We start from the raw sequence: 61192 nt of genomic DNA, 5'->3' as shown, positions 1-61192 counted from the left end.
TGCACTAAATTACTTTTTCCACACTATGACAAAGTTTCATAGTGCCCAGCTGTAGTGAAGTGTTTTACTTCTGGTTCACTGTGGCTCTTAAAGTCCAGTGCTGTGGTTACTGTGCCATGATAAAAAAATAAAATAAAATAAACGTCTGAGTCTGGGATATCAGCTGCTTAAAAATCTAAAAGTAAATGTGAACCTTGTGAGATGTTTCCACTCATACTGTTGTGTACTGGCCTGAAAACACAGTAATGTAGTTTGTACCGTATGGTGAATGCTTTTATCTAAAGCACCTCAGAATACCAAGAGTAGATAAACCTCTAGTAATTGACAGCCCAGAGGGAATTGAACCCCCAACCCTGACAGTGTTAGTGCCTTGCTCTACCCAGCATGCACTAGTCCCACAGAGGAAATGGAAGCACAGGACGGTTTCTTCCTGTGAGCAGTGGAGCATCACTTGTGCAGAGATTGATGTTACCCGGGTCAAAACCCTCGGCTTATTACATCAGCAAAACGTCATTCCAAGGTCGTACGCATCCAATTAACATATTGATCAGCTGCCAATCATCCACACAGCTATTGATCTCTGGGTTATCTATATCAGCGTAGTTCCGGACGCAGTGTCGTCAACCATGTGTTGCCTGCGCACAGACACAAAGACACACACATACAAACACATGTATACACACTACATACACAGTGTCATTAATCATGTACACATACACACAAAGTCAAGAGTCAAGATAACCCTTTATTACCCCTGGGAGGGAAATGGAATGGAAACAAAATGGGCGATATTTTCTCCAAACAAGATGGGCATTGGACAGACTGGGACCAAATTGTTGTGGAGATCACAGTGGTCACAGTGATCACATAAGGTCTAAACACACCACAGAGTTATTTACGATAGTTGGTCAAATTTCCATCTACAGCTTCCTCGTCATGTGTGTCATGACTGGAAAGACGGATAGAAGTGGTTTGAGGAGAGTTTATGTTAAAATGTGTCTCTAAATAGAACATAGATGAACTGTCAACGAAATCATCAATAACAGAAAGCAGCTCCCATAGTGCTGATGCTTGTCAGCAGATTCGATTCTATTCTATTCTATTCTATTCTATTCTATTCTATTCTGTTCTGTTGCTCTGTCAGTATTATTGTGTCCATGCTGATGGTGGCTTTCTGGAAAGCTTCCGTTAGAGAGGTGGCACTCAGGTCGTTCTAGGGCACCAGTGAGGGTGTGTGTGTGAGAGAGAGAGAGAGACAGAGAGAGAGAGAGAGAGGAGGGAGACAGAGAGAGAGAGAGAGAGAGAGAGAGAGAGAGAGAGAGAGAGAGAGAGAGAGAGAGAGAGAGAGAGAGAGAGAGAGAGAGAGAGGAGGGAGACAGAGAGAGAGAGAGAGAGGGAGACAGAGAGCCTTGCCAGCGGGGGGTGACATGGGAAAGGGGCAGTGACCTGTATCTGTGTGAGAGAGGAAAGAAAGAAAGAGAGAAGAGAGAAAGTGTGTGTGTATATGTTTTTTTGTGTGTATATATGAATGTGTGTGAACAACACAAGGCGACATGGGAAAGCTGTAGTAACCTGTGTGTGTGTGTGTGTGTGTGTGTGTGTGTGTGTGTGTGTGTGTGTTGACATGGGAACGCGGGAGCAGGCAGTTCACAGGGAAATGCTTCCTGTTTGCTCCCCCTCTCCACCAATCACAATTCACTTCCTGTCTGTCTGCCGGGCTAGTGGGTAGCGTCGCCACTCCATTGTCCCGTACACACACACACACACACACACACACACACACACACACACACAGGTGCTCCTACTATGGAAGTTTTTGTTTCACACACGTTAATGGAGTTCAGTTTGTAAAGTCATGCTGCGTCAGACCGCCTGTGATATAACGCACACACACACACACACACACACACACTGAGCAGCTTAAGGGCTAGACTAGGTCACAAATGTAATGAGACACACACACAAGGTCACACACATCATGCAAAGCACTATGGGAAATGTGCAGTGACCTAGGTTCGTGTGTGTGTGTGTGTGTGTGTGCTGCTGAAGTAACTCACTAATCAGATATTGATCAACATGTGCACGGTTCTGACCAGGGTTACATCAATATAACAAGTCAGATGTTTGCCTGCGGTGTGTGTGTGTGTGTGTGTGTGTGTGTGTGTGTGTGTGTGAGAGAGAGTGAATGGGAGAGAGTGAGAGAATACTCAACTACTACATTTTCATGAATCTCTTACTGTATTTTATATTCTAGAATACACTTCTAATAATATTTACATGAATCCATTCTTTTTTCTTATCATCGTTATTAATCTCATCATTATTGATTACTACCAAAGCTTTGGCAATATATACTGAATTGTATTTAATGCCAATAAAGCTCTTTAAATTGAATTGAATTGAATTGAAAGAGAGAAGACAGGCATGACATGTTAGCTTATTATCAGTGTCCTGCAGAAATTGGGGAAAAAATTGTTTATTTTCCACTGGCGCCCATGTATTTTTGGAATACATTAGAAACGGTTTGACTTGGTCCCAGGATCAATTAAGAAACTAAACACAGACAATATTTTCCATATTATTCCATCTAATTAACCTCTTCTTTTCCTCTCCCACTCCCTCCTTCTTTCCTCTTTCTCCCTGCCTCATTCTGTCCCCATTCTCTCTCTATTTTTTCCAGTTTAACTTTTGATGTGCTCTCTGCTAGGTTTCTAATGCTGCTTGGACCTTAGCAATAAACAATACACAGATTTCAGAATAAAGATCCTCTGTGTCTGTCCCCATCAGGTCTGGCGCTGGGTGACGTGCAGGGCAGTCAGCCAATAGGAATAGTTCTTACTGTGCTGGGGGTGGTGGTGTTGGATTTCTGCGCAGACGCCACGGAGGGACCAATCAGAGCTTACCTGCTAGACGTGGCCGACACGGAGGAACAAGACATGGCGCTCAACATCCACGCCGCCTCAGCAGGTAGATCTGATACACACACACACACACACACACACACACACACACACACACACACACACACACACACACACACACACACACACACACACACACACACACACACACACACACACACACAGACACACACCTTCCAGACGTGGCTGGATTCACAGAAACATGAATCACTTGTTGTTGTTTTCACTTGTATTTGCTCGTTAATTCCATTCCACACCGTTTTTTAATTTAGTGACTCATGGGACTGGCCAGCTGTCTTTGAATCTGCCTCCCAGAATTCATCAGCGATTTGTTGCTTTACTCATGTGGGCACTATGAAAGCATAAGCTAAAAGGTGTTCAGCCCACAAATTAGCGAGTCCAGTCTGAGAGTTTGATGTGTGCAGGCTGGCTTCACACTGGCGTCTCAGAGGAAACCACCGCCAGTCCCATGAATGGTGGAATTCAGATGGTCATGTGGACAACGAATGATGAAAAGTGAAAATGAAAATGAATAAAGCACACGCAGAGAAAGAGAGTGGACACACACCTTCCTCTCTTATTCTTCTCTCTCTCTCCTCCCATTGTGTGTGTGTGTGTGTGTGTGTGTGTGTGTGTGTAGGTCTAGGCGGTGCGGTGGGCTATGCTCTAGGAGGTCTAGACTGGACACACACCTTCCTGGGAGCGGCCTTCAAGTCCCAGGAGCAGATCCTGTTCTTCTTCGCTGCCATCCTCTTCTCCGGCTCCGTGGTGATGCACCTCCTCAGCATAGAGGAGCAGCAGTACTCCCCCCAGCATGACCGGCTGGACCAGGTACTGTGTGTGTATGTGTGTGTGTGTGTGTGGATATGGGTTTTCCTCAACATGATGAGATTGGTCAAACATAACACATAAATTAAAGTTCTCCTCTCCTCTCCTCTCCTCTCCTCTCTCCTTTCCTCGCCTAGGAGAGTCCAGAGCCCGCCCACCCCCACCCTTCAGCCAATGGCAGGGCCGGGCTTCTGCACGGTGCCGCCCCCCAGCTGGAAATGATTGGAGAAGATGACATGATTGACAGCTACGACCTCTATGACCCCTACGGAGATGACCAATCAGAGCGTGGGGACATGGACATGGACTTCCTGGAGGTGGAGCTTGTGAGGAGTAAGTTCATGGACCCTCCCTCTCCAAGTTAAAGTAACGGTGTATCAGCGATGACAGATGTCACTCCAGATCTCCTCTTTTTGCCCTCTCTGTCTCTGTCCTTCGTTATCATGTCTTGATTCCTTACATCTAAACTAATCATCACTCTGCTCCTGTCGCTCTCTCTCCAGGTAAAAGTGACAGTGTTCTAGCCATGGCAGACGCCACTCTCGACCACCTAGACCATGATGCATTGTTCCTGCGCCACATAGAGCCGTCCATCTTCGCCGACCGCCTTTCGCCCTATCACGGCTCGCCTCCTCCTACGACCGCGTCCTTCTTCTCCACCAATCGCAGCTCTCCCCCGCCGGCCAATCTCAGACGCAGCAGCAGCGCAGGCAGCCAGGATCTGCTGCGCACCCAAAACAACAACCACCAATCGCACGCTCCGGGGACCAGGATATCCCGCCTCTCTGCGTTCTTACAGGAAATGGAGCATGATGACGGACAGGAGGCGTTGCTAAACAACCAGCTTAATGAGCAGCGGACGCCGAATGGTCGGCTGTTTGCCAATGTAGTTAATGCTAACCGGGTTAGCACTAGCGCTAACGGGCTGAGCACTAAAGGACAGGCTCACCGTGCTGGAATGATCAAAGGTAGGTGCTGATTATAATCGTTTTTTTGGTTACATCACTCAGTGCAATTGTAGATTTACTACTTTAGTACTTTTTTATTCTTTCTATTATTTATTTTTGTGATTAAGTTTTTATTGAGATTTAAAGGAACATTACAGTGGTATTACAGCAAAGCCATGAAAATATTTACCTAATGGCACAGAAACACCCCCCCCAAGCCCCTATGATCTCTATTAAAAAGAAAGAAAAACAAAGAGAATAATTAGAAATTGAAAGAAAACAATACTCTACATAGACATCACCTTTTTTTTATTCTCCATATTTTTTTTTCCACCAAAGCTGCCATCAGTAGCGCCTCCACCTTTTCCCAATGACAGCAATCTGTATGTAGAAGAACAATTGTCCATCACTTTTAACAATCTTCCGTCTCTTCTTCCAGCTGCGAGTACGGGAGCCTCGATGCGCCAGTCGCGGCGCCGCCACACCTTCTACCGCCAGCCGTCCTGCACCTTCTCCTACTACGGCCGGGTGGGGAGCCACCGCTACCGCTACCGCCGGGCCAACGCCGCCTTGCTCATCAAGCCCTCCCGCAGCATGAACGACCTGTACGAGGTGGAGGCCAGACACAGGAGGAGGAACAGGCAGAGGAACAGGAACCGCAGCGGAAACACCAACTCCTCCAGCGGAGACACAGAGAGCGAGGAGGGGGAGGTGAGTGACACTAATCCTGAGTGAAGGAGAGGGGGAAGGGAAGATTGGGTGGGTGAAGAGAGGAATAGACCTCAACCCTGTCCCTTATCCCACTAGTAGAGGTAGAGGAATAATGATGGATGGATGGATGGATGGATCGATGAGAAGCAGGAGAGAGGAAGGGATGGAGTGAGAAGTAAGGGAGGAAATGAGGGATGAACAGGGAGATGAATAATGGCCTCTTGTTTTTAGGCAGACACACAACACACAGCTATCTTTATTGGAAGTTTTTCAGTACAACACTAACAGCAACAAACAGGAATAGAAAAGAGACTACGACAAATGTTATCACACTCATGACCTGATCTCTCTCCCTTTTTCCCTTCTCTCCCTCTCTCTGTCTGTCTACACCCCCTCCCCTCTCGTTGTCTTCTCTCTCTCTCTCTTTCTCTCTCCCTCCGTCTCTGTCCGCCTGTCTGCAGGTGGAGACCACGGTGCGGCTGCTGTGGCTGTCCATGCTGAAGATGCCTCCGGAGCTGCTGCGGCTGTGCGCCTGCCACCTGCTCACCTGGTTCTCCATCATCGCCGAGGCCGTCTTCTACACCGACTTCATGGGACAAGTCATCTACCATGGAGATCCCACCGTACGGGCAAAAACAGCTAGACACACACACATATACACTTGCATACAACACTTACATACAAAACTAACCTTCTCTCTTTCTCTCTCTCTCTCTCTCTCTCTCTCTCTCTCTCTCTCTCTCCCTTCCTCCCACAGGCTCCTGCTAACTCTACAGCGTTAGTTAATTACCATAGAGGAGTTCAGATGGGATGTTGGGGACTGGTTATATACGCCATGACCGCTGCTGCATGCTCAGGTAACACACACACACACACACACACACACACACACACAAGTTCAATTAACTTTCAATTCATTTATTTCGCAAAGTAGATTTTCTTCAAAAGTCAATGATTGAAAAACTTTTGACATGAGAAAATCATGATATCCAACCTAAGAAATAATTCAGAATGAATTTTCTGTCACTAGTGAGTGAATTGTGTTTATTAACATTTAACTTGAGTTGAACAAGCATTGATTCTAGGCTCAACACACACACACACACACACACACACATATCGCCTCATTAACACGGCAATGCATCACATACATGAACGCTCACACCATACACACATGCATGAGCACGTGCACACACTTGTTGGACGAATAATACATCTTGACATGATGAACTCTAGATCAAACAATCAGCTGACTTTTATCTCTCCCTCTCCATCCCTTCATCCAGCTCTCCTTCAGAAGTATCTAGACAACTTTGACTTGAGCATCAAGGTCATCTACATCCTGGGAACTCTTGGATTCTCCATAGGTAGGAACCACCATCAGAATAGAATATAATGGAATAGAATAGAATAGAATGTCAAGTTTGCTTTAAGGGAAGAGCAGCTGACAAGTAACTCTGGGAGTTCTCTGGCTAAAGTTGTTTTTTTTTTTTCCCCTCCATAGGAACCGCTGTCATGGCGATCTTTCCCAATGTGTACGTCGCCATGGTGATGATCAGCAGCATGGGCATCATCTCCATGAGTATCTCCTACTGTCCGTATGCTCTGCTAGGCCAATACCACGAAATGAAAGAGGTATACACACACACACACACACACACACACACACACACACACACACACACACGCACACACTGCACATACACCTTAAAGCAATATTCCACTTAGTTTTAATACAGAGGTGATTCGGCTCTTGACCGCCATGAAAACCAGAATATAAACTAATCACCAAGATCTGATGCAGCTGGACGTCTTGTACAACAATAGCCTGAAAACTTGTCAAATGTTTTAGAACATAATTTTTCCCAAATAGCATTTTTATTGATAGAAGAGAACATAGTGGAGGGATACAATTTAGGAGAGATAGTTCCTGTTTGGGAGACTGGATCTACTTTTATTCTTAAATATTTTAGTGTAGAAGTCATTTTTATTTTTTTTTATTAAATGCTTGTATGGACAGTGTCCTAAAATTAAGAGATACACACACACACGCACACATACAAAAACTGATCATTAGGACTAGTAATTGTAACGGCAACAATGATTTTTTGTTTTGCGATGATGTTGTGGAGGCCACTGTCACTCACACTTACTTCAGCTTCAGCTTTTACTGAAACCTAACATTTCTTTGTCTCTCTCTCTCTTTCTTCCTCTCTCTTTCTCTCCCTCCTCCAGTACATCCAGCACAGTCCTGGTAATTCCCGGAGAGGCTTTGGCATCGACTGTGCCATCTTATCCTGCCAGGTCGGCCTTCAACACTTTTTTTGGTGATAAACTCTGTCTGTAGCTCTGTGTGTATTACATTGAGAAAACTGTGTTGTAATATAATGCGTTGTTGTTTTCCAGGTGTATATCAGTCAGATCTTGGTGGCCTCGGCTCTGGGTGCGGTGGTGGAGGCGGTGGGCAGCGTGCGCGTCATTCCCATGGTGGCCTCAGGGGGCTCCCTCCTCGGGTTCCTCACCGCCTTCTTCCTGGTCATTTACCCCACGCCGCACCACGGGTGAGAAAACCACCGGGCTTACATCAGGCTCATGAAAATTTGCTGCATGTCACCCCTTCCTTTAAATCTTCAAAAACAGCTGAACTTCAAGTTGTGATACATAAACAGCAAAATTCAGTGTGGAAATGATTGTGATTGTGATTGACAGGGAGGGGGAGTCGGCCAAAGCGTCGGAGAAGCGGGCGTTGACGGTGCCGGACAACACCAACAGCGGCGGCGGCGCCATGGCTGTCACCGTGGTTATAGAGAAACCCAGCTTCCTGAAACTCAACAAGAAGGGCAAGGCCACCACCACCACCACCACCACCACCACCTCCTGTCACGTGGAGAATGAGTCCACTCTGTGATTGGTCGGCGGGATTCGACAGACCGGGAGTTACAGGTTACCGCCGAAACAAATGACGTCACCTTCAACATCGAGCTAAGGACGCCCCCCTCCTGCTGCCACTTACTGTCAAGACTGAGTAATGAATGCTGGGAAATAAAAAATAAAATAAAAATAAAAAACAAAAAAAACACAGACAGAAGAGAGAGAGGAGGGTGGTTTGCCTTAGTCTGGTCTGGCACCTGCTCATCTTTTCCTGGCTTTGACTCGTTTGCTCTGATCCAATGTGGTTCAGCCGCTTTATTTCTGGATCTGAAGCAAGGTCTTACATACATTCTGAGGTCATGTCATGATTTGTTGAAGTGAGCAACTCATTGTCCGGCATGGGACCAGCGTTGCACCGCACCAGCCTGCCCCACTGGGTCCGACAAGGCGTTCTGGTCCCAGTGCCGTTCCCGCTGTCGCCGAAATAATTCCTTCCACATAGCCGTCAAGGAAACTTGATTCACTTGTCAGGGTCGTCCAGAACTGAATGATTCGTAGATCGTGGTCTTACAGGACGATGTAGTTGTTGTTGTTGTTGTTGTGGAGAGAAACAGTCGTCTCTCTCTCTCAGGGGCTCTGGGAGGTGCTACTGAGCAGCCGCCTGGACAGGAAACTTCAGGGGACTCGCATACATACGCACACACACACACACACACACACACACACACACACACACACACACACACACACACACACACACACCTTCCTTCCACATTATCATCGGGGTCAACACGGACGAATGAAAACCTGAATACTGAACATTAGTCCTCGAAGCTGCAATCATGTGAAAATGCTGAAACTCGTTCTTCCTCGCTGACGGACCGGACGCTTGAGTCTTCGCTCATCGCCGGAGACGCTGAGTGACATGAGAGAGAGTGTGTGTGTGTGCCGACTGGGCGTCTCCTGCAGAGGCACCGCGCTCGCCAAATGAAACCCAACACGCTCTGCTTTGCGGGGACTTTGACAGGACTCTGCGACTGTAGCTTTAAGACTTTGGAGACCTTTTTAAAGCAGCGTCTCTTGAATGAAACTGTGGGGCAGGGCCCGAAATGTGTCTGTTTCTTTTGGGTTCCCCACATGAGAAGTTTTAATGAGCCTGGTTCCCGGGGAAAAAAAACAAAAAAAACATTACTGAGCTTGAGTCCCCAAATGGTATGTGGGCCGGTTTCTTTTCGCCCTTTCCTCCACATGGCAAGAGTGCTAACATGTTTAATTGAGCCTTTTTCCCCAAGGCAAAGACCACATTTACTCAGTTTGGGTCCTGCAGTAACAATATTATGAAGGTGTAGAGTACGGGTGTAAGCTCTTTTGTGTATTTAAAGTTAAAAAAAAACAATATGGACACTGACCTCCATAAGAGTGAAATTCCAGTAAAGAGGATAGATGCAATACGTGCAGTATACAGGGCATTACTACCCCCAAAAGATTAATTTACTGATATATTGAGAAACCAGAGTAATGTTTTAAAATCTTATGATGTTCATGTTTGTTTTGAATAATCAGACTAACCTACATGCTGCATGTTAGAGGAGCAGAGAAGAGAGACAAACCAAACAACAGAGGAGAGGAGAGAGGTGGAGTCAGCCTTTTGTTCCCTCTCCCTCCCTCTTTTTTTTTATTAAAATTTTTTTTGTTTTGTTTTTTTGAAAATGCCGTCAGCACAGTGTTTGCGTGTCACTAACTGCACATTAGCTGAGTTGCTGTTGTTGTTGAAGGATCATTTGAAATCCTCTCTGAGACTGTGGGGGTGTTGTGTTCGTTCTCCTCAGAGCGCCAGAAGGACGGGGCTTCCTGACACTCTTGGGGCTATTCCATTGGATCCAGTTTCTGTACCAATGTTCATCAGAGACTGGAGTGGGTCACCAGAATATTAGAATGGATCCTGAGATTTTGAGAAGGTTAAGAAGGCTGAATAAATGCCTCTATTCTTGAGAATTAGTAACCTATAATAACAGGGTCAGTTTTGTTACATTAGGTTGTTACATTTTGAAGTTGAAAACAAAGATCCACTGAGGAAAACTAGAGGAGTACAAGATCTATGGGGGTTTGCTTTGCAATCCTGGAGTTGCTTTGCTGGTTCCGCTGCACTGGGCCAACTTAATCAATCACAGAGAAGTAGATGAGAGGATTTCAGATGCTACTGAGCTCTGCGATGCGGCACGATACAAGACAGCTGAGTGGATGTCGGACAGAGTGCCTGCTTTAGGTAGAGGAGACGAGGAATGAAGAGAGGGGTGAAGGGAGAGAGGGGGCTGGAGACTCGCACAAGTCTTTGTGTTAACTGTCAAGACTGTAACAAGTTTGGCAGAATTAGACTTCTGAACTTGGGCTTAACTCACAATATCATAATGTAAACAGAACCTAAATTGTAGGGCAATCCCAGCAATTCCAACTTTGTAGTAAATTTGTAGTTTTTCTGGAGACAAAGAAAAAATGCCCATAACCACAATTCTAAAATACCACAAGACCCCTTTCTTACCCCTCTCTCTCTTTCTTTAATCTTCCTCCCCGATTGGTTGGTTAAACCGAACAGCTTCAGTTAGTTTCATCAAGTTGTCCTTAGGATTTGCTTCTGATTGCACCATTTCGCATCCCCAATTGCAATTAAAACAAATGCCTACCAGGAGGGACGCAAAATGGCTTTTGCAACATGGCTGCAGATGGGAGCTGTAACATCAGATGAGATTAAAGGACGGGCGGGGGAGTCGTGGTCGCTGAGGAAGTGATGTACTGACAGGTGGATACAGACTACACCGCCGCCTACAGGTCAAATATATGACTAAACCCACATAGGGGGATCCATGCAAGTTGTAAAAAATCTAATCTCTTTTCAGTACTATTGCTATTGAGTGTAAACCAATAAGATTAAACAATCTTAATCTTAATCTTTGGAATGTTTCCGTAGCAGACGATGCTGGGCATGTAAAACCAAACTTGAACTTTGAAAGGCAAATGAAAGCATCCAGATTTTATGTGTTGTTTGTTTTCTGACAAATCAGATCAGTCGTTGCAATAATGGCCTCTGTTAATCAGGCGGGGATCAGCAGGGGATTGTGGGTGGGATTGCGGGTGGTGTCTGTGTTTCTGAGAATGTTTGTCTCGACAAAGCCGGGTTTCTTAAGGTGGTGAAATCCTTTCTCAACTGCTCTTGGTGTTTGCATGGATTTGGGTCAATTCCCTCTGAGCTGACTCAGTTGAAACATATAAATTGGAGGGAATCAAAATGTAAATTTACTAATGGAAGAACCTTTTTATTTTTAACCATTTAATTTAACAGTATAATGGAAAAGTTTGTATTTTTTTTTGTTTTAGAAGATAATTAAACATTTGATCCCTTCCATTATTTAAGGTATATTCAGTCTGTCCCAGAGTGGAATAGAGAAAGGTATTTTGCATCCTGGGTTGACCCTGCTGTGGACATGGTTCCAGTACAGGACAATGACAAAAAAAAAGGAAACACAGGTGCCATGACTATTGAAGAACAAGAGGTTTTGGAAGGCTTTCACGACGCCTAGGGCAATAAAAACTTGCTGCATAAATAATGGACATATATGTACAACTTCAGTTTAAGTAAAATATGAAAAATCACAAAATGTGGAGTTACGGGCTTTGCATGCGACAACACCGATATGCATGTGTGGAACACCAAAGTATGACTGTGTACAAATCACTCTAGCTCTTTCTTTATTGTCCTAGGTCAGGGATTTATTTTCTAATGCATGGCTGGATGTTCGTGTCTTTTGTTTGAACTTAATGTGTAAAAACAAACATGTACTCTTTAACCTGAAGCATCGAGCTGGCTCTGGGTTGGTACACTCTTAACAAGCACATGACTTTTTTTTTTTTTTTTCTGAGTGCAGTTTGAGACGATACAGATCTTGTGTTACTTTTCAACACGATGCGAGGAGTTGCTATGAAACGTGTTTGAAAAGCAACACGAGCTGCGTGTCGTCCCTGACTGCGCTCCTTGTTAAAAGTGTAGCGGAGAAACACCGGGCCGTGAATACTTGAAGTGCAACTTGAGTGTTTCTGTTCAAACGCAATGGGAAGTCTTTGATTTGGGGTTTCGTTCTGACCGTCCCGAGCCTTTTACCATTGACTCTGGAATGTTGAGATGGCTCGGCCTCTCGCTCGGCCTGCTGGGAGATTGAGTCCTTTCTTTTTCTTTTTTTTTTTTGATTCCATCAGGTGACTTAATGTTTAAGTCAATGAATGTAAAAATGACTTCAGCCTGAATCGTTTTTGTTTTGATGTTCGACAAGCCAGGGGGTCTGACATTGCACAGAACTTGCACATACTGAGTAAAAAAAAAAATATATATATAGAACTGTCTTGCAAAAAGAAGAAAAAAAAAAACTGTGGATATTTATTTTTTTGAGGTTTCTTGTCTAATAATGGACACTTTCACTTTATTTCAAGAAGAATATATTAAAAACCTTAGAGTTCTATTTGCTGTTGTGGTTACAGGAGAGACGTTACAGAAGAGGGGGGAGAGGACTGGAATGTGTGTGAGCAGTGGTGTGTGTGTGTGCGTGTGTGTGTGTGTGTGTGTGTGTGTGTGTGTGTGTGTGTGTAAGTTCACAGGTGCTCACATGTAAAGCAAGTGGCGAGCGTGTGGTAAAATGTCACCTCAGTGTTGTTGTTTTTTTGTGTCGGTTCTGGTTCTCTGTTCTTTGCAATCAGCAGGTTTACACTTAATTCTGGAATCCACGGCTGCAATACCTGAGGTTCTTTACAAGGTTCTCCGTAACTTTTATTGTCTCCGTTCCCATGTTTTAATTCAACTAGAAATGTCTCCGCTGGTCTCTGTTCTTTTTACATTCATACAGAGCCACGGATAAGAGTTTGGCCGTCACACCTTGTCACAGGCAGCCATGTTGGCTCCGCCATCCATGGCTCCCTGGCTGTTGCTAAGTAACTGATCTTTAGAATGTTGGTGATGTCATGGAGGACGCTGTTTTCTTATTTACTACCAGCAGCAACGCGGCGGCCAAACTCTCTCTATCTGTGGCCCTGCATTTAGAAAACTGTGTTGACGACGGACGATGGAGAGAGTTGCCTATATACTTTTATCTTCACAGAGATTAAATCAAGAAGAATACTTAAAGAATGGGAAAAGTATGCACAGTGTACTATATAATATGCCTTGTCATTTGAAAAAAGATGTAAATATATATATTTCTCTTTTAGTTTCTTCTTTTTTTGCTGCTATAAAAAGCTGATTATTTTTGTTAGTAGTTTTGTTTTCTATATAAAGACTGTATATATCTATACGTTGTGTAAATATGCTTGAGCCTTCATATGTAGGACTCTGGATGAACACTGTATGGAGCGCACCTTTAAAATCTCTTCAGAAGCAAACCGACAATGCCTCCTTTGTTATTATTTGTTGAATATTTTTTTAAAAACCAAAAGTTATTGGTTGGGTTGATGCTCTCTTTTTGACATTTAGGTAGATGATAGATGTTGCCAGAGGAATTGTGGATATTGCTGATATTGCAGCAAAAAAAATCTTCATAATATCTTGGAAGGATTTCTGTCTTCTGAAGGCAGCATTGTATAATAGATTTATTTGAAAGGGTGGGATGGGATTTAGATGTGACGTAAATACAGTATTAGAAGCATTAGAATTTAAGAAGGATAGACAGAAATGTTATTCACATGAAGTTACACTGTGGGAATATCAAACTACTTTTTAGCCGGTGTTGTTAAACACCTTAACTAAAAGTACTTGGTTACTTCCTAATGAAAACCAAATGGAAGACTTTTTACAAAATTACTCTAGAAACAAAAGGTTAAGACTTTTAATACTACTCAAAAATGTAGCATTAAAAAAAATCTACCCATCCAGTAACTAGTGTAGCTGTAATTGCTTACTTGCTGTGCAACCCTAACATGCCATTTTAACAGAAACTGAAGGACAGCAGTAGAAACTTTTTGTGCAGGGTTACAAATGTCTAGTGAAGAAAAATGAAACTACAGTTTAGAAAGTCAGGCACCTTTAATTTCAGTCACTGAACACTGGAACAACCAAAACTATACTGAACAACAAATTGGTAATTTGAACCACACACATTTTATTCCACTGATTTTACACATAGATCTGAACAGTGAAAAGTGATGTATTTAATCAACAGGGCATGTGTATAAGAATCAGATCAGCATATATGTATAGCAAAAACTTATAAAACAATAAACAAGACGTTTTGCTTCTCACTAGTGTTTTGCAATATTTAGCAAAGGGGCAAAAATAGGTTAGTACAAGGCCAAATGTCAAGGTATAATAAAATTTTTGAAATGAAAAAATAAAAAATAAACCAGATAATAATAATGTGCACATATAACATCAACCAAGGATAAAAAAACAAAAGCAACAACAATGACCTGCAGTCGGTTGCTGCACTGCAGGGGTTCAGGTTAATAAAATGTTAACTGCTGTCGTCAGGCAGGATTAGGGTTTGTGGCTGCTGGTCAAGTAACCTGCTGGCCTGCAGCTTCAGCACTGCTTCAACATTTCTCTCAACAAAACATCTTTACTCAGCGTCTACCAAGTGGCAAAGTGCTTACCCATGATGCTGTGTGGTCAAGCAGAAGGGAGAGGAGAGGAAGATTGGAAAATTTTGTCTGCTGTCCATGCAGAATCAGATTTCTCTTTCTCTCTCACACACACACATTCTGGGTCAAAGTCCCTCTGTCTCTCCAAACAGAGAAACCAGAGAAGGAACCTGAAACTGCTCTGTGTGTGTGTGTGTTTGTGTGTTTGTGTGTGTGTGTGTGTGTGTGTGTGTTGGGGATTCTAACCCAGACTCATCATGTGACACCAGGACCAGCTGATGTCAAGGTAGGCAATTTGTGTGTGTGTGTGTGTGTGTTTGTGGGTAGAAGAGGGAAGCAATATGAAGTAATAATAATAAGGTTCACGTGTGTGTGAGAGAGAGCGAGATTGTGTGTGTGTGTGTGCGTAGTATATGGAGAAGTATAAACTTGCCAAGTCAGTCAGTGAACTGTTACAGGGGAAAACCACTTCATTATTCTATTTAATGACACACATACATCATTCCTGCAGTTCAGTTAGCATTTGTGAACAGCGCTCTCCCAATTTAATAGTCAATAATAAACAAATTCATATTGAGTACAAGCCCGTTCCAAACAGTTTTGCCACATATTCGTTCATACTTTCACTTTTTTGTACTACAGTTTATTGAAGTGCATCTAATAGCTTGGATACAATTTTGAGAGAAATGGTTTGGTTGGAAAAGAAGAAGAAATCTTCTTCAAGTCTTGTATTTCATTTTGGGGAAAAAATAAATTCATGCATATATCGTCTTTTCCTTACACACACACACACACACATACATCACAATGTTTAAATAATGAGCCATCGTCAACTGTATCGCTGTGCTTTGTGCACAGGTGTTATCTATTTCATATCCAACACTACATGCATAGATTTTAAAATGAGTCGTAATTGTGAAAACATCAATATTTGTCACTGTTAAGGCAGTAGAGCACACAGACGGACAGGGAGGCAGTTTTCCAGACACACATGAACTCTGATGTAGAATCACCAGGTTACATGAGATATTACTGACAAAACGTTTCTACATTTCCCCTGTGGTTGTTATGTCTTTACCTAGCACTTCTCTATCATACATGATCATCCTCAAGACACATGAAAATTTGTTACATCTGTTGCCCAACTGACCTGTCACCTTGTAACCATTAGTTGCTTTTAATTTTAATGATCTAGGACTTGAAGCTTGATCTAGGAATTGAAACTCATTGTCAAGTCACTCTGGCTTTAAAAATCGAAGCCTCTAGATATGAACATTGTTCTTTATCACAGAGCTGTTAATACTGTTTTCAACTGTTTTACTGCTGCAGTTGATTGTGTGACAGTATACAGTAGTTTTAAAGTGTGTTCGCCTCATTTTTGACCATATAATCTGTTTATAATCCTGATCCAGAAGACACATGATGCTGGTGTGGTGAGTCACTGCCCTCTGGTGGAGCTGAGCTTCAGACAGCCTCAGAAGATCTGATTTTAAACTGTTGAACTCATTCAGTCTGATTTCTCACTGTTTAGACGGGCAGGAGGAGATCTGTGCCAGAGGCAGGAAATCCGGTCTTCAGCTGTGTATGAATACAGTCATGCAGAACGTAGCTGATGCCATTATCCAGAGTGACTTACAGTGACTGGAACAGTAGAAAAGATCAGTGTCTGTGAATCCCATAATGACAAATAGTTGCTAACAAATAGAAGTGAGAGAAGAGAGGGAAGTGTTTCTCTCTTTTAGTCTTTTAAGTCTCTTCAGCAGCAACAGAAACATCCTTCATTCATTCAAAACTTCAACATCACTACTACTACTACTACTACTAAGAATAAACTTTATTTAAAAAGCAGGTTTGGAAGACAATGTTACAGAACACTTTACATTTAATGAAACATCAATCAGTAAAAATCTGAAAAAGGTGAAACAGAAACTCAAGGAAAAAAACAAAACAATTGATTGAAACAATCAATGCCAATTGGTCTGAATGAGAAATGCAAACAATGCAAACAAGCAATTTTGAGGCTGGAAGACAAAATGCTGAAACCTTTTACCCCATAATGTGACAAGTAAGTGCTTGGTGAAGAAAAGTAAATTTCAAAATGTCAGTGTATCCATGTCCCCATTTATAGTCTTTTTTTTTTTTTTTTTTTTTTTAATCAAACAATTGTAAGGACTTGCCTCTGCTTTCCTAGGCTAAATGAATAGAAAAATAAACATAGTGCATATGCCTCCATTAATTCATTTTGGAAAGTAAAAACGAGCGACCTACACCAACCATTACATGTGTCTTACAAAAACCTCACCTGACACTGTCAAGTGTTTCATGACCCAATAGTAAAATGCCAAAAAACACTCCATCAATAGGAAAATCAAGCAGTTGTTGAAAAGTTGTCTCTTTGGAGGTTTCTACAGGACTCAGACGACACACTTCCATTTAGACACTTGGAGAAGTGATAAACAAAGACATTACAAGTAGCCTTCAATAAGTAGCTGAAAGAGTACGGTAACTGTTACAAGTGTTTATACTTCTCGAGATGGGCTTGCTTCTAGTATGTTGATGCAAGAGCGCGCTCTGTCTCTCTCCATCTGTTGGAGAAATGTTGTGCTGTCTCTCTCTGTCTTTCTGTCTGTCTGTCTCTCTCCTTATGTCTCTCTCTGACGTCATCGGCTCCGAATGTCTCTAACTTCCACACTGGCTTTATGTAGCAGTAATGGCTCTAAACAAAACTAGTGATAAGAACAATCAGACAGTATATAGTACAATATTTCTATTAAAAATGTCATAACTGGGCTTCCATACAATATTGTTGTAACTCTAAATGTCTTGAAGTGCATTTGATACAGCGATGTATTGCAATTCAGTTGCATTTTGTCTTTCAATAAACAACAGTAAATATCTCATTGGGAGATAAAATGTCAAAATCAGTTTTACTTCAGAGAGAGAAAAGCCATAAATCAGTTGCTAGATGAAATTCAAGATCTTTCAGACCTTCAAGCCACTGTCTCAAGCTCATTTGTTTCTATTTCCAAGGGCATTTTCACTTCATCAAGGGCCATTTCATGATGGATGTGGATCTCTCAAACAGTTCAGAGATAAAGGTTCACCAGTTTCACAGCAAGTCCAGTCTCAGTCTTAGTTTCTCCAAAGTGGGAGGGAAGGATGAAGGTATGGAGGGAAAGAGGGATGAGGATGGATGGAGGGAGGAAGGCAGCTGCTTTGATGTTGTTTGTCCCTCAATGGTTTGTTTTGTTCAACTTGAGGAGAAAGTGTGTGGTGTTTTCATTTATTGCTCTGCTTTTTCACATATTTCTCTGATAATTCTCTCTATTTCTGTCTCTTTTTCTGTTCCTTGGTGTCCCTGTTGTTTTCTTTGTCAGCCTCTCTCTCTTTCCCTGTGTCTGTATTTGTCTACCTGTGACTCTTGGTGAGTCTGTCTGTCTGTCTGTCTGTCTGTCTGTCTGTCTGTCTGTCTCTCTCTCTCTCTCTCTTTCTCTCTGGACCGGTCCATCTCCTCCAGATTAGAGGGGTCAGCGGTCTAAGCGGACTGCTCCATGTGGGCCAGAGAGCGGGGTGTGGCGGTGAGGCTGAGCGTGGCCACGCTGTGAGCTATTGCCAACGCCGTGCCCGAACATTTATTCACCGAGTTCCTCTCCCCCTCTGCCCCGCTCGTCCTCCCCCCTTCTCCCTCCCCCTCCTCCCACTCCCTCGCTCCCCTCCTCCTCCTCCTCCTCCTCCACAACCGCTTGAAGCTGTCCGTCACGAAACAGTAGACGACGGGGTCCAGGCAGCTGTTCAGGCTGCTCAGGGTGACCGTGACGTGATAGGCCAGCACGTGCCCCGCCCCCCGGCCCGGCCCCGCCCCTCCGGCCTCCACCCGGAAGTACACCAGCACCTGCCGGATGTGAAACGGCGTGAAGCAGACGGTGAAGACCACCAGGACGGCGGCCAGCAGCCTGACAGCGCGCGCCCTCCTGGCTCGGCTCTGCTGGGGCACGGGCCCGTGGCTGGCGGTCAGGAAGCAGGCGACCCGCAAGGTGAAGCCGACCACAGCCAGCAGCGGCAGGAGGAACTCCAGCACCGTGAGGTAGAAGAGAGCCGGCAGGAGAACGCAGGAGGAGCTGAACTCCAGCGCCATGGTCTGAGAGGAGGGCAGAGGACAGTGACTCACAAACTACTACTCCTCTCTTTAAAGTGATGATCTGCCTGTTTTTATTCTCTCTATCGCTGACTGATAAAACACAGCAGTGATTCAAACTATACCCAGTTCATGAAAGCTTTTACCTGGTGTCTAATCTCCCGTAGCCACACAAACGACAGAGGTCTGGAGAAATTCTCATGAGAAAACCTGGGATAATGAGACTTTGCTGAGCCGAAGACAGCATAGATTGATCGGCTCTCAGTTTGAAATAGGATTGTCCCACAAGCCCCTCAGAATGGCTCTCCTGTTTTGGGCTGGGAATAGGCTTTTGCGCGGCCCACTGCCCACACTGGTATCACGTCAGTTTTATTTTACTAGCTAGCTAACTGTAGCAACTTCCTTGTTGTTCTATGACAGTAAACAACTGAGCACCAGTGCCATGCTGAAATTTGACTGGTTTGAATTAAGAGGTTCCACAGAGTCGGCGGCCTTTTCTATTGTGTTTAAATTTCTCAGTCGTTTGAGGCGGAGGTGTGGCAATGCAAATTTACCCGATGTCGGGTAGGCCTTTCCCGGGAAAAATAATGTGACGCACAGGAGGTGATGCGTTTTCCATTTCCAGCAGTAACAGTTTATCCAGTGTTTTTTTTTGGTAAAGGGTTTGATAAGGGTCAGACAATTTTCTCAACCCACAGAGGAGCATGTAATCCATCAATAGAAGTTAAAACATGAAAATCACAAAATCTATTATCTATCTATCTCTGTTAATGTAGTGTGTGTGTGTGTTTAGTGCATGTGTGTGTACCTGGAAAGAGTAGGTGACCACCACTGCAATGAACCAGACGGCGGCACTGACACACCTGGCTGCTCCGGTGGTCCTCCACCGATGGAGAGTGCTGGACGCATGGACCACAGCCAGGTAACGATCTATACAGATACTGGGAGGAGGGGAGGAGATAAGGCAGTGGAGGAGCAAAGAAACAAAGGGCCTTTATATGTTAAGCCAATTTATAGTGAGGACACTACAGACACTAAAGAAGACGAGGAGGAGAGGAACAACATACATTTCTATGTAAAGTCAATTTATTGTGAGGAAAGGAGGGAAGGGAGGAAGGAAATGAAGGAAGTAGGAGGAAGAATGGAAGGGTAAAACAGTGGAAGAAGGAAGCAAAAAGAGAAATGCAGGCAGCGCCCCCACCTGGTGAGGAACAGGATGCTGCAGTACATGTTGACGAAGTAGCTGAAGGTGTGGACGTAGGAGCAGGCCATGCAGCTGCCCCCGCTGTGGTACAGCGCGATGCGGGCGGGCAGCGACAGCGCCACCAGCAGGTCGGCCACGGCCAGGTTGATGGTGTAAACCACGGGGGGCGACGGCTGGGTGGAGGCTCCGCAGAACACGTAGAGGGCCAGGCCGTTCAGCAGCACCCCCACCACCAGCATCACACAGTTACACACCTGCAGCACAGGGCGGCACACAAGACTCTAATGACCGTTGAAGTCAAGCGGGTCAATTCATGAATTAACTCATCAGTTCCAGTTCTAGTGAGGAATTGGAACTGGAATTTTACCTAAAAAAAACTACAGTAAAAAATAATTGGAATTGAATTGGAATTTCAGGAAGTTTAATTTAACTCAATGAAATGCCATGGGTTTTTTTGCCTTTTTTTTGCTTTTTTTTCTTGCCACATATGTGAGATTATACGTAGTGTTATTGGCCCATGTTATCAATACCGAATATCATAAACTGTTAACTGTTGTATTTGATTTGTTTAACTGTCTTAGTTGTTTAGCGAGTTAAGACAACCTCTCTTATGCGGCATGTGAACCGGTCCTTAGAAGTGAAATTTTATGGAATTTCATGGAATTCAGTTCTGTTTCCTGTCATTCCAATTCAATTCCAAAAGGTATAAGACTGCATTACTTATTTCTAGTATTTCGTTAGGTTTCAAACTGTAGTTACACGCTAGTAGACCATTTGTGTTGCTTGGTAAATTTCATAGCTACTCAATTGAGTGACCATGCAGAATGAATTATCACAACTAATTCTTGAGAAGATTCCCATTGATTTCCCAATCACAAATAAAATATCAATGCCATGAGATTTGCTTTTCAGTCTTTTATGAATAGATACAGGTTATTAACTTTGATAACCACTACAGTTCATTGCAGTAAAGCCTTTAAAATACATTTAATCATTCAACAGCAAATGATGACCACTAAAACAAGGTTGGTTTTGAATGGAAATGGACTGATCTAGCTCTCTTACCATGAGAGAGACCCAGACAGCGTAGAAGTCTTGGTACAGCTGGACGTCCAGGTGGGCCAGCCTGTGCAGGTACGGCGCCCCCCACTGTTGGTCCCATGTACTGCAGTTAGTGGGAGCCAGAGTCTGGGTGGGGAGGAGAGGCAGGGAGGAGGGGGCGGAGCTGAAGTTGGTAAGAAGACTCTCCATTGGTTGAGGAGGATGGATGGAGGGCGAGACTGGCTTCTGAATGGTAGGAGGGAGGTGAGGAGAGGAGAAGAAGAAGGGGAAAGAGGAGAGGAGAGGGGAGGGGAGAAATTAAGTGTTGATCTGTTTATATTTAGTAAAAGAGGAGAGAATAGGGAGTGAGAGCAGAGGAGAGGAGAGAAGAGAAGAAGAGAGGAGGGGAAAGAGGGAGAGGAGAGGAAAGGAAAGAGAGGAGGGGAGAAGAGGAGACAAAAAGAGAGGAGGGTTGACAATTTACATTGAATCTATACTGGTTTTGTAATATAACAATGACACAAAAAACTAGTACTGCTAAGTAAATCGATCCAATTCAAACTTAACTAAACAGCTACTGGAGAGACGTTTATCTATCCATTCTTTCCTACCTTTCCTCCTCCTCTTTCCTTTCCTTCCTTTTCATCCTTCCTCCCTTACACTCTCACAGCAGGGAGCGACCCTGCACCTTCTGGCCATAACTGCTTGATTTTCCAAGGTGTATCTATTCCAGGGATTTGCACTGATGACCTTTAACCTTTAGGCTCGTGCTGCCCCGTGCAGACAGACAGGGACTCCCATAGTGTTTGATGGAAACAGACGCCTCAACCTTTTAACATGGAGTCTTGCTTCAGCCAGAGAAAGGTAGGGAAGCTTTATAAATAGACTTAGACAGCTCCAACCTGAAGTGATGGGGTGTGCTCACAACGGCTTAAAACAACTCAACACGCCAAGCTTAGTGAGCACACACACACACGCACACACACACACACACACACACACGCACACACACACACACACACACACGCACACACACACTAAAAGAAAGAGTAATGACCCTCGGGGATGAAAAGTGGTCAACACCAGCAGGAGTTAATCCAGAGAGAGAGATTTTAAAAATCCTCATCTTATAAACAACGTCTTCTTCTACTGTAGAAATGACCACATGGATCTTCATACACTCTCAAAAAGGATGTGACACTTTCAACAAAGTTAGGTGCATGACCCTTTTTAATATGAGGCATGTCAGCGTGTGCCGCTATTTAACACACCTTTGACACATGTTTTCAACACAAGATATATGTTGTCTGTAACTATAATAGATGTAACGAACGTGACACATCCTGTTTAAATGAGTGGAGGCTTTGAAAATCCTCAACTTCCAAACACTGTTCCCCTACAAGAGGTTTGCAAAAGGCCAAAAGTAGTAAAGGAAAAGGAACGCTGATTTGGCTTAGAGGATGTAAGGAGAGAAGCTCTTTAGAAAGACAAGAAAACTGTGGCAAAACAAAACTAAGAAATTCAAGGGAACTCTTGAACTGAAGACAGTCGTGCAACGCACTTGTTCTGTAAGTTTTTAAGATGCAATAGCCAAATAAATAATGGATTTTTAATATTTCTTAAAGAGAAAATCACCTTTTTATCCTTGTTATATCTGCAGCATGCAGTTTTCCAGTGTGTATGAAAGACAGAGAGAGAGAAAAACTGACAGAACTCATCAAAGATACTTTAAATATAAACTTTCAGTGTTTGTGCTTCGCTCCTGAAATCATTCCTCTCTGCCTGTCAGTCAAGTCTTCTTAGCATCCTAAGGATTTCTCATTGAAACCAATGGGTGCCGTTAGCCACAAGTTAACATTAAAATCAATCATGGAACCAGTGAACCAGTGAAATGAAAGTCAACCAATGAAAACTGTTAAGCTGCTTTTTGGGTTACGGAAGGACAAATTTAACAATCTTTTTCTGCACAATGAGACTTGAGGAAGATAAATAACAAACTACAATCAGTGTCTAATTGTCAAGGTATTAATACAGAGGGCCATGTTGTAGGAAACATAGCTTGGCAGTGGTAAGGTTTTTTTTAATCAAAGGTGTTCAAATGAAGACAGCATCAAATTTGAATGATTTGAATGAAATTTGTCTGTTTGACTGTGCTTACATTTAATTTCTAGCTGCTTGAAGCCTTCCCATGATTTGGGAAGTTAATTTAACTTTTAAGTTACTCTGGAGACGTTACAATGGTCTCACCAAAAGCCAAGGCAGAAAACCAAGTTAACTTTCCCTGAATCAGGGCCATGCAGCTGGCTGCTGAAACTATCACTAGACAGACCCGCTGGTTATGACAAAAAACGTCCTCCTTATAAATACCAGAGACAGATGAGTGCCTATCTGTTAACACGTCCTGCAGAGGAAGATCTTTCCACTCTTCATCATCATCACACAGACAGCTGGATACAACATGGCCAGGAGCCTGGATTCACATCCACAGCTTAGCAGATCGGATCAAACCAAACAGCACATCTATAGGTTCCTTCAGCCTAAACTTCACATCAGTTTCATCAACAGCACAGTGAACTCAGTCACTTTAAATGAGTTTTCATATATCATCGCCCCATAGATTCATGCAGCTGTAGCCTAAAGGAGAGAGAAGCAGGTTGTTGGTTTGAAGTCCTGCGGCAGATGGGACAGTCTCCTCTCCCTCAACAATTAGCACCGATGGACCTTTGAGCAACCTTTAACCCCCAGCTGCTCAGTGGCCATGCAGTAGGAAAACACTGAGCAGCTCCCTATATGTTCAACTTGATAAATTATGAGATTAAATGCATCAAAATAAATACAAAACCATTAGCTCATGAGGTATAATATATAATTATTTCATCATGTGGTCTGATTTGGTCGTCAAACAAGGATCAGTAAACAGGTTAAAGATCAGGTTTGTCTTCTGTTCCTGTGTTGGAACCTACCTGCTGCAGAGAGAGAGAGAGAAACGTTCCTCGTAGAAACAGACGACTTTTCTGAGGTTTTATGGAAATAGTCTTATTTCAGAGTGTGTAGGTTCGGCCTCCTTCGGTAGTTTCTGTTTCTTTCTCTTCTTGCTTGTGTCTGCTTTCCTTTCCGCAGTCGTTCAGAAGTTGTTCAGAGGAGAGAGAGAGAAGAGAGAAGAGAGAGAAGAGCGAGTCGGGATGTGAACCCATGAAGTCTCTCTCTCTCTCTCACTCTCTCTCTCTCTCTCTCTCTCTCTCTCTCTCTCTCACATATCACACCCAGCCCCACAGCAGAGGCACAATGCAGGAATGACAGGAATAGAATAGAAAAGAGTAGAGTGGAATGGAAGAGGATAGGATAGGCTATTGTAGAATAGAATAGAATAGAATAGAATAGAATAGAATAGAATAGAATAGAATAGAAGAGAAGAGAATAGGGCAGACTGGATTGGACCAGATTAGAGCAGAACAGTATACAGTTTCTTTATTTTATTTTATTTTATTCTCACGCCATTATCGCTCCTCCTCTCTCCTCTTCCTCCCTCCTTCCCCTTTTTCTGTTAACAATGTCAATCTTAATTTTCTCTGTTGTGAAGTCTCTCCATTTCTCTGTCTCTCTCTCTCTCTCTCTCTCTCCATCTCTCTGTCTCTCTCTCTCTCTCTCTCCATCTCTCGCTCTCTCCCTCGCTCTCTCTTTACCCCCACTCCATCCCCATCACCCTTTCTCTCTCTCTCTCTCTCTCTCTCTCTCTCTCTCTCTCAATATATAAAATATTGATTAATGAAGCAAGGAGGGAAGTAAGGAAGGAAGGAAGGAAGGAAGAAGGGAAAGGAACAGAGAGACTTGATTTTTTTTAGGAGACTCGTCTGTTTTACTGTGAGAGGAAGGAAGGAGACTGAACTGTTTCACTCAAGTGGGTTTTCAATAAAGTTTATTTAAAGCTTTCTCTGGGGTGGTCCCATACTGAGTCCGAGGGAAAGATATTCTACTTTGCCTCTGTTTGTATCTCTGTAAATACCAGACTCATTTAGGGAGACAGAGGGAGAGAGGGAGACAGGAGGAGAGAGAGAAGAGAGAGAGAGAGACATAGAAACGAACAGAGCGAAACACACACAAAGAAACATAAACTGTTTCTGTAACTGTTTTATAAAGCTGCCAGCCTGTGAACCCCTTAAATCTCTCTGATTTTACACAAACACACTTCTAGGAATAGGAAGAGAGACAGACAGAGAGAAACAGAGGAGAGGGAGAGACAGAAAATGAAAGGACATACACAAAGATAGAGAGAACGACAGAGAGAGAGGGGGAGGATTTTCTTTTACACTTTTATTAACACAGATATATTATTTGGAGTGAAGCAGCACCTCATAAACCATGGTGATATAAACAACTGGAGAGGTGGTAACCACTTAAAGTGTGTGTGTGTGTGTGTGTGTGTGTGTGTGTGTGTGTGTGTGTGTGTGTGCATTTAGGTGTGTGTATGTGCATGTGTATGTACATCTGTATGTGTGTGTGTGGCAGTCTGCAGCACACGTCAAACAAACCGCTCTATAGCGCAGAGCTGAGCAAAAATAGTAGTGAATTAATTTAGCTCACTCATAGGAAACTAATAGGGAGCGTTTGATTTATTTTACACTGCGGTGATGTCACCACAGTTAGGGCTGTGCAAAGTTGCCTGGCTAATGTTTAATTGAATGTTTCTCGGCTTGTTCAAATATTTGAAGCCGTTGTCAGATCTGTCTTGGCCCCGGCTTGTTTAAAATCCTCAAGACAGAAAGGAAGGATATTCCACTTGACTCTTTGGGGATTTAGTGCGTATTCGTCAGAGGTGGAAAGAAATATTTTCAAGTGTTTAAGAAACCCATTTCTGGAAACTGGTGCTATTATTGTATTTGAGAATGAAGTATTTTGGGGTTGTGAACTGGTGCTCTGCTCTAGGAGGTGACTCAGCCTTAATTCCCCATCTTGTGGAGTTGAAATGATCATGATGTTGTGCTGGCATGCTGCTGCAGAATCTTTACTGACTGTTTTTACATTGGTTCACTAATGGATCCACCAACAATTGAGAGCTGAGGTTTGTATTTGAAACTGTATAGATTTTGTGTCTGCATTGCATCTTCAGTGTAAAATAACTGTTATAAATGAGAAAGAAAAATGAATAAAGGTCAGTTTTCAGTGTTTCAGTGTAGAGTGAAATCAGGCAATCTGGGACAGTTTTTGCAAATTCAAATTCTGCAACCTACTCTGACATCGCCTATTTAGACTGTTCATGTCTAGCCTTGCTGGACATCTAGACTCAAGCTTGATTCAGTATCAGTTTGGTTTACTTGAATGTTTATATCATGGTCACTTGCCAAAGATTTGAGTGCTAATTAAGAAACGACTACTTATTTATGTTTCATCTCCTCTTTATCTTTTACTGGAAAAATAACCCATGAGAAACAAAATGGTGAGCTACGGACCCCAGACTTTTTTTTGTCATGGAAGAAAGATCAGATGTTTCCTACAACTTAAAATCTGAGAAATAAAATGAGAAATCTATAACTTGTTGAATGTTGTTGTTGAAGTGATTCGAGGTTTGAGATAAAAGCCAGGTAGAGAGACAGGCAGACAGGTAGGCCCATTTTCACCATTGCTGTTGCCACGGCGACCGAGACGCGTCAACATTGATACCCGGCGTGAACAAGGGCGGCCGAGGGCTAGATTCCGTTTCCTAGCAACACCAACATACTGAAGAACTGACAGCCACCACCAAGGACATTATTCATTTTGTTTTTTTATATCTTCCTGGGAGAAACGTGTGGGGATATAACGATAGGACACAAATGACAACAAATTTAAAGCCATTTCTCAGATTTTTTTGAAACTCCGATCCTTTTTTCCGCCGGCAGCGGAACGAGTTATTTCTTTTTTTGTATCACACGGAAACACTGGGGACGGAATCCAAATCCATAAACAAACGTAACGTTAGCAACAGTTTGGACAGACCCAAACACATGCACATAGGGCAGTCATCTAAGTACATAGAAGATGTTTAAAAACACATTTCAAAGTGGATTCTTGTCTATCTTATATAGCATCGGTAGCAAACCTCTGCAGATATGGGATAAAAAGGTAAGCAACGATTTGTTATTAAAGCTACGAACCCAGCCTCCTAAAACCAAGCTTCCTTAGCTAGTTATGCTAATGCTAACTATGTGTCGTTATAAGTTACGTTAACTATATATATTTTAATCAGTAATTATTGGAGCGACGCCACGACGTGTGACCATGTTTATTATGTAGTTTTTGCGTTAGGTTTAGGTTTAAACAATTTTTGTGTCAGGTAAACTTAGTTAACGTTATGGCTCAACTACGCACAAGTTTAAACCACTTAACCTTGATAACGTTAATCACCATATTGCCATAGCTAGAACCATCAATCTAGAAGGCCACTGAAATCAGCAAGGCCCTAATAGTTAGTTCATAGCTCATATTTTTTCCTGATAGAATGCACAGCAGGCTACAAACACAGTTCGGACTAGAAAGTATTGTTTTGTCTAAATATTGCCTTGTGACAATTCAACTGTAACACTGTAGGATTTGAATGGCTCAAGACCCTTAAGTGTCACAACGTTTATAGACTTTGGCCATATTCACTGTCACCATCTTTCCTGTTGACAAAGACAAGCAGGGGGCTGTTCCCATATCAGCCCGTCATTCTCCTGAGCTGCACAAGTTGCCACAATGATTGGCTGAAACAGGCATAAAACAAATGTTTTATCAGCTGCCAAACAGACAAACTGGCTACTTGTGAAAAGCTACTAGAGTTGATATTTACCAGCCACATCTACCATAATACGTGTTTAGCATGCCTTCAATGAATCAGTTTTTACTTCATCTAACTAAATGTTTTTGGTAAGTAGTATTAGACAAAACTATGCTTTCTGGTTGGAATTGTACAACTGGCAATTTTTTTTACGCACAAATCATATTTTGCCTTGCTGGAAAAAGGGGTTGTATTTTATTAATGAAACCTTTATTTAATCAGCTTAGTACTGTTGAGATCACATATCTGTAAACCTGTTCCTTAAGTCTTACTGTATTCCATTTAGATGGGGTACAGATCATGAAGGCGTCCCTGTTCATCTCTGTCCGAGCTTTAGTGACAGTCAGCAGAAATGGATAATTGCTGAGGAATTTTGCGTGTGTCTTCACAGGTGAGGAACGGTCATATCAAGAGAGTCACAGACAACGACATCCAGTCAATGGTGTTGGAGGTGGAAGGGGCCAACGTCAGGTGAGCTGGTGTCTGTCTGTCTGTCACGGATCCTTCAGCTCATGTTGCCTCGTTCAAGCACTCTGTTTCTCATCCTCTCTCCTCTTCGCAGTACCACCTACATCACGTGTCCTGCAGACCCCAAGAAGACTTTGGGCATCAGGCTTCCTTTTCTGGTCATGATCATCAAGAACCTCAAGAAATATTTCACCTTTGAAGTCCAGGTAGGGCAGATACTCCTACAGACGCACACACTTTCCAAGTCTTGGTGGAGTTAAAAAAAACCCAAATCCAAACATAAACTCAAGGCTGTGATTTTGTTTTTCAGTTTGTTCCCCAGAATATTGGGATTCATGGTCACTCGTTCTTTCTCTGTCTCTTCTTCACACCCCGTAGGTTTTAGACGATAAAAACGTGCGTCGACGGTTTCGGGCGAGCAACTATCAGAGCACAACGCGGGTGAAGCCGTTCATCTGCACCATGCCCATGAGGCTGGACGACGGCTGGAACCAGATTCAGTTCAACCTGTCGGACTTCACCAGGAGAGCCTACGGAACCAACTACATTGAGACGCTACGTGTACAGGTTAGCACACACACTGCAGACTTTACTATCGACAGTCTAGGAACCAACTAAGGTGCTGTATGATATAATAGATATAATATAATAATAGATATTTCTCACAGACACATAAGACACACAGATAGATAGAGAGACAGACAAAGATTAAACCAGATATAAACCAGGTACATTTAACTATATTGAGACGCCAAGCACGCAGGTTGGTCAAATAGGTGCACTACAGCCGCAAATAAAGATTATTTTCATTATCGATTAATCGATTATTTCTTCGATTAATCGATTAATTATTTCTGTAAATAGTAGTCTATAGTCTATAAATTGTCAAAAATAATGACAAATGCCTATCACAAGTTACCAGAGCTGAAAGTGATTCTTAAAATTGCTTACTTAATTTGACCAGCAGCCAAAAAACCCCAAAGTTTTCATTTAATAATGATATGAAACAGAGAAAAGCAGCAAATCTTAGCATTTGTGAAGCTGTAACCAGACAATGTTTGGTATTTTTACTGGATAAATAACCAAAACAATGAACTGATTATAAAAATTATAATCGATTAATTTTCTTGCAATTGACAATCAATGAATCAACTTATCGTTTCAGTACTAAGGTGCACACACAAATGCCTTCCTGTGGATCTATGCTAACTGTAGGATCTCTATAGTGTCCTTGTCAGACTGTATTCTCTCTGTCTCTCTCTCTCTCTCTCTCTCTCACTAATGTCTGGTCTCATTTCCTCTCAGATCCATGCTAACTGTCGCATCAGGAGGGTGTATTTCTCCGACAGACTTTACTCTGAGGACGAGCTCCCAGCAGAGTTCAAACTCTACCTGCCTGTCCAGAACAAGGCCAAGGTGAGACACACACACACACACTTACACACACATGTACACATGAACCAGCATGCATGTACTTGCTTATACAGACATACAGTCACTCACATAATTATATTACGGTGAATGTGGGAAAATGGTAAATGTATAATATAGTCGCACGAGGCTCTCTCAGTTCTTGAGTGTCCTGCTGAATGCATATCTGTAACACCATGACTGTAACACTACACTTCTGCACCTGAGGGTTTTTTGATGACTTTGACCAGATTAGGACACCGACTGAAAAGTATATGTTGTAGTAAAGCCTTATTAGCAGGTTTTTGCCCTCATGGACTTATGTTAGATTCTTTAAAATCACCTAATTGAGAGGCAAGCATGTTTTGCACATCCACATCTTTTTACAGATAGATGGAAATAAGTCGTGTAGGCTAGTAGTGCATCCACTATTGGACTGAAATAACTAAAATATAAAATACATTTCTTGGCCAAACTACATCTATACTGAATACGTAGACTATCAACACAATATAGTAGTATCTAGTCTGCCTACTAGAAGTAAAGAGGCACACATGCCACCAGTTTTGGTTAAAAAAAAACCCAAACAAAATTGGCCTCAGTTGCGATCCATCCTTACTGTGACTGTGATGCAGGTCAACCAGGTGGGTGTGCATGAAAACTTACCAAACACTGAGGCATGGTCTGCCTTGGCCAGATTTCTGATGTTGTTGTCTTATATGAACTAACCTCCCGCGCCTCACACTACACAAAAGGCAAAATACTACTACAAAAGCCAATCCGAAGAGGTCATTTGGCCACGTGGAACGTCGTGCCAACAACAAAATGTAGCCACACGACTGAGAGCCTCACGCTACTGTGACTTGTGCGTTCTACACACATTACATTCACCAGATTTACCCCAGATTTACCTTGGGAAATGTTTACATTTACAACCCCACTGGTAAAAGTGCACCTATACAGGTAAATGTATACATTCACCATTCACCGTAACCTACACACTCAAGAGTTGGCCTGTAATAAAACTTGTGGTTTTGTCTTGAAGCTTCCTAACAACTGTCTCTCTGTGTGTGTTTCTGTGTTTCTTGCAGCAGTAGAGCCTCCAAACCTGCACCGTTCCCCCATTCCAGATGTGGAGCTTCGCTGTGAGATTGTGTGTAGATATATGAAGAATATTAAAACTTTGTAATGTCATTGTGGAACCATGGGTCTTGTGTTGCTCTCTGCACAATAAAGTTGTTTTTATGCACTGATCTGCCCTCGTTTACAGATTTAAATGCGCAACATTGAGCCCAACAAGCTGGAGCTCAGTTGCAGCAAGGCTTAGTAAGGAGGGATTTGAGCCTTTGTAGAGATAACAGTATCATTTCAAGTGTAAATTGGGGTCCATGATGATAAATACAGTCTCTTTTCCTTCCTGAAACACCCCATATAACTTTCTGTATTGGCACACAAAACTACACTGAGAATAAACACTTCCTGATATATGTCAAGGAAATTACAGGTTCTACAGCGGCCATATTACATGTGCTGCCAAATTACCATTCAAGAATTTTCATTTAAATTCAAATAAGCTTTCTTAATGAACATAATTTCTAACTGTGTGGTGTTAACTCCTGATAGACTGAAGGGCCAGCACTGGCTGAAAAAGGTACAAAGGGGAGAAAAAAAAAGACAAGTCCATGTACAGAATATAAACAATCTTTATCAAACATCACAAATTATTTCAATTGAAAGGTTTTTCAAAAAATTACTTCCATTCCCAAAACATATTTTCTCTGTTTGACTTTTTGGCTTTCTTAATACAATATGAACAAATTAGATTAATACATTCATTTTTACTACATGTGGTAAAGATTGCAGAGAGAAAAAAAAAAAAAGGCTCATACAACAATTCAATCACAAAAAAAATATTCTTAAAAGACAAACCAACTTAAAGCTGCATCTTCAACATTTTCAACAATGCAAGAGCACAGACTCACACTGCAGCCATGACGAGTGGAAACAGACGTTTCAGTTCACAGGGAAGATGTCAGGATCCTCTCACTTCACAGCTTTTATCTCAAGAAAATCTCAAAACAAAAAATCACTTCCAGGTGGGCCAGCCTGTGCAGGTACGGCGCCCCCCACTGTTGGTCCCATGTACTGCAGTTAGTGGGAGCCAGAGTCTGGGTGGGGAGGAGAGGCAGGGAGGAGGGGGCGGAGCTGAAGTTGGTAAGAAGACTCTCCATTGGTTGAGGAGGATGGATGGAGGGCGAGACTGGCTTCTGAATGGTAGGAGGGAGGTGAGGAGAGGAGAAGAAGAAGGGGAAAGAGGAGAGGAGAGGGGAGGGGAGAAATTAAGTGTTGATCTGTTTATATTTAGTAAAAGAGGAGAGAATAGGGAGTGAGAGCAGAGGAGAGGAGAGAAGAGAAGAAGAGAGGAGGGGAAAGAGGGAGAGGAGAGGAAAGGAAAGAGAGGAGGGGAGAAGAGGAGACAAAAAGAGAGGAGGGTTGACAATTTACATTGAATCTATACTGGTTTTGTAATATAACAATGACACAAAAAACTAGTACTGCTAAGTAAATCGATCCAATTCAAACTTAACTAAACAGCTACTGGAGAGACGTTTATCTATCCATTCTTTCCTACCTTTCCTCCTCCTCTTTCCTTTCCTTCCTTTTCATCCTTCCTCCCTTACACTCTCACAGCAGGGAGCGACCCTGCACCTTCTGGCCATAACTGCTTGATTTTCCAAGGTGTATCTATTCCAGGGATTTGCACTGATGACCTTTAACCTTTAGGCTCGTGCTGCCCCGTGCAGACAGACAGGGACTCCCATAGTGTTTGATGGAAACAGACGCCTCAACCTTTTAACATGGAGTCTTGCTTCAGCCAGAGAAAGGTAGGGAAGCTTTATAAATAGACTTAGACAGCTCCAACCTGAAGTGATGGGGTGTGCTCACAACGGCTTAAAACAACTCAACACGCCAAGCTTAGTGAGCACACACACACACGCACACACACACACACACACACACACGCACACACACACACACACACACACGCACACACACACTAAAAGAAAGAGTAATGACCCTCGGGGATGAAAAGTGGTCAACACCAGCAGGAGTTAATCCAGAGAGAGAGATTTTAAAAATCCTCATCTTATAAACAACGTCTTCTTCTACTGTAGAAATGACCACATGGATCTTCATACACTCTCAAAAAGGATGTGACACTTTCAACAAAGTTAGGTGCATGACCCTTTTTAATATGAGGCATGTCAGCGTGTGCCGCTATTTAACACACCTTTGACACATGTTTTCAACACAAGATATATGTTGTCTGTAACTATAATAGATGTAACGAACGTGACACATCCTGTTTAAATGAGTGGAGGCTTTGAAAATCCTCAACTTCCAAACACTGTTCCCCTACAAGAGGTTTGCAAAAGGCCAAAAGTAGTAAAGGAAAAGGAACGCTGATTTGGCTTAGAGGATGTAAGGAGAGAAGCTCTTTAGAAAGACAAGAAAACTGTGGCAAAACAAAACTAAGAAATTCAAGGGAACTCTTGAACTGAAGACAGTCGTGCAACGCACTTGTTCTGTAAGTTTTTAAGATGCAATAGCCAAATAAATAATGGATTTTTAATATTTCTTAAAGAGAAAATCACCTTTTTATCCTTGTTATATCTGCAGCATGCAGTTTTCCAGTGTGTATGAAAGACAGAGAGAGAGAAAAACTGACAGAACTCATCAAAGATACTTTAAATATAAACTTTCAGTGTTTGTGCTTCGCTCCTGAAATCATTCCTCTCTGCCTGTCAGTCAAGTCTTCTTAGCATCCTAAGGATTTCTCATTGAAACCAATGGGTGCCGTTAGCCACAAGTTAACATTAAAATCAATCATGGAACCAGTGAACCAGTGAAATGAAAGTCAACCAATGAAAACTGTTAAGCTGCTTTTTGGGTTACGGAAGGACAAATTTAACAATCTTTTTCTGCACAATGAGACTTGAGGAAGATAAATAACAAACTACAATCAGTGTCTAATTGTCAAGGTATTAATACAGAGGGCCATGTTGTAGGAAACATAGCTTGGCAGTGGTAAGGTTTTTTTTAATCAAAGGTGTTCAAATGAAGACAGCATCAAATTTGAATGATTTGAATGAAATTTGTCTGTTTGACTGTGCTTACATTTAATTTCTAGCTGCTTGAAGCCTTCCCATGATTTGGGAAGTTAATTTAACTTTTAAGTTACTCTGGAGACGTTACAATGGTCTCACCAAAAGCCAAGGCAGAAAACCAAGTTAACTTTCCCTGAATCAGGGCCATGCAGCTGGCTGCTGAAACTATCACTAGACAGACCCGCTGGTTATGACAAAAAACGTCCTCCTTATAAATACCAGAGACAGATGAGTGCCTATCTGTTAACACGTCCTGCAGAGGAAGATCTTTCCACTCTTCATCATCATCACACAGACAGCTGGATACAACATGGCCAGGAGCCTGGATTCACATCCACAGCTTAGCAGATCGGATCAAACCAAACAGCACATCTATAGGTTCCTTCAGCCTAAACTTCACATCAGTTTCATCAACAGCACAGTGAACTCAGTCACTTTAAATGAGTTTTCATATATCATCGCCCCATAGATTCATGCAGCTGTAGCCTAAAGGAGAGAGAAGCAGGTTGTTGGTTTGAAGTCCTGCGGCAGATGGGACAGTCTCCTCTCCCTCAACAATTAGCACCGATGGACCTTTGAGCAACCTTTAACCCCCAGCTGCTCAGTGGCCATGCAGTAGGAAAACACTGAGCAGCTCCCTATATGTTCAACTTGATAAATTATGAGATTAAATGCATCAAAATAAATACAAAACCATTAGCTCATGAGGTATAATATATAATTATTTCATCATGTGGTCTGATTTGGTCGTCAAACAAGGATCAGTAAACAGGTTAAAGATCAGGTTTGTCTTCTGTTCCTGTGTTGGAACCTACCTGCTGCAGAGAGAGAGAGAGAAACGTTCCTCGTAGAAACAGACGACTTTTCTGAGGTTTTATGGAAATAGTCTTATTTCAGAGTGTGTAGGTTCGGCCTCCTTCGGTAGTTTCTGTTTCTTTCTCTTCTTGCTTGTGTCTGCTTTCCTTTCCGCAGTCGTTCAGAAGTTGTTCAGAGGAGAGAGAGAGAAGAGAGAAGAGAGAGAAGAGCGAGTCGGGATGTGAACCCATGAAGTCTCTCTCTCTCTCTCACTCTCTCTCTCTCTCTCTCTCTCTCTCTCTCTCTCTCACATATCACACCCAGCCCCACAGCAGAGGCACAATGCAGGAATGACAGGAATAGAATAGAAAAGAGTAGAGTGGAATGGAAGAGGATAGGATAGGCTATTGTAGAATAGAATAGAATAGAATAGAATAGAATAGAATAGAATAGAATAGAATAGAAGAGAAGAGAATAGGGCAGACTGGATTGGACCAGATTAGAGCAGAACAGTATACAGTTTCTTTATTTTATTTTATTTTATTCTCACGCCATTATCGCTCCTCCTCTCTCCTCTTCCTCCCTCCTTCCCCTTTTTCTGTTAACAATGTCAATCTTAATTTTCTCTGTTGTGAAGTCTCTCCATTTCTCTGTCTCTCTCTCTCTCTCTCTCTCTCCATCTCTCTGTCTCTCTCTCTCTCTCTCTCCATCTCTCGCTCTCTCCCTCGCTCTCTCTTTACCCCCACTCCATCCCCATCACCCTTTCTCTCTCTCTCTCTCTCTCTCTCTCTCTCTCTCTCTCAATATATAAAATATTGATTAATGAAGCAAGGAGGGAAGTAAGGAAGGAAGGAAGGAAGGAAGAAGGGAAAGGAACAGAGAGACTTGATTTTTTTTAGGAGACTCGTCTGTTTTACTGTGAGAGGAAGGAAGGAGACTGAACTGTTTCACTCAAGTGGGTTTTCAATAAAGTTTATTTAAAGCTTTCTCTGGGGTGGTCCCATACTGAGTCCGAGGGAAAGATATTCTACTTTGCCTCTGTTTGTATCTCTGTAAATACCAGACTCATTTAGGGAGACAGAGGGAGAGAGGGAGACAGGAGGAGAGAGAGAAGAGAGAGAGAGAGACATAGAAACGAACAGAGCGAAACACACACAAAGAAACATAAACTGTTTCTGTAACTGTTTTATAAAGCTGCCAGCCTGTGAACCCCTTAAATCTCTCTGATTTTACACAAACACACTTCTAGGAATAGGAAGAGAGACAGACAGAGAGAAACAGAGGAGAGGGAGAGACAGAAAATGAAAGGACATACACAAAGATAGAGAGAACGACAGAGAGAGAGGGGGAGGATTTTCTTTTACACTTTTATTAACACAGATATATTATTTGGAGTGAAGCAGCACCTCATAAACCATGGTGATATAAACAACTGGAGAGGTGGTAACCACTTAAAGTGTGTGTGTGTGTGTGTGTGTGTGTGTGTGTGTGTGTGTGTGTGTGTGTGCATTTAGGTGTGTGTATGTGCATGTGTATGTACATCTGTATGTGTGTGTGTGGCAGTCTGCAGCACACGTCAAACAAACCGCTCTATAGCGCAGAGCTGAGCAAAAATAGTAGTGAATTAATTTAGCTCACTCATAGGAAACTAATAGGGAGCGTTTGATTTATTTTACACTGCGGTGATGTCACCACAGTTAGGGCTGTGCAAAGTTGCCTGGCTAATGTTTAATTGAATGTTTCTCGGCTTGTTCAAATATTTGAAGCCGTTGTCAGATCTGTCTTGGCCCCGGCTTGTTTAAAATCCTCAAGACAGAAAGGAAGGATATTCCACTTGACTCTTTGGGGATTTAGTGCGTATTCGTCAGAGGTGGAAAGAAATATTTTCAAGTGTTTAAGAAACCCATTTCTGGAAACTGGTGCTATTATTGTATTTGAGAATGAAGTATTTTGGGGTTGTGAACTGGTGCTCTGCTCTAGGAGGTGACTCAGCCTTAATTCCCCATCTTGTGGAGTTGAAATGATCATGATGTTGTGCTGGCATGCTGCTGCAGAATCTTTACTGACTGTTTTTACATTGGTTCACTAATGGATCCACCAACAATTGAGAGCTGAGGTTTGTATTTGAAACTGTATAGATTTTGTGTCTGCATTGCATCTTCAGTGTAAAATAACTGTTATAAATGAGAAAGAAAAATGAATAAAGGTCAGTTTTCAGTGTTTCAGTGTAGAGTGAAATCAGGCAATCTGGGACAGTTTTTGCAAATTCAAATTCTGCAACCTACTCTGACATCGCCTATTTAGACTGTTCATGTCTAGCCTTGCTGGACATCTAGACTCAAGCTTGATTCAGTATCAGTTTGGTTTACTTGAATGTTTATATCATGGTCACTTGCCAAAGATTTGAGTGCTAATTAAGAAACGACTACTTATTTATGTTTCATCTCCTCTTTATCTTTTACTGGAAAAATAACCCATGAGAAACAAAATGGTGAGCTACGGACCCCAGACTTTTTTTTGTCATGGAAGAAAGATCAGATGTTTCCTACAACTTAAAATCTGAGAAATAAAATGAGAAATCTATAACTTGTTGAATGTTGTTGTTGAAGTGATTCGAGGTTTGAGATAAAAGCCAGGTAGAGAGACAGGCAGACAGGTAGGCCCATTTTCACCATTGCTGTTGCCACGGCGACCGAGACGCGTCAACATTGATACCCGGCGTGAACAAGGGCGGCCGAGGGCTAGATTCCGTTTCCTAGCAACACCAACATACTGAAGAACTGACAGCCACCACCAAGGACATTATTCATTTTGTTTTTTTATATCTTCCTGGGAGAAACGTGTGGGGATATAACGATAGGACACAAATGACAACAAATTTAAAGCCATTTCTCAGATTTTTTTGAAACTCCGATCCTTTTTTCCGCCGGCAGCGGAACGAGTTATTTCTTTTTTTGTATCACACGGAAACACTGGGGACGGAATCCAAATCCATAAACAAACGTAACGTTAGCAACAGTTTGGACAGACCCAAACACATGCACATAGGGCAGTCATCTAAGTACATAGAAGATGTTTAAAAACACATTTCAAAGTGGATTCTTGTCTATCTTATATAGCATCGGTAGCAAACCTCTGCAGATATGGGATAAAAAGGTAAGCAACGATTTGTTATTAAAGCTACGAACCCAGCCTCCTAAAACCAAGCTTCCTTAGCTAGTTATGCTAATGCTAACTATGTGTCGTTATAAGTTACGTTAACTATATATATTTTAATCAGTAATTATTGGAGCGACGCCACGACGTGTGACCATGTTTATTATGTAGTTTTTGCGTTAGGTTTAGGTTTAAACAATTTTTGTGTCAGGTAAACTTAGTTAACGTTATGGCTCAACTACGCACAAGTTTAAACCACTTAACCTTGATAACGTTAATCACCATATTGCCATAGCTAGAACCATCAATCTAGAAGGCCACTGAAATCAGCAAGGCCCTAATAGTTAGTTCATAGCTCATATTTTTTCCTGATAGAATGCACAGCAGGCTACAAACACAGTTCGGACTAGAAAGTATTGTTTTGTCTAAATATTGCCTTGTGACAATTCAACTGTAACACTGTAGGATTTGAATGGCTCAAGACCCTTAAGTGTCACAACGTTTATAGACTTTGGCCATATTCACTGTCACCATCTTTCCTGTTGACAAAGACAAGCAGGGGGCTGTTCCCATATCAGCCCGTCATTCTCCTGAGCTGCACAAGTTGCCACAATGATTGGCTGAAACAGGCATAAAACAAATGTTTTATCAGCTGCCAAACAGACAAACTGGCTACTTGTGAAAAGCTACTAGAGTTGATATTTACCAGCCACATCTACCATAATACGTGTTTAGCATGCCTTCAATGAATCAGTTTTTACTTCATCTAACTAAATGTTTTTGGTAAGTAGTATTAGACAAAACTATGCTTTCTGGTTGGAATTGTACAACTGGCAATTTTTTTTACGCACAAATCATATTTTGCCTTGCTGGAAAAAGGGGTTGTATTTTATTAATGAAACCTTTATTTAATCAGCTTAGTACTGTTGAGATCACATATCTGTAAACCTGTTCCTTAAGTCTTACTGTATTCCATTTAGATGGGGTACAGATCATGAAGGCGTCCCTGTTCATCTCTGTCCGAGCTTTAGTGACAGTCAGCAGAAATGGATAATTGCTGAGGAATTTTGCGTGTGTCTTCACAGGTGAGGAACGGTCATATCAAGAGAGTCACAGACAACGACATCCAGTCAATGGTGTTGGAGGTGGAAGGGGCCAACGTCAGGTGAGCTGGTGTCTGTCTGTCTGTCACGGATCCTTCAGCTCATGTTGCCTCGTTCAAGCACTCTGTTTCTCATCCTCTCTCCTCTTCGCAGTACCACCTACATCACGTGTCCTGCAGACCCCAAGAAGACTTTGGGCATCAGGCTTCCTTTTCTGGTCATGATCATCAAGAACCTCAAGAAATATTTCACCTTTGAAGTCCAGGTAGGGCAGATACTCCTACAGACGCACACACTTTCCAAGTCTTGGTGGAGTTAAAAAAAACCCAAATCCAAACATAAACTCAAGGCTGTGATTTTGTTTTTCAGTTTGTTCCCCAGAATATTGGGATTCATGGTCACTCGTTCTTTCTCTGTCTCTTCTTCACACCCCGTAGGTTTTAGACGATAAAAACGTGCGTCGACGGTTTCGGGCGAGCAACTATCAGAGCACAACGCGGGTGAAGCCGTTCATCTGCACCATGCCCATGAGGCTGGACGACGGCTGGAACCAGATTCAGTTCAACCTGTCGGACTTCACCAGGAGAGCCTACGGAACCAACTACATTGAGACGCTACGTGTACAGGTTAGCACACACACTGCAGACTTTACTATCGACAGTCTAGGAACCAACTAAGGTGCTGTATGATATAATAGATATAATATAATAATAGATATTTCTCACAGACACATAAGACACACAGATAGATAGAGAGACAGACAAAGATTAAACCAGATATAAACCAGGTACATTTAACTATATTGAGACGCCAAGCACGCAGGTTGGTCAAATAGGTGCACTACAGCCGCAAATAAAGATTATTTTCATTATCGATTAATCGATTATTTCTTCGATTAATCGATTAATTATTTCTGTAAATAGTAGTCTATAGTCTATAAATTGTCAAAAATAATGACAAATGCCTATCACAAGTTACCAGAGCTGAAAGTGATTCTTAAAATTGCTTACTTAATTTGACCAGCAGCCAAAAAACCCCAAAGTTTTCATTTAATAATGATATGAAACAGAGAAAAGCAGCAAATCTTAGCATTTGTGAAGCTGTAACCAGACAATGTTTGGTATTTTTACTGGATAAATAACCAAAACAATGAACTGATTATAAAAATTATAATCGATTAATTTTCTTGCAATTGACAATCAATGAATCAACTTATCGTTTCAGTACTAAGGTGCACACACAAATGCCTTCCTGTGGATCTATGCTAACTGTAGGATCTCTATAGTGTCCTTGTCAGACTGTATTCTCTCTGTCTCTCTCTCTCTCTCTCTCTCTCACTAATGTCTGGTCTCATTTCCTCTCAGATCCATGCTAACTGTCGCATCAGGAGGGTGTATTTCTCCGACAGACTTTACTCTGAGGACGAGCTCCCAGCAGAGTTCAAACTCTACCTGCCTGTCCAGAACAAGGCCAAGGTGAGACACACACACACACACTTACACACACATGTACACATGAACCAGCATGCATGTACTTGCTTATACAGACATACAGTCACTCACATAATTATGTTACGGTGAATGTGGGAAAATGGTAAATGTATAATATAGTCGCACGAGGCTCTCTCAGTTCTTGAGTGTCCTGCTGAATGCATATCTGTAACACCATGACTGTAACACTACACTTCTGCACCTGAGGGTTTTTTGATGACTTTGACCAGATTAGGACACCGACTGAAAAGTATATGTTGTAGTAAAGCCTTATTAGCAGGTTTTTGCCCTCATGGACTTATGTTAGATTCTTTAAAATCACCTAATTGAGAGGCAAGCATGTTTTGCACATCCACATCTTTTTACAGATAGATGGAAATAAGTCGTGTAGGCTAGTAGTGCATCCACTATTGGACTGAAATAACTAAAATATAAAATACATTTCTTGGCCAAACTACATCTATACTGAATACGTAGACTATCAACACAATATAGTAGTATCTAGTCTGCCTACTAGAAGTAAAGAGGCACACATGCCACCAGTTTTGGTTAAAAAAAAACCCAAACAAAATTGGCCTCAGTTGCGATCCATCCTTACTGTGACTGTGATGCAGGTCAACCAGGTGGGTGTGCATGAAAACTTACCAAACACTGAGGCATGGTCTGCCTTGGCCAGATTTCTGATGTTGTTGTCTTATATGAACTAACCTCCCGCGCCTCACACTACACAAAAGGCAAAATACTACTACAAAAGCCAATCCGAAGAGGTCATTTGGCCACGTGGAACGTCGTGCCAACAACAAAATGTAGCCACACGACTGAGAGCCTCACGCTACTGTGACTTGTGCGTTCTACACACATTACATTCACCAGATTTACCCCAGATTTACCTTGGGAAATGTTTACATTTACAACCCCACTGGTAAAAGTGCACCTATACAGGTAAATGTATACATTCACCATTCACCGTAACCTACACACTCAAGAGTTGGCCTGTAATAAAACTTGTGGTTTTGTCTTGAAGCTTCCTAACAACTGTCTCTCTGTGTGTGTTTCTGTGTTTCTTGCAGCAGTAGAGCCTCCAAACCTGCACCGTTCCCCCATTCCAGATGTGGAGCTTCGCTGTGAGATTGTGTGTAGATATATGAAGAATATTAAAACTTTGTAATGTCATTGTGGAACCATGGGTCTTGTGTTGCTCTCTGCACAATAAAGTTGTTTTTATGCACTGATCTGCCCTCGTTTACAGATTTAAATGCGCAACATTGAGCCCAACAAGCTGGAGCTCAGTTGCAGCAAGGCTTAGTAAGGAGGGATTTGAGCCTTTGTAGAGATAACAGTATCATTTCAAGTGTAAATTGGGGTCCATGATGATAAATACAGTCTCTTTTCCTTCCTGAAACACCCCATATAACTTTCTGTATTGGCACACAAAACTACACTGAGAATAAACACTTCCTGATATATGTCAAGGAAATTACAGGTTCTACAGCGGCCATATTACATGTGCTGCCAAATTACCATTCAAGAATTTTCATTTAAATTCAAATAAGCTTTCTTAATGAACATAATTTCTAACTGTGTGGTGTTAACTCCTGATAGACTGAAGGGCCAGCACTGGCTGAAAAAGGTACAAAGGGGAGAAAAAAAAAGACAAGTCCATGTACAGAATATAAACAATCTTTATCAAACATCACAAATTATTTCAATTGAAAGGTTTTTCAAAAAATTACTTCCATTCCCAAAACATATTTTCTCTGTTTGACTTTTTGGCTTTCTTAATACAATATGAACAAATTAGATTAATACATTCATTTTTACTACATGTGGTAAAGATTGCAGAGAGAAAAAAAAAAAAAGGCTCATACAACAATTCAATCACAAAAAAAATATTCTTAAAAGACAAACCAACTTAAAGCTGCATCTTCAACATTTTCAACAATGCAAGAGCACAGACTCACACTGCAGCCATGACGAGTGGAAACAGACGTTTCAGTTCACAGGGAAGATGTCAGGATCCTCTCACTTCACAGCTTTTATCTCAAGAAAATCTCAAAACAAAAAATCACTTTGAAGTATGTCGTCAAGTGTGTTGTCACATCAAATTAAGAAGAAAATAAATAATTTGTTCTACTGTTACCCAATTTCTACTCATAGTATTTTCTAAGTTCTGTTTACCAATGGATCTCAGCTTACACTCTGAGCTGACTGAATTTACAGTGAACTGCCTCCAACGCAATGATCCTAAATGTCAAGCAGCAGCTTCACCATGTAAAGGCTAAATTCTAATTGGTAGGGATCAGTCCTTTGAAGATGTGCAGTGGCCCAACCTGTTTAGAGGAAGCTGCACCTACAACAACTGAACTGAGTTTAGTGTTTACTCTCAGTTTTGTGTCACATGCTATAACTGCTGTTTCAAAGGCCTTTCCATCCAACCACAGATACTTTGCTAGGCACTAAACTGAAATACAATAAAGTGTATTTTGTGGAGGAGAATTGGCTCATGGCACTGGGAACATAAATCTGAGTTTTGAATAGAAAACACTGATGTTCACTCTGTTCTGCCTGTCACAGGTTCCTACAAGATGATTTTGGCTATAGTAAGTGGTCTAAATGAATGATAAATGAAGATCGATCATGTACTGGCTACTAGACACTTGAGTTTGTTGATAACGTTCACACTGACATCACATTGGGTGATACTGCTTGGTGAAAAGGGGTCAAACTAATGGGCATTAAAGCTGCTGTTTGTGAGATTTTGTGCATTGAAAAACATCTGAAATGTTACGATTCAATGGCAACTGGTAAATTAAATGCTTCTGCAAAACAACAAACAAAAAACACATCTAGAAATTGCAGTGTTAAAAAGGGTCACATTAATGGACGTTTGTGGACGGTGTCACAGCGCTGGATGTTTGGTTATGTCTGGACAAAGACTTCAAGTGCAATAAGTCTTGGGTTCCCAAATATCTCATGACAATGCTGAGTCCATTGGCTACAAAGAATACATTTAAGGTAAACTTAGAGAGAGAGAGAGGAAGTATGAGATGGCGGTTTTTTTTTTTCTCTCATTGAAACCAACAGATATACCCAACAGTTTCAATGAGGAATGCCATCATGCCTCGTCTTTTCTTTAGTGGATGTTACACTACTTCTAGAATGTTTTCCCTGCAATGCGATAAATGAGGAACAAAGCAGAGGAAATTAAGAAAACGAAGAAAAGTAAGGCTAAAATTCATCATCCAGGTATCCCATTACTGTGAAAACCAATGGACAGAGATGGCTGTTGGTTGGTTTGGTAGCATTCCAAACTCAAATCAAAACTTTCAGGTAAAATAACTCAATATCTTCCTGTATTAATTATTGTACATCAACAATCATATTGACAACAGGGTTAAGTTCCAACAATTTTCAATTCAATCACTTCTAGAAATGGATTCTTCAACATTTAAATACTGAAAAACCTTTGGCATGAAAAGGACGTCATATTAAGAAATAATTGAGAAAGAATGCTCCATCATTCATGAATGAATTCCAGCTGCTATTTTCCTTTTAAACCAACTGAATTGAAATTGAGCCCAACCCTGTGTGACAACAAAATGTCAATAAGCAAATTACAGAACATACAACTAATTTCAACAAAAACCTCAATTTCCTTATATGACTCATATAACTTATAGAATACATTCATAGAAGTCTATTGCTTAAGTCAACAGCATGCATCTCTTTTTAAAGTGCAAAAAACATTCACAGATTCAAATCAGTAAATCAACAACAAAACACCTACTGGATTAAATCACTGATGAAACATAAAATATAACATAAACACATTAATTTCAGGATGGCAGGATATAACTGCAGCCAGTTATATTAAATAAAATAATATAAAGTAGAAAATAAATCATCTGATAACTGCAACACAATAGAAACTGTAAAGCCAAGGCAAATAACAGACCTGCATTGTGTATAAATTGCTTGCATTGATCATGTTCATAGTTAAGAAAAAAAAGAGAACGGCTGCCTGTAGGTCTCATGTCTGTACAAATATGTTTATAATGACATCGTGTCCGTCCGTCTCTCCTCACCCTTTTCCTTTACTTCCATCCTCCTCCCTCCATTTTCCTTCCTTCAGTCATTCTTTACAAATCCCTTTAATACAAACTCATAGTGTACTCTACAACTGTATTGCATCAAATGAAGGGAGTGGATAAAGGATATATGCATGTATATATATGTGAAAAAAAAGTTTGTCACTTTGGGAAATGTAAAAAACTGGAGATGCCTCCTCAAAGCTAGAGGCATCCTAAATTTTTTCGGTTCCCTCTGTCTTTCACGAGCAAGGAGACATGAGAAATGGGATTTCTCATTCCTCTCATTTAACAGTACAACAGACCACCATGCGCACCTCATGGACATTTTGACTTTCTGACAGGCTCTGGCTTGTGCTTGCCTGGCAGTGGTTCACATCTATTGCACATGGCAGCATGTGAATGTTTCAAATATTCAAAACCCAAGAGAAGTGCTCACTTCAGATTAAGTTGCAAGCAGTGTTTCCACTTTTGAATGTTTAAGTACAAGTTGTTAAAGCTCAGGTAGAACAGTTTAATTTTTTGATGCACACACCTCTATAGGAGCTTGTGGTCAAAACCTTAGCACCACACAGTTACTTTTGTTTAGAAAACTTAGTCTAAGAAAAAAAAATCATACTTCTAACAAATGTAGAAACAAGGGACAGAGATCCAAGTAATAATATTTCACTTCATAGATCATATGTTGAAGATGAAACTGAGGCCAGTACCAGCTATTGATACTGAACCTGAACCCTGGTGCTGACAGCGGATCCCCAGGTATGCCAGTGTTGGAGGCCGACTACTCCTGAACTACAAAGGTGTGCATGCTGGAAAGTGTAAATGTCCTGCCAAAGTGGAATATCACTTATCATCAAGCACTTCTCATGTAGTTCAAATATTTGAAAGCATTTTCTGACATATTCTGGTCCAGTTCTGCTGAGTGCAAAAAATCAAGAAGTTACTAACAATCTTCCCGCTGTTGTTAACTGTATATGACAGGTTCATAATACTTCCCTTTTTTGTCATTTATTGGGTTGTCCTGCAGTCTGGTGTGTGTGCATGTGTGTAAATCTCTAGCCTCATTTCTGATTGATAAATGGTGCGGCTATTCCATAGTGTACGACATGACGAGTGCATGTGAGTGTGTGTTTTCTCGTACGAGTGCATCTCTCAACGACTTTACGTCGTTCTTTACATAGTTTATTCTGTGTTTCTATGTGTGTGTGTGTTCTTGTTTGTCCGGTATTATGTAGTAGTCCCATAATGAATGACATAGTAGTCATGGACATACATCAACACGGCGACCGGCTGGCCAATGATGAGTGAGATCCACACGGCGGCGTTGCCATAGTTTCCATTCAGGAAGCGACCCACAAACCAAGCCAGAGGAACCTGGAGGTCAGAGAGTTTAGAGGTGAAAGTGTGTGTGCCAAAGTGAGTGTGGAGAGAGAGAGGGGGAGAGAAAGTATGAGATGGAAGTTTTGTGTAAAAAAACAAAACAAAACGACAATAAGTCATTTGTAATTGTGAGAGAGAGAGTTAAGTGTCTAACCTGAGCCATCATGCCCATGAAAGCCCACAGTCTGAACATCTTCAGAGGAATGCTCACCAAATACTGAGACGGGGGAGGGAGAGAGAGGGAAGAGAGAGAGATAGTGTTTAAAGAGGGAATGGACAAGAGTGTAAGAGAAGTGAAAGTTTTGAAATAGTTGTAACCCTAAAATATTTTAATAATGATTTCTGCATTGTTGTTGTGATGTGCAAATAAAATAGTGACTTGCTAACCCCAAATGAAACATGCTTACTAGGAAGTTGCTGCTATAGAAGGTGGGACATCAAGTGAAAGCAAAAAAATTAAAAACACCTTAGTTGAAGTAAACGGATATGGGGGCAGTGGTAGTGTATCACAGATGATAGAATGATGTTGGTTTACCTCGTGGAAGAAGGCGGAAACCAGGAAGACGGCAGTCTGAGCAAGAAATTTGTTGACCCCCTTCCTCATCATGGGCTTATAGAAGTGTCTAGTAACACACACACACACACACACACACACACACACACACACACACATATACATACAAATAGAAATGTAACTCTCTCATCCTCATTATGGGCCATAATATTGACAAATAACATTGATCTTTAACTGTTCATCTGTCTGGAAATACCCGCAAATTAATGATGACAGTCTACACCTTGAATTCTTAGTTACTATGTTCTTTCATATACAACATAATAACAATATGGGGCCAAAACATGTTCAAAATACTTAAAGTGCTTGTTATAGAGATGTGTATCACACACACACACACACACACACACACACACACACACACACACACACACTGTTTGGTACTCACCTCAGGCACCACTTGTGAACCGGGATGTTCCAGTTGGCCCAGAAATAGGTGACACTCTCAGAGTTCCTGAAGTGAAGAGACAAAGGATGGCAGGTTTTAAAGTTTACTTTGACACCATCACATTCTACATGTTGAGTCAGTTTTTTAATAGATGTATATGTGCACATGTAGGTGTGTGTGTGTGTGTGTGTGTGTGTGTGTGTGTGTGTGTGTGTGTGTGTGTGTGTGTGTGTGTGTGTGTGTGTGTGTGTGTGTGTACTCCTGTATGTTCGCTCTACTCACCACCAGTCCCGGTAGAACTCCCTGTCTCCAAACTGCAGCAGCTCTGCCACAAAGTTCATAGAGGAGTGGAAAAACCAATAGAAGAATATTAACCAGATCAGATGGTTAGGGACCTGGGAGAGGAGGAGAGCAGAGCAGAGAGGAGGGGAGGAGAGGAGAGGAGAGGAGAGGAGAGGAGAGGAGAGAGAGAGGACAGGAGAGGAGAGGAGAGGAGAGGAGAGGAGAGAGGAGGAGAGGAGAGGGGGACAGGAGAGGAGAGGAGTGGAGAGGAGAGGAGAGGGTTGTAAGTTGTCAAGGGAGAAGTTGGGGTGGGTTTCTGGGTTGGGCTGGACCAGAGTCTGGAGAAGGAGTTTGGAAGGAGGTTATACTATGGCTGCCCTGTTGCTACTCCTCTCCTACTAATACACAGAGTCTTTGGGACAGTTATCACAGCTAGAGTCAACCTCAGTGTTCAATTAGCACTTGATCCCATTAGAGTGCCAACTAATGGTTTGTTACTCTACAACAAAGAAATGCTGGGCATGAGATTTGATGGTTAGCACTTGAGAGTGCCAGATATATATTAAAGTTGTGGGTTTTCTATATTTACTTTATTCTCATTTTAAGGTTATGCCATGTCATGTTTCCAGTCTATCCAGTTTAGCAATGTCATGATACTTACAGCTAGTTTCAGCAGGCGCTCCATCATCCTGGAAAAGTCCATTTCCTGTTGGGGACACAAGGAGTGGAAAGTAACTTCATTATTAACAGATCGGTCGAAATTTGTGTGCATGAACAAGTTTAAAAAAGCTATAAACACAAAAATCTGTAATGTCAATAAGAGACAAATCACAGAGTCTTGGTTCTTTAATTTCTTGCTTTGGGAGAGAGCTGTTCATGTACACAGATATTGAACAAACTGTCCTAAAATTACTGGATTAACATAATGTGAAATTCAGTTTTAGGATGTGTTTTAAGGCAGGTACAAAAGTGGACTCCTTGGGTTTTGTAGAGAAATGTAGAAATATATAATCTAGAAATATATAAATAGAATAGAAAAGAAGATATGTGTAGAGATATGGGTTTGTGTGTGTGTGTGTGTGTCTGTGTGCGCACACGCACCTGGAATGGTTTCATTGAGTTCTGTATAGTCGGCACCATCCACTGAAAGAGACAAATGAGAATCACTTTAGTGTGTGTGTGTGTGCCAAGCGAGCGGTGAGAACACATTAATTTAGATACAGCAGGCCAACATTTCTAGAACAAATGACTTTCTGTTGAACTTGGTGATTTATTGTGTGTTTACAGTATGTGGTATGCATGTGTGTGCTGTACATACCTGCTGTATTAATCCCACCAATAACTGCATGAAGAAAAGCTGCAACAGAAAGCAAGTGATGATAAAGAAAAACAAGTATAAGTGCGTGTGTTTGTGTTCTATTTCTCACCATCTCAAATTGTTTTTTGTTTCTGTGTGTGTGTGTGTGTGTGTGTTCCCTCTCACCATTTCAAAAAGTCTTCTCATCAGGAACCTTTTGCGTATCCGAGACGACCGAGGGAAGTTGAGCTCGTAGCAGAGAGTGGGGGCGAAGACAAAGTAGTACATGTCTATACACACACAAACACACAAGGGAAACAAGTCCAGTGAGGAACCATATTATGTCTTTTAGTGTCCGCTTTTATCCAAAGCACCTTACAGTGCTGTGAGTGCACACACTCTGGGTACGGGTGAAAACAGAACAGAAACAGAACCATGAACCCATCAAGCTACACGGAGCACATAGAGCACTTTTTGAAGGTGTGTTCTTTTTTTGAAATTACTTTTTAAATTTTTGTTAGAACAATTATTCACTGTCATTCTTTAAATAACTTATTTAACTTATTATTATTTAACTTATTATATATTATCTTATTCAAAACTTCAGACTGGTCTTGTAGTATGTGTTGTTGCGGTTGTTGCCAATTTATGAAGTCGGGCATTTCGACAATAATTATTACCAACATTCATGTTTTCCGATACTTTAGCTTTACATAGAATCATGCTATCCTGTGATTTAGTCTGCTAACTGCTGTTGTCTTGTCTCCAAGGCTATTACTATCGTGGTCTGTCAGTCCATCGTCATGGTTACCTCTGTGGGTGAGGTTGCCTGGGTACGAGACATGGGTATGCACTGCCGAACCATTGGAACGGGCCACAGACGGACCTGAAGAAAATAATAACACACACACACACACACACACACAGAGACAGGGAATCAGTTCTGTTGTGTGTTAGTGTGTGTGTGTGTGTGAGAAAGAGACAGTGTGTGTGTTCTCTACAGACTGAAAACACAGCACACACATGGTACATGAAGACCTGAGGTGTTTATCTAAATGATTTCTATCTTTTAAATTAGCATCGGCCTGAACAGGGAGCTTAATTCATCTCGTTACCATGGTGATTTTATACTCATAAGTTCACTTTCCAAACTACCATACCAGTGTATTTCTAAAACAACCACCGTGGTTTTGAATGCTGAGGATTGTTCAGTGTGTTGTGTGCTTATACCGGCTCCAGAATGGAAGTACAGTAAGGACGGAAAGTCATCATGTTGCCCTGTGATGGTTGCATTCAAAACTCAGGCTTAAAATAGCTCCAAAGACAAGGTGCTCAAGACACAGGGCTTTGATCTGGACTTCAGTGAGTGTGTGTGCATGTGTGGCTGGAGGGCACAAGCTGCAGTTTGCATTGCCACCACTAGATGGCAGTAGCAGCACAGTGATAGGCAGCTGAATATGATAATATCAAAATTCTGTTAAAGCACTGTTGAATGTAAATGCGTATTCTTTCAAGAGTGGAACGGGTAATCTATGGGTAAACTCAATAGTGCTGAGTAGGGCTGGACGATAATTCAATATTATCGTTTATCGTCTTTCAGTGGGATTATACTGTGATGATATGGTGATTTTGGGATATCGAGACGCACAATTCTGCTGTCTGAACTGAGAACAAGCTCATTTTATTATTATTATATATATATATATTATATATTAGTATGGTATGTTATTATTATATATAGTATATTCTGTGAAAATTTCAGTTTAGTTGGACATCACACCAAATATTACCATTCGGTTCAATATGATGAACATTAATTTGATTATTTAACGTGATTTCGCTTATGTGAGCAATATCGTCATATATATCGATATTGAAGAAAATCCTTATGATTATCGTGATATTGATTTCAACCATATCGTCCAGCCCTAGTGCTGAGATACAAATTAAATATCAGGCAGAGTTAAATTACTGGTCGAGGCGAGTTTAATTCAGTCAACGCACATGTGGATCTCCAAAGTAGAAAGGGATAGAGATAACAAGAACAAAGCAAGTGTCTGCTTAGAGGAGTATGACCTGTTTCTTGGCCTGGATGATTTTTCTATACCAGTGGTTGCTGTGTGTGCGTATGTGTGTGTATGTGTGTTTGCGCCCATGTGTGCCAGTGTTGATATACTTACATGAATACGATCGTGTCAGTCTCTTGGCCTTGGCTTGTCTGATTTCTCTACACCACCTGTTGGTATCTTTGTAGGAGTACAGCTTGAGAAACAGCACAGTGTAGATTCCTAGGGAGAGCACACCACCCACTGACACACACACACACACACACACACACAAACATCAAAATAGATTCAAGAACTGACTCTGTGTGTGTGTGTGTGTGTATGTGTGTGTGCACATGTATGTATGTATGTATGTATATATGTACCTGGGGTCATGGAGGTAACAGTGAGTACAATTGCTGAAGGAAAAATCAACATGGCTGCCAGGTTAAAAATGTGAAGAATCAATCCTGTAGTTTCTGAGATGGTACCCTAGGAAGGAAGAAAGAAAGAAAGAAAGAAAGAAAGAAAGTTGTAACAATGGGACAAACTTGCATATGCTGATAAATTTAAAGGACTTTGTAATTGTTTTGTAAAGTGCTGTGCAAATAAAGTTTCTTATCATTATCAAACATTACAGCAGCAACTACTGAATGGTTAAAAATTGGTTTAAAATGGTTAAAATTAAAAATTTCTCTGATCCATTAACAGATAATTTTACACTGTGCAATACCAAATCTCAGGCGCTCTTTAGACCTGAGATAATCCAGACGGCAGAAGTGTTACCATTAGATATCATCTAATCTGGATCAGGAGAGTGGCGGTCTTATCAGTGCCAAGAGCTGGGAAAGAAGGAGGCGGAGCTGGGGCGCTGGAATTTACTGTGTAGCCTCATGGAGGAGTCAAGGACCTGAGTAAACCAAACATCCTTGATGGGACGTCCCTGACTGATAAACTCAGTGGCAGACACACACTCCCTTTACCTTTCCTCCAACATTTGAGCAAGAGTTCTGAATAAACGCTCATACGAAGTTGTCAGTTATGACAGAAATTTTACCTGAGATTCTAAGCATTTTGAAATCGTAAGTAAATAAATAGAGGGCAGACTTTTTTAAAGTCTGGTTGGGATTCAAAGGAAGCATTAAAATGTTTCTATTGTTGTACTGGCAGAACCCCCCACCCAAACCCCCCCCCCCCCCAAAAAAAAAAACCCAACAACAACATAAAACGACCATTCTTGGGACAGGAGTGCTTGTCAAATTGCAAGCTTTGGCAACATAACAATCTTCATATTGGTATCAAAGGTTATAAGCAATGTTATGCTGCCAAAGCTTGCAATGTAAGGAAAGCCAAATAAAACACTGCGGGTTCATTAAGTAAGTGGTCTGAACAACTGGGTCAAATTTGCAGATTCAACAGCAACCTACAAAATCATCTTTGGGCCACAAGAAAAAATACTCAAAAAATGTGGGCTGCCAGAGAAAACATTTGAAAAGCATTGCTGCAGAGAACTCACCACAGCCAGTCGCCTCTCTGTGTACAAGGCTGCGATGACGAACACATTAGACACTGGAACAGAGAAACAACAGAGTCATCAGCTACAGCAACACCTCACAGACACAAACCACAGCTGGTTGACTTTATTCATTATTCTGAATAGCTGGTGGGGAATAGCGATTTTTGTAAAGCATTGGAATTCCATAGACAGAGTTTTGAGATAGTGAAACAGTCCAATGTTTTCCCCAACAGGTAGTATTTTGTCCTGATTGGCAGTGTACATTTTCCTTATTGCCCACTATGTTATCCACACCGATTTTCCCCTGTCTGCCAACTCCTATCCCTGCTGAAGACACTTCTGCTCAACAACTCTGTATCAAGAAACTTGCTCTTGTATCATGACCCCCTGTCCTTGGTATTGTATTGTTTTAGCCACATCTGAGACTGTTATTGCAGTGTATAACAGTGAGGGTGAAGCAGGTTGTTGCTGGAAAATAGGAAGTGTCTTCAGTTAACCTTCTCTGGGTAAATACAGGATGAGTAAACAATATCAGCTGTGCTAACATATCATTATTGCCTAATCTAACGCAGAGATTGACACCAACTACGTTTCTATGTGCCATCATTAAGCATCTGGTTGATTAAATATATCATGCTGTGTGAGATCAGTCATTTGGGAGATGTAGAGGCAGTAAAAAAGTCGTTCTATTCCAATAAACAATATCAGTTGTGGCAGAAACTAATATTTCCTGATAAAACTACAGGAACTGAACACTAGTTTTCTAAATTAAAGTCAAACATCAATCCCAAGATCACAGAGGGACAAATGGATGCAAGCCATGCATTGTGAGACCATGCGTTTAGGACACGCTGAGGCAGTGAAATAAATACTCCATACCAATGATCAGGCAAGCTGCTGGCCAGCTATAGGGGTCCTTCAAGAAGAGAGACACTACTTGGATAGGGTCTACCAAGATACCATACCTAGAGGAGAAGAGAAGAGAAGAACATTCAATATGAGACCAGAGTTTACTACTTTTTTTTATACTGAGGTGTTATTAGATGATCTCTAGGCTAGGCAGATGACACAGACTCTGTATAGACTGTGTAGTATCTGTTTAGTATCACATTTAATATAAATAAGAGTTACTTTCAATGTAAGTGGACCTGGAGAAGAGTGGGGTGGAGTGGAGTGAGGTGGGAAAGGAAAGGAGGGGACAGAAGACGAAAGGAGAAAAGTCAATTGCGTAACCGCATGGAGTGAATTGTGACACCACTTCCTTGTGTATGCGTAGATACATGTTTGTGTGTGTGTGTGTGTGCACGTACTGTGTGTGTATATCCATGTGTGCATACTCACTTTATAAGGTTCTCTAGGAAGAGGCGTGCATTACTCAGCACCTGAGGCAGAAGACAAACAGCCCACAGATGATTATCAGCATGATTCACAGTGCCAACAAGAATCATGCTAAAGAAACACCAACACACACACACACACACACGCTAAAGAAACACCAACACACACACACACACACACACACACACACACACACACACACACACACACACACACACACACACACACACACACACACACACCTGTCCTGTATGAAAGCTGCTTTTATCTAAAACAACTTTAAAGTTGTTGTTGAACAATATTAAAGTTTCATGTAGAGACATGCACATACATACATTATATTTCATGTGTGATTCGTATTTAAACCTTGAGCTGCTGAACCTGTAGCTTACTAAAAAGCTGGGTCAGATCTGTTTAAGCAATTTAGGGAAATTGAATAGATTAGATCTGTTTCATATTTTAAAACTTAGTGACTTGTTCCTGCTTTCATCTCACCTTCACTGCCCTGCTTCCCTTCACTCTGTGTTGAAAAGTGCTATATAAATAACGTTTATTATTATATTATGTATGAAAGTTCAAAGTCTGAGTCCAGCCTTATCGCTTATTGCAGGAGTGCCGAAGATTCATCAGTTATCTATGAAGCCTCTCTGAGATAAAACCATCCACCTACTCTACATAAAAAGGCAACAATATATATATATATGTACATACAGTGATAATGTTTATGGCAGGCTTGTTTTACTTTGCAGTACATAGTGGATAGTGACAAAGATAATGAAGGGAGAGCGGATATGAGTCATGATAAAAGGTCGTGAGCTACACCGGTCACCCCACTGTCATGATTATGCGGCGTGCTGCGCTTCAGCCCGCCAAGACCCACCAAGACCCGCCAAGAACCTCCAGCAATGTGGTTCTGATTCAACTATGTCACTTGTCCAAACCAGCAACCTTTGCCTTTGTAACCTTCAGCTCGGACAAGACAGCACAATCATGTGTGACATTACTACACACACTGATTAAACCAACTGCAGCCTGCAGGGATTTCACAGAGCCTTGGGTAATAACATTACCAATGTGATTTGTAATACTCTGCTGATCCCCAAAGTAGAAATTTGTCTTTTCTCTTGCCCCCGTCCACAGGGAGGTCGGGGTGCAGGGTCAGATACAGAACTGTAGCCCTGCAGTTGGTGGGAATTTAGTGTGTTGCTCAAGGACTCTTCAGCGGGGCGTGTCTTTCTGTCACACAGGATTGAACTCTAGACTAGGAAGGTTGCTTTCCAGCTGTAATCTGTCACAGACTGCACTGCCATTTTAATACTGCAATCGCTAAAATAACCCATTGGTCTCCACAATACAGAAAATATCAAGATAAACAGTTTATTTATTCCAGTTTACAGTTGACCATCTATGAGCACTAATGCTTTTTTGCATTCAAGCATGCTTTTTCCAAAAATATCTGTATTATGGTTAGTGTATATTTTACAATATCTTATTACACTTACTATTTTTGTGTTCGGACAATGTAATACTATAATATGTGAGCCGATACTAAGCCATTATTAACACTGTGACCTGACTGCTACAGGATTTTTGGATCCAATAATAATGTCAAAATGTATGAGGCAACACACACTTTTTGTGATAGCGGATAATTTCCTCACTTTAATTACTCAAAGTGAGCTTTTAAAAAAGCAACAGTGATGACAAGACATTCTAACTGATTTTGTCTTAATTTCTTCATCAAATAATATCACAGTAATACTTGACAGATTTATCACAGTCTATAAGCACTGGAAACTGATGCTGATATTAAGCACATAAAAAAATCTTAACATCTATCAGCTGATAATACCAGTGTTTTATCTGTCTGGTTGTAGTATTAATAAAGTTTTAGTAATAAATAGAGTTGTCCAATTAAACCCTGTCCCGGTGCCCTTAGCTGTGGGCAGGAGAACACAGTGGTCTTGGTGGAGGTTCAGATTTGGTGGCCCGTCATTTTAAAAATAGAACAGGCTACTGGAGCCGCCTGACCCTTATCAGACCACATGGCTGACTGGACTCTGAACAGCACCAAAGCTTTGTGTTCTGAAACTTTCTACAAGCCTCCAGTGATTCCGTTTTTAACACCCTACACTTCACTAATTTGTGTGGCTTACATTTCAGCTAAAACTCTGCTTTATGTTAGCTTACTGAATATGCTATCAGACACACTGGGAATGATTTGATGTCACTAGTACAGCTGTGGTACCACCTATCTAAATCATCTTGGCAGTGTCATGTCACTACTTTTTCTATTTTTCACTACCTTGGTTCCCTAGATTTGTCCCTAGCTGTATACGATCACCACATTTTGAGGCTGTATAAGATTTGTCAAGATTAGTAATATCTGTAAACACTGGGCGTTAACATTCAGGAAGAATGTAAAGATGAACATGATGACAACACATCCAATCTCTCCTCTCTAGAAAGACCCCCATGCTCCAGCAGCTCACATTTTAGCCATTTAGCTGATGCTCTTAGTTATCCAGGACAACTTACACAGTTCAGCTTCTACACTTACACACACACACACACACACACACACACACACACACACACACACGCAGACAGACACTGTGGTTCCACTTCACACTCTTTCAGCCTAATCCTGAAGGCTTCTTCCAAACGGTCTGAACTGAGCGGTGTCAGTTGTCCCCGGTGACCGCCAGTGGAGGACGTGGTCGTCACGGCAATATAAACTTTCAAAGATGGGATTAATCCAGACGCAGAGCTAGGAATTTAGGCTCGATTTAAAATACACTGCACACACACAAATATACAACCACGTGCATGCACACGTAACTGCACTTGCACTCACATACACACATGCAGGCAAAAGTCCATGATATACCCATGTAAGCATGTGTGTGTGCTCACAGACAGACACACACACACACACACACACACACACACACACACACACACACAGTGTTTTATTTTTAGATTGGGTCCATTTCAATTTCATTAGGATTAGGGCTGACTGGATGTCGGTTAGCCTGCACGCCTATCAAAATACTAACAGTGTTATTTGATGTTCTGGGGCATTACAGGGTGCCTTTAGAGACACACACACACACACACACACACACACACTTCTACCAAGGGGTAGAAAGTTGAGTTTTCTAAAGGAAGAACTCTTGTCCTCGTGTGACCTCAGCCCAAGGGGACATAATTCACTGTGATACAACACCAAATTTTGAGGTAAAAATGTGCTGCATGCAGTGTTTCAACTTAAATATAGAGCCTGTGAGATTCTGCTTCTAACACATGAGATTAATAATTATTTATGCAGGCCACAGGGTAAAATACAAGGCCTTCTGTACAAATACAGCACAGCTAAAAAGTAGTTTACTTACAATGAGGCTTAGGGTTCAACTTAAAGTGCAGATTCAGTAATGTGAAACCGACAACTCAACACCTTTATCAAAAATGTGAGCGAGTATGTGAGTGTGTGAGTGTGTGTGTGTGTGTGTGGTGGGGTAAGCTACCACAGTGTGGAGGGAGATAACATAAAACGGAAACTTATCAGACCTCTCACAGCTACAGATGGGACAGACGACACACACACAGACACACACAGTTTTTAGATGTGTCACAGAAAGACACTACAGCTAGCACTTCTGCTTCAGCTTGTTAGTGTGACCACCAAGAGTATTCATAGTGTGTGTGTGTGTGTGTGTGTGTGTGTGTGTGTGTGTGTGTGTGTGTGTGTGTGAGAGAGAACATGAGAGAGAGCGAGAGAGAGAGAAAGGGGTCCAAGTGGTGGGGAATAGTGATTTTTGGCAGTGTGTGGGACAACAGATGTGTCGACATGCAAAAAGGCCAGAGAGAGAGAAACAGACAGAGAGAGAAAGAGAAAGAGAGAGCGAGAGCGAGAGCGAGAGCGAGAGCGAGAGAGAGAGAGAGAGAGAGAGAGAGAGAAAACTGGGAACTATATGTGCTCTTGTCACTTTTTTTGTTTAATTCAAAGTCTGTGACATTGAGAGTCACTATAGAATTGAAAACCAAATGTCACATGAGGGTTAATTGAAGGAGTGTATGGGTTGACATTGCTTATGGTGTGCTGTGTACCTCAGGTTTGGGGGGGGGTCACAGTTCGGTGCGTTTTCAGTACAGCGGTGGAAAACAAAATGCTATTGCCAGCGGTCGTACTCACCAGCATGACGACACACCAGTTGAGGATTCCTCTGTAGTTGCTGTAGCCGCTGGCTGAGCTCAGGAGAGACTCCTGCAGGACGTGACAGCTACAGGGAAACAGACAGACAGACAAAGATTTTACTGACTATTTTTAGGCTGGGTCCAACTCCTCACTGCATCCTTTTATCACCGTGAGCTGAGTGTGCATGGATCTCCTAGCCAGGCTAAAAGAAAAAAAAAATCACTCAAAAAATATCAAATTTCATCTGTAAACATGTCTAGCAAAATTATCACTAAAAGACCAAGTGTATTGATTCTGCATTTGGCAGCATCTGAGAGCAACTGGTCCGTCCATGTTGGGAACACCGACACCGAGGTACACAACAGACTCAGGGATGCAGAGGTGGAGAAACTGGTGGCAATTCGCTCCAACCTTAAACTGTTTGAGCCAGTGAAGATAAATTCAACACAAGTGACTCATCAGAGAATTCAACTAGAAAGAATGCTGGTCAACACGTTTCTCATTTCATTAACCTGTAGGAGAGGAGGGAAGTTGGGCCCCTTAAAATGTGATTCTATTGGCTTTTGCTGTAAAAGAAAAAAATGAAGTTGGTAAACTGCATTAAAACATTAGGTTGTATCATGTTTGTTGAGACTCTCCTTTTTTGTTCTGGGCGCTGTTTTATCCAGTAGTGTCTCAAATTGAAATATGAGTATACAGACAATTAATTAAAGAAAAATATTTACAAATACTGTATATATAAAATCAATAGTATACATTTCCAGTTACCTTAGATTCCCAAATTTATCTAAAGATTCCCCAAATTGCTGGAACTTTACAAAACCACTAAGTGACAAGGTAAACATGTTTGTTCCTAAAGGTTTTTGTGTGATATTATGGTGAAAACTGCACCGATCAAGGACAGTGTTGTGAAAATTTAGGTTAAAAGGTACTAACTCCGCTGCCCAAGGACAGTACTGTTAAAACTGGGGCTAGAAGATTACAAATTATTACACAATCATACATGACAGAGAGAGAGATGAGATGATGGGGGAGGGAGAGGGGAGGAAGAGTAGGAGCAGAAACAGGTGTAGGAAGGAGAGCATTGTTAGAAGAAGTTAGAAGAGTAAGGAAAGAAGGGAGAACAGAGGAAAATGAGGAGGAGGAAGGATAAAGAGAGTGGATGAAAGTGGGCAAATCGGGAAGTAGAGGAGGAGCAGGATAGAAAAAGAAGGACTAGGGAAGGAAGAAGGGGAAAATTGGGAGGAGTAGTGAGGAGAGAAGGAGGACAAGGAGGATAGGTAAAATGAGATAAGGGGACAGATGAGGTTGGATGAAAGTGAGGAGGGGAAGAAGCAGTTAGAAGAGGAGAATGAGCGGCGCTTTCAAAGAGAGGGCAGAGCAGAAGGTCTCATGGCTGTGTATGAGGTGGCAGGAATGCAGAGAAACATGCAGACAGAAATGTAGACAGCAACCACAGTATTGCGAAAAACAGAGGTCACTGTTGTTTCTCAGTCAAGTATATTAATACACAGGAAGCTGACACACCAGAATAGCAGGCAAATGTGCGTATAGTCTGTCCTGCCTATTAAAAACATGGGCATTTAAATGTTTTTTTTTTCTGAACATCCAAATGACAAATTTCAAGATCGATAGCTCTCGAAAATGATCTGAAAATGATTTAGTATTTTCACTTTATATAAGGCTGTTCAAAGAGTTACAATTTTTTCGCCTTATGTTTGGTACAAGAAGTTGTTACAGACTATGAATCACTGACCCCTGTCACCTTGCATAAAACCCACTCTGCTGGAGAGTTTAATGGAAAAACCCTGATTGGCGTGTGTGCGTGTGTGTGCATGCGCTCGTATTTCTGTTTTGTGTGGACCAAATGTCACAAATTTTGCCATCAACTTTCTCCATGGGGATCATTAAAGTTTCACCTCATCTAAACTATTACAAAGTGTTTTGCCCAAATTTAGTAAACGATTATATTTTATCATTGACTTAGCTTTTGGAAGCTATTCAGAACCCATAACAAAGGTCATTACAGAAAGGAAACCATTCAGAAAAGATGTAAACAATTTTTTTTATATTTGACACTTTCCTGTGTTAAACAGGCAGAAAGCCACTAAAAGTCATTGATGCCTTTGACAAAACTACTACTATTGCAAAACTGAACTATTGCAGAGTCAGAGACAGTCATGCACACACACACACACACACACACACACACACACACACACACACACACACACACACACACACACACCTAGACAGTGACATCTAATCTACCCCCAATAAGAGTATTGGAGTTTATTTCAACATTCTGGGGGTTGCAGTGTCACAACACGACACACACACACACACACACACACACACACACACACACAAATTGAAACTAACCAAAACTAATAACCCCAGTTAATATTGTTGGAAGTTCACTGGCTCAAGCATGGACTGTGGTCAGTTTATTTAAATTCAATCAAAATATTGTGTACTCTAGCATATAGGCCTATCCAAGTTGGGCCTGTTTAAGGGCTCTTATTTAGCAGGCGTCCTGTAGTGAACTTGAGTGTGGATTTGTTTGTTATTCAAGCACAAACTAAAAATGTAAGCAACCTTTTATCAGCTTGAGAGGCCTAGTGGCATTCCAGATTGACCTGGTTTTAAGACTATTATTATTTTACTCCAAAAGAAGAAAATTGGAAAATATTAACAGCATATGTGAAGCAAAGCGCACCTGGCCAAAATGGCTTCTGACATGATGCCTTCCTCATTGAATTAAAATAAATAAACAAATACATGCATATCACTCAAAACCGAAATCAAGTGATATAAGTAAAGATATAAGATGTCAAGATATAAGTAAATACAAATGCGTAACAGCGACATCTTGTGGCGTTTCAGGCTATGCTAGGACTCCATTAACATGATTACCAGATTGATTATCAGACATCCTCCCACTGATAAGGCATGAAGGTTTGGCACAAATCAAATAACTGTGTGACACAGGTGCTGATGCCACAGGGATAAAGGGGATAATCCTTTAATTCACAGGGAAATAAAGGAGCCTTATGCTTAAAACATAGCTTCAATTAAACATGTGAAACCTCAGTGTAACCTAGGTTGAAGGTGAATTTCCAAGCTAATCCAGGCACAAGCTTATTTACAGAGGTATGCGACCATTTATGACCACAACAGTGCTCTGTTTTCTGCAAAGCTGTAAAAGGGCTTCATGATTATCCCTTTGGCCCCATTTGATCCTACGACAGTCCTGATAAACATTCACTGACAAACCTCTGTGAAAGAAGAAATCAAATAAAATTACTACGGAAGGACAGATTTTTATCCAAAAACCCAACGTCACCTAATGCCATAGAAAATAGTCTAAATGAAAACAATAACAAACAGCAGGCAGACATCCTCTCCTCTCATGTGGATAAGGGACAA

At 41.6% G+C, this 61192-nt stretch overlaps 5 protein-coding genes across 7 annotated transcripts; 3 read left to right on the top strand and 2 right to left on the bottom strand.

The window, feature by feature from the left end:
- Window positions 1-2787: 2787 nt before the first annotated feature.
- On the top strand, window positions 2788-13706 carry LOC139639450 (solute carrier family 45 member 4-like; the record flags this gene model as incomplete). The annotated part of the gene is made up of 12 exons (XM_071513542.1): window positions 2788-2967; window positions 3562-3752; window positions 3887-4082; window positions 4253-4717; window positions 5136-5407; window positions 5869-6030; window positions 6165-6264; window positions 6694-6774; window positions 6912-7042; window positions 7643-7711; window positions 7814-7968; window positions 8117-13706. Coding segments are annotated over 12 exons (2201 nt in total), but the record flags the coding sequence as incomplete, so codon positions are not given.
- A 4722-nt stretch (window positions 13707-18428) lies between these two features.
- LOC139639449 (G-protein coupled receptor 20-like) lies at window positions 18429-21483 on the bottom strand. The gene is made up of 4 exons (XM_071513541.1): window positions 21298-21483; window positions 20230-20486; window positions 19837-19969; window positions 18429-19031 (listed from the first exon to the last, which is right to left on the bottom strand). Exons 1-4 carry the CDS (start codon window positions 21481-21483, stop codon window positions 18429-18431), a joined length of 1179 nt encoding a protein of 392 aa, XP_071369642.1.
- A 5719-nt stretch (window positions 21484-27202) lies between these two features.
- LOC139639447 (cilia- and flagella-associated protein 20) lies at window positions 27203-31188 on the top strand. Of its 2 annotated transcripts, none has more exons than XM_071513537.1 (6): window positions 27203-27372; window positions 28458-28537; window positions 28629-28740; window positions 28913-29101; window positions 29840-29950; window positions 31039-31188. In XM_071513537.1, the coding sequence occupies exons 1-6, from the start codon at window positions 27289-27291 to the stop codon at window positions 31039-31041; spliced, it is 579 nt and encodes a 192-aa protein (XP_071369638.1). In that variant the 5' UTR covers window positions 27203-27288; the 3' UTR covers window positions 31042-31188. The 2 variants fall into 2 exon arrangements, with proteins under 2 accessions (XP_071369638.1, XP_071369637.1); XM_071513536.1 differs by having other exon boundaries at window positions 31036-31188.
- A 6706-nt stretch (window positions 31189-37894) lies between these two features.
- Window positions 37895-41880, top strand: LOC139639448 (cilia- and flagella-associated protein 20). Of its 2 annotated transcripts, none has more exons than XM_071513539.1 (6): window positions 37895-38064; window positions 39150-39229; window positions 39321-39432; window positions 39605-39793; window positions 40532-40642; window positions 41731-41880. In XM_071513539.1, exons 1-6 carry the CDS (start codon window positions 37981-37983, stop codon window positions 41731-41733), a joined length of 579 nt encoding a protein of 192 aa, XP_071369640.1. In that variant the 5' UTR covers window positions 37895-37980; the 3' UTR covers window positions 41734-41880. The 2 variants fall into 2 exon arrangements, with proteins under 2 accessions (XP_071369640.1, XP_071369639.1); XM_071513538.1 differs by having other exon boundaries at window positions 41728-41880.
- A 441-nt stretch (window positions 41881-42321) lies between these two features.
- Window positions 42322-57848, bottom strand: dgat1a (diacylglycerol O-acyltransferase 1a; the record flags this gene model as incomplete). The annotated part of the gene is made up of 16 exons (XM_071513535.1): window positions 42322-46119; window positions 46280-46342; window positions 46661-46748; window positions 47088-47153; window positions 47370-47482; window positions 48031-48075; window positions 48471-48512; window positions 48688-48726; window positions 48853-48956; window positions 49478-49552; window positions 50847-50975; window positions 51098-51203; window positions 52228-52280; window positions 53107-53192; window positions 53569-53609; window positions 57761-57848. Coding segments are annotated over 16 exons (1285 nt in total), but the record flags the coding sequence as incomplete, so codon positions are not given.
- Between the last annotated feature and the right edge of the window lie 3344 nt (window positions 57849-61192).

Source organism: Centroberyx affinis, unplaced genomic scaffold (assembly GCF_046629955.1).
Source record: "Centroberyx affinis isolate AG114_WGS23_722 - 3 ecotype Tasmania unplaced genomic scaffold, CSIRO-AGI_Caff_v1 ptg007312l_1, whole genome shotgun sequence".
NCBI classification, from domain to species: domain Eukaryota; kingdom Metazoa; phylum Chordata; class Actinopteri; order Beryciformes; family Berycidae; genus Centroberyx; species Centroberyx affinis.
This window is presented reverse-complemented; position numbering and strand designations above follow the sequence as displayed.

Excerpts from the sequence above, each read along its gene's own strand:
- LOC139639449 (XM_071513541.1), bottom strand. The coding sequence starts at position 21,483 with ATGGAGAGTCTTCTTACCAACTTCAGCTCCGCCCCCTCCTCCCTGCCT. Across the intron at positions 19,970-20,229 it reads AGCATCCTGTTCCTCACCAG|TATCTGTATAGATCGTTACC; the intron begins GTGGGGGCGCTG and ends CCCTCCTCCCAG. Across the intron at positions 19,032-19,836 it reads TGGTCACCTACTCTTTCCAG|ACCATGGCGCTGGAGTTCAG; the intron begins GTACACACACAT and ends CCCTCCTCTCAG.
- LOC139639447 (XM_071513536.1), top strand. The coding sequence starts at position 27,289 with ATGTTTAAAAACACATTTCAAAGTGGATTCTTGTCTATCTTATATAGC. Across the intron at positions 27,373-28,457 it reads TGCAGATATGGGATAAAAAG|GTGAGGAACGGTCATATCAA; the intron begins GTAAGCAACGAT and ends GTGTCTTCACAG. Across the intron at positions 28,741-28,912 it reads ATTTCACCTTTGAAGTCCAG|GTTTTAGACGATAAAAACGT; the intron begins GTAGGGCAGATA and ends CACACCCCGTAG.
- LOC139639448 (XM_071513538.1), top strand. The coding sequence starts at position 37,981 with ATGTTTAAAAACACATTTCAAAGTGGATTCTTGTCTATCTTATATAGC. Across the intron at positions 38,065-39,149 it reads TGCAGATATGGGATAAAAAG|GTGAGGAACGGTCATATCAA; the intron begins GTAAGCAACGAT and ends GTGTCTTCACAG. Across the intron at positions 39,794-40,531 it reads TTGAGACGCTACGTGTACAG|ATCCATGCTAACTGTCGCAT; the intron begins GTTAGCACACAC and ends ATTTCCTCTCAG.